The 60,948-nt window shown below is 35.9% G+C and overlaps 2 protein-coding genes and 1 non-coding gene across 3 annotated transcripts; 1 reads left to right on the forward strand and 2 right to left on the reverse strand.

Annotated features, from left to right (window-relative positions):
• Positions 1-5,134: 5,134 nt before the first annotated feature.
• LOC116114725 lies at positions 5,135-5,241 on the reverse strand. The gene has a single exon (XR_004125592.1). It is a non-coding gene; the product is annotated as a small nucleolar RNA R71 (small nucleolar RNA).
• Positions 5,242-31,939: 26,698 nt separating this feature from the next.
• Positions 31,940-41,405, forward strand: LOC116114708 (L-type lectin-domain containing receptor kinase IV.4-like). Its single transcript, XM_031400842.1, has 2 exons — positions 31,940-32,426; positions 40,969-41,405. The coding sequence occupies exons 1-2, from the start codon at positions 31,940-31,942 to the stop codon at positions 41,403-41,405; spliced, it is 924 nt and encodes a 307-aa protein (XP_031256702.1).
• A 15,975-nt stretch (positions 41,406-57,380) lies between these two features.
• On the reverse strand, positions 57,381-57,961 carry LOC116114718 (18.2 kDa class I heat shock protein-like). The gene has a single exon (XM_031400847.1). It carries the CDS (start codon positions 57,959-57,961, stop codon positions 57,497-57,499), a length of 465 nt encoding a protein of 154 aa, XP_031256707.1. The 3' UTR covers positions 57,381-57,496.
• Positions 57,962-60,948: the final 2,987 nt, after the last annotated feature.

Here is a 60,948-nt window from a genome sequence, read left to right on the forward strand (position 1 = left end):
GTCACCATTTGATAAACTTTACAATTTTTGCATAAAATAATCCAAGAAGTTGAAATGTGGATTAAAATGGGAATCACCTACTTAGTGAACCAATTAAAGAAGACAGTCGATATAACTTATAACTTCTTGGAGTGTTGAATATTTCCTGATAATAATTTTTCAACAACTTTTGAGACATGTGCAATTTCTAGGCAATTCGCTGTGGAATTTGAGTGTTGTTGATTTTGTTGGTTTTGTTTTTCAGTTTGGTTGTGTGTTTTGTGTTTTTGTTTTTGTTTGTTGTCTGTGTTTTCATTAGTTGTGTACTATATGCTCGAGGACGAGCATCTCTTTAGTTTAGGGGTAGTTGATAATCTGTAAATTATACAGTTTTTATTAGATCTTTTTGTCGAATTTCAGGTACTTTCTAGTGCATTTTGACCTGAATTGTTGTTTAATTTTTTACTTTTCGTGTTTCAGGTTAAAATGGACATTTTGAGCAAATAAGGACAAAATGGGATAGTTTTTACTCAGAAATTAGCGGATTTCAGAAAAGAGGAGAGTTTCGGAGCAGGATAAAGCACGATGAAGCTTGTTCCCAAGGAAAAGCACCGAGAATCGAAGAATCGAATGAAGAAGCAAGCAGAGTGGCAGTTCTGTAATTTCAGAACTTTTCAAGAAACTTCGCCCCGACGAAGGAATTGTCTTCGCCGCAGCGAAGTAAGCCAGGGACGAATAGGTCTGCTTCATTCTTCGCCGTGGCGAAGTAGGCTAGGGACAAATGTGTCTGCTCCATTCTTCGCCACGGCGAAGAAGTGACGATCATTTTATTCAGTTTCGTGTTGTGCGTGTTTTGGCTGGGTTATTTGGACTAGGTATAAAAGAAAAACTTGGCCTTTTGTCCAAGGGTGGATATCTTTTTAGGGTTAGCTAATTTTTGAGTTTTCTAGGTAACTTTGAGCGAATTTGGTTGTGTGAAAGGGAGAAGATCAGAATCAGACTAAAGGATTTATCTTTTGGGGGGATTTCTATTCTTTATTCTCATTTTCATTATGTTGAACATGTTTATTTCCGAATTTCGTCTTTGTATGAGTAATTTAGTTATGAACTAATCTATTTTGGATTAGGGTTTTGATGGTAGTTTGGATTTTAAATGGGTTAAGTTTTTGATTGCGTTATTTTCATATGAATGTGCTTTGGTTGTGTGTTACTCTGAATTTTTATGCTGTATGTGATGAACATGGTGAGATTGAGAAATGAATCATGTTAGGCTTCTTGGGTAATCACCATTATAGTATTGGATGCTAGAGATAGATTCAAGAATTAATGAAATCAATTTAGGATTCTTTTGCTTAATGAGTTTGGAATTATTAATCTTCAAATTGTTGGGTGTGGAAGGTTAATAAGGATAAATAGGAAAACATAGCCCGAGAGGGTATATTTAACATATTAGTGAGTTCGATTTACAACCATTGCGCATGAATATGAATGTAGTGAAATTTGTAGGTTTAACCCTTAAAAATCCAAATAAAGTCAAGACCCTACCTGTTTTTCTTGAATTGATTTTCCGTGTTTCATATTGCTCTTCATTAAGATTTAATCCTAGTTTAAATTTCATTTTGTCGTTTTTAATTAGAATTTGCTCCCACCAATCTAAAGAATTCGATTGCTTCAACTAGATAATATTAGGAAACTTAGTGCTTTGCTAACAATCCTCTTGGGAATGATATCCTACTAATCATTTTATTACTTTTTGCAACTAGTGCACTTGCTATTTTTGCATGTTGTAGTAAACACGCATCACAAATGAAGACTGTTTTTTTTTTTTTTTTTTTTTTTTTTTTTTTTTTTTTTGATACATCTTTATGTTGTGCAGCAAACATGCCTCCACAGGTTCCGAAGACATCAAGGAGACCTAGGGTGTTCAAATTCCCTAGAGTTAACTCGACCGAACTAGCTGGAGCAACCTCTAATGATATCTCTATAGGAGGGATTCACATTAGGGAGCGACGTGAAGAAGCTCCCCAGACCATGGTTACTCACGCATCGAAAAAGAAGACCGTGGGCCAGAAATCTAGGAAAAGGAAGCAACTACATACCAAAGAGGACTCTGAATCCGAACTAGAAGGCTTTGGGGTGTTGCCAGACACCCTTCAACCCTACCAAGTCTCTACCCTAAGGACTTCCTCGAGGGATGTTCCCAGGACATCGGCTACACCCAGGAGTTCGTAAAGAGCAAAGGGAGGGACAACAACTGCTTAAGGGAAAACATGCAGACAATAAGGTCGATGAAGTGCTTGCTTCATTGAGGCTAGACTCACCTGTTTAGGATCTACTAGGGAAACTACTAGATCACTTGCATCTAGTGGTTTACACCCTTTTGGAGTGCCAACTGGCCACAGCCTTCAAAGGGTTTGTGAATTCTCAACCTAACAACCTGGTGTCCACTGCATTTCACATGCACAGTTAGGTAAAGTGATTGATCCTCTTCAAGGTTTCCTCCATACAAGTCAGCCTTTTGTTTTTTAAGATCCAAAAAAAAAAAAAAAAAAAAAAAAAAAAAAAAAAAAAAAAAATTTTATTCCTTCTTCATGCAGTCCTTACTCGTCTTGAATGTGGCTCAATAGAAGATGGACATCTATTCTACCGATCAACTCCATGAGTTGAAGGAAGAGAATGTTAAGCTAAAACAAGAACTAGCGACTTTAGATGCAAAGTTAAAAGCTTCCCACACTCGGTCGAATATATATATGACTAAGAGGAATTCTGCTATACGAACAACAGAGATCCAGAAGGTTGAGCTCGACAAAAAGGATGACGAGAATAAGGAACTTCACCGAATAGTGGCAAGGCTCACCAAATAGCTGATTCAAAGAGAGAAGGAGTTGCAAGTGAACACTGATCGTGAAAAAGCAGTAGAGAGGACCCGAGTTGAGTTATGGGAGAATTCAAAAAGGTAGTAGAAGGCACTCTAGGCAGATCTCAAGCTTGCCCAAGGGCAAGTCATTTTGCTGACCAGCAAATGGGGTGACAGAATCTCGAGCTTGAGAGGAAGGTCATTCAGTGGGTGATACAAGTGATCTATAGCTTGCAGTCGTGGATATCTCTAACCTTACTAACGAGTATCAAGAGATTCTCATCCCTATGCTAGAGGCTAAAGAGCAAAGGGAACAAAAGCTAGCCCCGAAAGATGATAACTTGAGAATTATACTGTTTTTATTAGGCTTTTTGGCCAGATTTGAGATACTTCTTAGTTCATTTTGCTTGAATTGCTACTTAATACTTTACATTTTGTGTTTTAGGCCAAAATGGATATTTTGAGCAAATAATGAGCGAATTGGAGTTTCTGACCTAGAAGTGAGTGGATTTCAGAATTTGGAGGAGTTCTGAAGCAGATTGAAGCACTATGAAGGTTGTTCCCGTGAGAAAGCATCGGAGATCGAAGAGTCAAGCAAAGAAGCAAGCGAAGGGCAATTCTATAATTTTAGAATTCTTCATGAAGGTTCGCCGTGGTGAAGGAAGTGAAACACTAGATTCTAACTTACCTCATTGTTGCGACGAAGTCTACGGATTTTTGTTAACTTCAAAACGCATAGTTTTATTTTAGGAAAGTTGTTGGTTTTTAGGTGAACTATAAAAGGAAAACTTTACCATTTTGAGAAGGGTGGACGAAGTTCGCCTGGTTTTCATTTTTCTTTAGAATAGATTTGATATTTTTGTTAAGAAAGTGAGAAGATTGGAGATTAAACCTCATGGATTCTTTAACAAGGGAAGATATCTTTTCTTTTCTCTTTAATTCAATATGTTGAATGCTACATTTACTGTTTTTCTTGCTATGTATTTTGATTTAGTTATGAACTAACCCATTTTGGGTTAGGGTTTTGATTAAGTTCGGATTTCTATGGGTTAATGAATTGATTATTGCTATTTCTATATTCTATTGCATAGATTGTGTGGTTATTCTGTTTTTAATGGAATTTATTTGATGAATATGATGAGATTGAGAAATGAATCATATTGAGCTTCTTAGGTAATCACCACTGTAGTATTGAATGCTAGAGATAGATTTGAGGATCAATGAAATCAATCTAGGATTCCATTAGCTTAATGAACTTGGATCTATTATTCTTCAATTTATTGGGTGCGGAAGTTTAATAGGGAAAAGGAGGAATTCATAGCCTGGGAAGGTATGTTTGACAACTTAGAGAATTCGATTTACAATCTGTGCATGTGAGTGTGGAATTAACATAGTCTGTAGAATTCACCCATAGAGTCTGAATGAAGTCAAAACCCTAATCGTTTGTTAAATTGATATTATTCTTGCATTTAAATTCTTGCTTTCATTAATTAGTTTTTAATACTTAGTAAGTTTTGTTTTAGTTTTATATTTAATCTCTCCCATTAATCCAAACACATTCAGTTCCTCTAACTTGAAAACAGTTAGGAAATTTAGTGCTTAACAATCAATCCTTGTGGGAATTATACTCACTCATCACTTTATTACTTTGTGCGACTAGTGCACTTGCTATTTATGCATGTTGTAGTTACAACGCATCAAGTTTTTGGTGCCATTGCCGAGGATTGAGTTGTGTATTAACATTAAATTTTTCTTGTGTTAACTTGTGGAGCTTTATTTTTGCTTAGTTGTGTGTTAGTTTAATTTTTGTTATTCTTTTTGGTTGGCTTGTGATCTCACTTTTTGTCTCTTTTTGTGTAGTTTATGCGAAGAGCAAGACGCCAGCTAGTGGTTGATCCATAAATTGAAAGAATCACTAAAAGACCAAACAGAGAGAAAAGAGAACGAGAGGCTACAGTTGAACCAGAAGTCATAGTTATAGAGATGGCAGAAAATAAAACACTAAGGGAATTCTCAGTTTCCATAGTTGAAGGCAGTGGTTAAAGCATTACTAGACCAGCTGTATAAGCCAACAACTTTGAGATAAAGTCGGTAATCATCCAGATAATTCAGTAGTCGGTACAGTTCAGGGGAGATTTGAAGGAAGATCCAAATCTACAAATCTCCAATTTTTTGGAGATTTGTGATACTTTCAAAGCTAAGGGATGGTTAATGGCATTACCATCAGGGACAATCACAACATGGAATGATTTAGCACAAAAGTTCCTGACCAAATTCTTTACTCCAGCAAAGTTAGCAAAGCTGAGAAATGATATCACATCGTTTCTACAAAAAGAGTCGGAATCATTGCATGAGGCTTGGGAGAGATACAAAGAATTACTAAGGAGGTGTCCACATCATGTGTTGCCAGTTTGGATGAAAGTTCAAACATTTTATAACGGATTGATGGTGAATGTGCAAGCTATGGCGGATGTAGCATCGGGAGGAGCACTGCAAAATAAGACTCCAGAAGAAGCTCATGAGTTGCTTGAAGTTCTGGCATGCAACAATTATTAAAGACCTAATGCGAGGGTGCAACTGAAGAAATCTATGGGCCTTTAAGAAGTTGATGCATATACAGCCATTTCAGCCCAACTGACAGCACTTCAGAAACAATTAGGAAGTATGCAGGTAAATTCCATTCAAGCACCTCAACTAACTTGTGAATTTAGTACAGGTAATCACATAAGCAACGAATGTCAAGTGGGGAACACGTTTGCTTCAGTATCATCATCATCGGAGCAGGTTAACTACTTGGCAAGAAATCAAAGGCAACCAAACAATCTGTACTTTAGCACATATAATCCTAGTTAGAGGAATCATCCGAACCTGTCTTGGGGCAATCAGAATCAACAGAATCAGCAGAACAATCAATGGAACCAAAGAGCATTGCCAAACAACCAAACAACCAAACAAGGGTGAACAATTAATCAAGAGAGCAAAGAGTGACAAAATTGGAAGACATGTTTGGAAAGTTTATGGAAGAAACCACATGTTTTATGAATGAGACGAGAACGAATTTCAAAAATCAAGGGGTGTCCATTTGGAACTTGGAGGTACAGGTGGGTCAATTGGCTGAAAAGCTAAATGAGAGACCACAGAGGTCCCTACCAAGCAACACAATATCAACCCACGAGGGCAAGTGAACACAATAACTTTGAGAAGTGGGACAGTGTTGGAAGAGGTGGAAAAATAAAGGGAAGAAGAAAGTCCATCAAAGGGAAAGGAAAAGGAAGACTCTAATGAGGAAGTTGATGAAGAGAAACCATCTAGTTCTAAGGAAGAAGAACAAAAACGGGAAGTAAGGCAAAGATAAAAGAAAGAGAAATTGCCATTTCCTGAAATACCACCAGAGTTGGCATATCACACTCCTCGCATGCCTTTTCCTCAAAGGCTCATAAAAGAGAAATAGGATAAGCAGTTCATTAAATTTCTTGATGTATTTAAAAAACTACATATTAACATTCCTTTTGCAGATGCATTGTAACAGATGCCGAGCTACGCAAAATTTCTCAAGGAAATTTTATCAAACAAAAGGAGATTAGAATATGAAGAAACAGTGATGCTCATGGAGGAGTGCAGCGCCATTCTCCAGAAGAAGCTACCCCTAAAACTCAAAGATCCAGAGAGTTTTACTATTTCATGCATTATAGGAGACATTATCTTTGATCGAGTTTTATATTTAGGTGCTAGCATTAATTTAATGCCTTTTTTTGTTTTCAAGAAATTATTAATTGGTGAAGTGAAGCCGACAATCATATGCTTGCAGCTTGTAGATAGATACATAAAGCATCCTAAGGGCATTGTTGAAGATGTGCTGGTCAAGGTGGACACATTTATTTTTTCGATAGATTTCTTCGTGTTGGATATGGAAATGATAAGGAGATTCCTCTCATCCTGGGACTACCATTTCTGGCAACCGAAAGAGCTTTAATTGATGTTCAATGGGAGAAGTTGATCATGAGGATGCAAGATGAGGAAGTGACATTCAATGTCCTTGAGTCTCTGAAAGCTCCACCGAAGCGAGAGTCATGTTTCAAAATTGACTCTTGGGTCAGTCAACCATTGAAACTTCCCAACTTAACGATCCTAATTCGTTAATTAAAGGATGGATGGTCAAGTCAAGGCGATTCAAGGAGGAGGACCGAAACCTGGAGATTTTTACACCATTCCGAGATGGGCCACAACCGAGCATGTATCTTCACAAGGGATAGATTCCTTCGCTCAAAAAAGGTTAGGAAAAATCAAGAAAATAGAAAGCTATTGATAAAAATGCTCAAGCCATGAAAGGAATGACCAAGGAATGGAAATGGGTGGCTAAGCTCTCAATAAAGGCCCCATGTGAAAAAAAATCATGAACAATTGAAACTTTGGTGCAAGGACAATGCTCGGGAGTTGATGTTTTTGGATAGTCCGAATCGACATGAAGACTTTAGACATTTGAGCTTTCGACTATAAACAAGCACTCCTTGGGAGGCAACCCAAGTGTTTCCATTTCTTGTTGTTTATTTATTGTTTTAAAGTTGTTTAGTTTTCTTATGATTTTTAGATGAAGTTTAATTTGTGTGTTTTTAGGTGTTTTAGGCGAATTATCGAATCAAGGCGAAAAATGGAATTTTTCCTGCATTTTGCAAGAATTGGAAGTCAAAAAGTTCTAGACTTCACCCAGGCGATGTAGGCTCTGGAAATTTTCGTCACAACAAAGAAAGTTGGGCGAAATTGGCTAAAGAAAGTTCGCCATGGTGAAGGCTGTTCTTTGTCACGGCGCTGCGGGCTCTATAATTTTTCGTCGAGGCAAAGAATTTGTCTTCATCGCAGCGTCGACTAGGTTGAAAAAAATTTATTTGTAGAATTAAGAACTTCACCACGGCAAAGTCTGCTTTTTATAAATACCCATACGACTCCGCGGCGAAGTCTGCTTTTTATAAATACCCATGCGACTTTTTATTTTTAACACAAAAGCTCAAAACACATTTAAGAGCAAAATTTTTCCTACTTCAATCCAGAGTTTTCTTCAGCAAATTCCCATCACTTTTCCTCATTTCTTAACTCTCCCAAACACCAAAACAACTCATTTTAACAACAATTTTTGCGAAAAATTTAAGAAAATTTTGGAAACCCTTGGTTTTCAAAATTTGGGGATCTTGCCATCTGAGCTACAATCGATGAAATCGGTGGTAAATATTTCTTAGAATTGGTAAGATTTCGAGTTCTCCAGACTTTTTATTGATCAATTTCGATTTTTTGAGTTGAATTTGAGATTTTGATTATTGCGTGAGTTGTGGAACTTTTTGTGGTGTTTGTGCATTGATTGTGACTTAAGAAATGTAGATCTTGATTTTTGTGGCGTTGAGGAGTTTGGCTTTTGAATTTTGGAGTGTTTGGTTGATTTTGGAAGAAGAGTAATTTTGGGGGTCTAGGTGCGATTTTTGGAAGTGATGTGGTTTTGCAAGATTGATTATGGTTGTTCGTGTTAGAGTAGATGCCCTAGAGCCAATCAATTATTGTAGAATTGACTCTTTGTAATAATGTTCATTAATAAATAATAAAAGACATTTTATTTGATATCGCGTAAATCATTATTATTGCAATATGTATTGATATATGTCCTTAGAATGGTAGAACCGTGACGAGGGTATCAAGTGTTTCAAATCTTGATAGTGAGAACCCTATGAGCACATATGGTGGCCATTCTAGAAACGTCCGTAGCCCCAGTATTATTCTAAAGTAAGGGCACATATAATACGGTAAGGCTATCATAGTGTTAAATGACCCTATTGAAAGCAGTGACTGATCTCACTTGTCAAGGTTGTTTGGTGACAACCTGGTACAACACATGGGTGTTTACTGTAGGCGATTATACCGCAGCAAGTTTACTGGACTGACCTACCAGAGGATTCCATATGGATGGTAACCGCAGTGTCTATGGAACAAATCCTCTAACGAATGGTGGTGCATGTGATCCTTAAACTTGAGATCACCGGAGCACCTTGTGCACCGATTGGTGCAGTTTGACACTAGCCTAATGCAGTTCTTTTCAGAGCTGTCAATATGGTGGTGATTGGCTGCATCAAGGAGTGTATCAAGACTATGGTGGATTGACAGAGGATTCATCACTCCCGAGTACGGGAGAAGTTATCTCACGGCGCAATTCAGTATATGACAATGACACTAAAACTGTGGTCACAGTGGGATTGAGTTGTTGCTCTATCCAGATTATAATATGGGTCATTGGTCCAGAAACTGAATATATAATATCGAGAGTAACCAAAGGTTGACACTATTTCTATGCCTTCGTCTCGTCGAGATAACGTATGATCAGGATCGTATTGTACAGTAACCATATCGTTGATAGGTAGCTACTTTGCTGAATCCGAATATATCGAGTGGCCATGATGCCTTGCTAGGGGCCAATCTTGGTCTGTGTATAAGTGAGATGATTAATTGGTGTTAATCGCCATATTATACACTATCGGTATGATAAGGAGCCTATGGGTCACACACATAGAAGATAATTTAAGACTCAGGAAGAAAGAATGGCGTTTTCGTCTTTTTGGGCAAAAGGGTATTTTGATAATTTCACAGTGCAATTAAATTTGCTGAGGTCGTAGCCTTTATTTAAGTTGTTAGAAAAAATTAAATAAGTGAAATTCCGTTTAAATATATGTTCGCATATATTTAAATAAATTATCATTATTGTTAAATGTTAATATATATATTAAATACATATTAATTGATTTTTAATTGAAATAATTAAAATATCTAAATGGGAGTGTTTGGCAAATTTGGGGGTGTTTGGGTTGGAGCCCAAGCCCATTCCATATGGGAATAGGGCAACCTAAAATGAGACTATAAAAGAAAAAGGGTTTTAGTTGAATGGTTAGTGTGTGTGTTATTTTATTATTTCATTCTTCAATTGAAAAGGAAAACCCTTAAACCCCAAATACTCTCCCACGCCACTTTATTGTTTGATTGAAAATCAAACACTTTCCTTTTGTTCTTCTTGATTTCTTAAGGCCAAGGAGGATCTAGCAAATCCCTCCTTGGTTCTTGTTGATTGTCTTCGTATGGACCTCTACAGTTCGATCCTACACTTGGATCGGTAGCAAACACGTTCAGAGACAATATTGGTGGAGCCTCCAAACGTGGGTATGGTTTCTCAAACCTTGAACTAATTTTCTGCAGATTTGTTTATTTTAAATAAACTGTGATTTTTGTACCCGGATCTTGGTTCTAAGGAATGATCCATAGAGTTTATGTTTTTGTTTTCCGTTGTGTAACTGGGTCGTTTACTAACAGTTCGTAGGGTGCTTAGAGTTGAATTATTGAGTTGATTTGTAAGTTGGAAAGATGCCGCTCACAGCACAATCCAAGGGTAAAGGAAAAGGAAAAAAAATGAACAACCGATTTGTGAATGACAAGGCTTGGAAAAGATATGAAGGGGCGATCCAAAGGAAAGATAAAGGATTTATTACTGAGTGTGGATTGACTGCGAGCCAGCTAAGGAGTGGAGTCGAGGGAGACGTTGGGAGTTGTTTAAGGGTGAACCTGCACATGCAATCATAGAGTCGATAGTCAGAGAGTTTTCTGCCAACCTCCCAGAGTGTGATCCTGGTGTTGTGTTTGTGAGGGGTACTGATGTGGCATTCGATGTGAAGGTCATCAATGAGTTTTATAACTTGCCTCACATTGACCGTGATGATTATGAGGAATTTAGGAAGACACAGTTTGAAGATGATATTATTCTTCCGATCATTACAAAACGAGATACCACTTGGGAGATTTCGAAGAAAGGTAGGAAGAGTAACAAGGGAACTAATTTGACACCGATGGCTCGGTTGTGGCAGTACTTTATTTGTCTGAGGATGATGCCGGAGACGCACCATAGTACTGTGACATTTGAGAAGACATTATTGCTCTATTTTATTGCCACAAGAAAGAGAATGGATATGGAGAACATTATCCTGACTAACATTCAACATGCAGCCAAACCAGGCAAGGGAGTTTCCCTTTCCCACATCTCATTAGCAGGAGTCGAGGCAATTGATGATGAGCCACTTATCCATGCTGCCCTAGTTCTCGACTCAGACTATTATCACAAGCATCTTGAACGTCCAGCCGGTGAAGTACCCAGATCCAGAACCAAAAGAAGAAGAACCACAGTAGCAGCAACCCCATCCAGTTCAATAGCCACAATGAAAGAGTTGCTGCAAAAAATGATGGGTAAGATGAAACGAATGAAGCGACGTCAAGGTTGGCCAGCTGAGCAAACTAGGATGATTTATAATTTGCAACAAAGTTGCGTTAACAAGTTTAACATTGATACTTCAGAACACTAGTGGGAAGACTAGGATTCAGATGAATGGATGGGCTCTGACTCAGAAGAGGACGATATCGAAGGAGAAGAGGAGGCCAAAGAATGAACTTGAACACCTGTTTTTGTATTTTATTTTTCTTTGTTTTAGTTGTTTTTGTATTTCATTTCTAACATTAAACTAAATTGCTTTTTGTTTTGGATGGTTTAAAGTTTGTTTTAAATTTCCTAGTAGTTGTAAAGGCGAGATTAGGATTGTAATATTTTCATATTAGTCAATGAACTTTTCTAACACAGTGGATACCACAGTATTTCAATTGTTTTTACAGATTATGGTGATGAGAGAGCCAAGGATTGGGTGTGCATGCTATTGAGCGAAACTTCAACTTCACAGATTAATCAGGGAACTATCTCATACCTTTGTAGATTTTTTTTTTCTATTCCTAATTCGTGCATAATGTGAGATTGGGGACAATGTCATCTTTAGTTTGGGGGCAGGGAAAAATTTGAACAATTTTTTATTTTTGTTTAGTTGTTGTCATGTTTTGTTGTGTATGCCAATAATGAATTACATAAGTCTACGATGAGAATAGGATTGTTGGGCTTTTATTACTGAAAAATGTTAAGCATTGCTTCAAGTTTATGTTGATTGATTGAATTTTGCTTGAGGTTTGTTGAGTGGTTCAACCACCATTTTCATTATTTCGGCATGCTTAGATTCATTTTATGTGGTTAGGTAAAGTCTTGATAATGTTGGTAGACTCTAGAACCTAGTTTAGAAATGCTTGAGGCGAAATTCTAGGAATAGACATTATTGAGGAAGTGATTTAGGCGATTTTTCGGAATGTTTGAGCCTTTACAGCCAACCATGAATTTGATCCGTAGTTACTATTTGAACCTTATGAAATCATCGTTGTCCCTTTTTGTGTTCTTCTGCAACCAATAATGCCCGAAGCTTTCACCCTAAACATGTTCTCAACCTTTAAGAGAATTCTAAACCTAATGTGAACACAAATAGCTTGGAGAGTTGTGTGAATGAACTAAAAAATTAGTTTGGGGGTTGTGAGAAGGGCAAGAAGAATAAAAGAGGTAATTAACCTCAATAAAATGATTATTATGTTTAAAAAAAAAAAAAAACAGAATTTGAGAATTGCACTGTAGTTGAAAAAAATGAGAAGTGCATGTGCTTGAGGGTTATAAATTGGTTGACTTTGTAGTGGTGGTTGAGGAAGAAAGTGGAAGTTGATTTGAGTTTTAATGTTTGCTTAAAGAAAACTGAGTTCTCTTGCTTTGTTAATCCTATTCGTTTCTTTGAAGCCACTAACCGAGCCTAACATTACAAGCCTATAAAGACCTTTTGATCTTTAGTGATGTCTAATCCTCATTAGTGGAGAGTAGTTCGATACTTAGGTTTATAGAGTCTGCCGCCATTTGATACACTTTGCATTTCTGCATAAAATAATCCAGGAAGTCGGAATGTGGATTGAAGTTGGGATCACCTACTCGGGGGACTAATAGAGAAGATAGTCGATGCAACTTATAACTTCTTGGAGTGTTGAACATTTTTCTAGTAATAATTTTTCAACGATTTATGGGTCTTGTTTAAATTCTAGGCAATTCATTGTGTTGAGTTGAGTCTAATGTTTTTATTTTATTTTATTTTCAGTTTTGCCGTTTTGTGTTGTTTTGGGCATTTGTTGTTTTTCTTTCTTTGTGTTTTGTACCTGATGCTCGAGGACGAGCATGTCTTTAGTTTGGGGGTATTTGATAATCCGAGAATTATACTGCTTTTATTAAGTCTTTTTGGCCTGATTTCAGATACTTCTTAGTTCATTTTGCCTGAATTGCTACTTAATTCTTTACATTTTCTGTTTCAAGCCAAAATGGACATTTTGAGCAAATAATGAGCGAATTGGAGTTTCTAGACCCAGAAGTGAGCGGATTTCAGAATTTGGAGGAGTTCTGAAACAGATCGAAGCACTATGAAGCTTGTTCCCATGAGAAAGCATCGGAGATCGAAGATTCAAGGAAAGAAGCAAGCAGAGGGTGTTAGAGTCATGAAAGTGACTTTATTTTGATGATAAAAATACCCTATGTGTGATTAAATTGAAGTATATTGAGACAACTAAAGAATTTATGAATTTATTCACAAAAATCGCTTCCTAATATTTTTCTTATAAATTTAACATGTTTGGAATGATTTTGGAAAGTATATGAGTTGATATTAGGTTGTGGTTTATGGACTAAGGGTGATTTTGTCTTATTTATGCTGTTTAAGAGGTAAAATGTCATGTTTTAAGGGGCTGATTTTGTCACTATTCAATTATGTAGGGACCTATGTGATATTTTACAAATTATTCTATAAAACAAACGAAATTTCGCATGAATAAGGGGGCTGTTCATCCATCATTTTCCGGTGACTCTTCACCTTCTCCGATCAAGCTCCGGCGACCCTTCATCTCCTTTTCCAGTGACGTTTCGGCTTCCCCTTACTCCGGTCACCATCATCCCTTCATCACCACCGTGAGCTTCATCTTCCCACCGCGATGTTTCATCTTCCCGACCAGATTTGGCTATTTTTTGGCGACGTTTCAGCTCCCTAAGGGTCGATCTCCCTTCCCCACGGCCGGATTTACACTTCCCTAGCTTCAGCCGCCGTGAAAACAACCAGAATCCGCGATTTTGCCGCCGCACCTCTTCATCTTCCAGGCCAGATCCTGCTCATTTTCGACAACTTCGTACCTCCCCAGGACCTGATCTGAACTCGCCATCACCAGAGCTTTCCATCGGTACCTTCGGATCCCATTTCCGCCACCGTTTTCTAGAAGACCTGCCGAAAAATTAACATTTTCTGAAGAAGTGCGGCTGTTCGTATTCCGGGCTATCCATTGGTCATTTTCGCCCCTTCTTCACATCATATCGCTATCGGTTACCTCCTCTCCGCCATGGTCAGCTTAGTTTCCACTGTTTCAGCCTCCGTCATCACTACTATGAGCAGCTAAGTTCCCGGTTGTCTGTTACGGCATAGGCGAGATCGGGATTGACTCCACGACTCTCCTCATCAGCTCTCGACTAGTTGGATGAGCCCGATTATAGGACATTTGGTAGTATTGTGCTTCGGATTATATTTGTTTTTGTTTCATGTTTGATTTCGATACTTTAATATGATTTGAGCATAACTTGTGATGAATATTGTTGTCCATTATGATTTAATGTTTTCATAGAACTTGCTAAATGATAAACGTTGGTTTGGAATAATTAAATGATGAATATTGCTTTTAATTACTTCGCATCGATTGTAATTGAGTTGTGTTCAGATTTAATTTAATTTCTACTATTGTTGCGTTTATTGTGAAGTTGGTTGATTGGATATTATGTGTTGATAAATTGTATTTGTTAATCGCGTATGAACTAGTGGTTTTGCCTTGTAGCGTTTATCGACGTTCAATGATAGTCTTTAACCAATCGAACTTGAGTGATCGGGTGAGACAGGATAGATTATACCTAGAGTGTCGGGAAGTCATTTCATTGATTTACCTTGCCTTGTAGGTTTAGGGGATCAGAGGTTGGAGGAGAATTGTGCGAGTTGGTCTCGTGTCGAACCAAAACCGTAACGGCAACATTTTTATTATAAAGTCTTTATTAGTTTTAATTTCACTATTTCATTATTTGCATTTAGTCTATTTAGTTTCTTCAATCAATTGCCAATTTCATTTCCACTACTTAAAATACATTAGTATGTTAGTCTTGCTCCCTGTGGATTCGATCCTGCTTACCACTAACTATGGTATTTAGGTTTAATTTTGTGACCGTGACGATCGGTCTAACAGAGGGCAATTCTATAATTTTAGAATTCTTCATGAAGGTTCGCCGTTGCGAAGTTCTATTCTTCACCACGGCAAAGGAAGTGAAACAAGAGATTCTAACTTACCTCGTCACCACGGCGAAAGTCTTTCTTCGCCACAGCAAAGTCTACAGATTTTTGTTTTCTTTAAAACACACAGTTTTATTTTAGAAAATTTGTAGATTCTTAGGCGAACTATAAAAGGAAAACTTTACCATTTTGAGAAGGGTGGTCAGAGTTCGCCCAGTTTTCATTTTTGCTTAGAATAGATTTGACATTTTTGTTAAGAAAGTGAGAAGATTGGGGATTAAACCTCGTGGATTCTTCAACTAGGGGAGATATCTTTTCTTTTCTCTTTAATTCAATATGTTGAATGCTACATTTACTGTTTTTCTTGCTATGTATTTTGATTTAGTTATGAACTAACCTATTTTGGGCTTGGGTTTCTCTTCAATGAATGTGATGAGATATAGAAATGAATCATGTTGAGCTTCTTAGGTAATCACCATTGTAGTATTAAATGCTAGAGATAGATTTGAGAATCAATGAAATCAATCTAGGATTCTAGTGGCTTAATGTACTTGGATCTATTATTCTTCAATTTGTTGGGTACAGAAGTTTAATAGGGAAAAGTAGGAATTCATAGCCTGAGAAGGTATGTTTGACAACTTAGAGAATTCGATTTACAATCTGTACATGTGAGTGTGGAATTAACATAGTCCGTAGAATTCATCCATAGAGTCTGAATGAAGTCAAAACCCTAACCGTTTGTTAAATTGATATTATTTTGCGTTTAAATTCTTGCTTTCATTAATTAGTTTTTAATACTTAGTAAGTTTTTTTTTAGTGTTAGATTTAATTTCTCCCATTAATCCAAACACATTCAGTTCCTCCAACTTGAAAACAGTTAGGAAATTTAGTGCTTAACAATCAATCCTTGTGGGAACGATACTCACTTATCACTTTATTACTTTGTGCGACTAGTGCACTTGCTATTTATGCATGTTGTAGTTACAACGCATCAAAAGACGATCAACAGGAAGCAGATCTTCCTGAAGATCGAGCAATCGACCCAGAGGTTGGCGAGCAGCCAAGCGAACAGCGAGTCATAGCTAGGGATCCCAGAAACGAAAACTATTGATCACTCTCTGCTCTACTTTAAATAGGGTCTTTTTTTTTATTTTTTATTTTACGCAGCTCCTTATTATCTTTTGCACACATCGAGGATATACATATATATATAAACACAAGGATTTTGATTAATTATGATAGCACTTTTATAATTCAAGTACTTCATAATACAAATATAGCATATTTGATTATTTACACTTGCAAAATGTTATAAACGATAAGACTATTAAAAACTTGAGATCACAACAAGTAATTCTTTGGAAAGGAGTAAAACAATCTTATTTACACTGTTTACAACAATTAGAATTTTACAAGTGAAAGAAAAACAATCAAGCTATAAGCGAGTTCAGAATTACTGATAATAAGGTCAAAGATGTTCAACATTCTAAGCTCACGGCACTTCAGAACCATTGAGCCTTTTAAGGTGATACATTCCAGGTCATATCACCTTAGCGATATGATATGGACCTTCCCAATTAGGTCCCAATACCCCCACACTTGTTCTCTTATGCCGAGAAGAACTTCTTTTAGCATCAGGTCTCCAACCTAGAAGTCTCTTCTCCTGACTTTAGAGTCGAATAATCTTTTTGCCGGTTGCGGGTGGGAAGCTATCCGTAACCAGGCCTTATCATGGTGTTCTTCAACTAAGTCCAAACTTGCACGTAAAAGTGCTTCATTTTTTGTTTCATTAAAGAAATCCCTCAGAAGTGAACCAGCTCTTATTTCCACTGGAACCATTGCTTTGCAGCCATATGCTAGTGAGAATGGTGTTTTTCAAGCAGAAGTTCTCGAAGTCATTCTATAAGCCCATAGAACTTTTGGAAGGTCATTGGCCCAATTGCCCTTGGCTGTGCCAAGCTTGGCCTTCAAAGTGTGCTTAATAGTCTTATTGACAGCTTCAACATGACAATTAGCTTATGGTCTTGCTACTGAGGCAAATTTCTCATGAATCCCTAGTTCTTCGCAAAACTATTTGAATTCCTCATTTTCGAACTATTTCTCGTTATCAAAGATGAATGTATGAGGAATCCCGTAGTAGCACACTATATCTTGAAGACGAAGTCTTTAAGCTTCTTTGTAGTGATCACAGTTAAAGATTTTACTTCAACCCACTTAGTGAAATAATCCACTGCGACCACTGCATACTTGACACTCCTCTGCTAGTTGGCATGGGTTCGATGAGATCAATTCCCTACATAAAGAATGGCTAAGGACTGGTCATCGTTGTTAGCTGGTGGGATAGAGCTAGCGGGATATTCGCGAATCTTTGGCACTTGTCACACTTCTTCACAAAGCTAAAGGCATCTTCGTGAAGTAGGGATCAATAATATCCCTGGCGAATAATTTTATTAGCAAGAGATCATGGAGCAGTGTGATTACCATAGATCCCTTCATCGGTTACATATCGGAGAAGGCAAATGCTAAACTCTCGCTTACACAGCTAATCCTTGAATCTAGTTTGTATGAGTCTTGCCTTAGTCTTACTGTCAGGCAGAGTCCTATTTCAGAGATACTAAATAATCTAAGTCATCCAGGAAATGGATTCCGTTACGGCTACGAGCTGATTAGCTGAACTGATGTTGGAAGTTTTGATGTACCTAATTGGAACACTGTCCAGAGCATCAGACTCCAGTGATGAGGGTATCTTTGCCAAAGCATCTGCGATGGAATTACTCTTCCTCGGGATTTGTTTGATTGTATAGTGCTTGAAGGGCTCGAGTGCGGCCGTGGCTTTCTTCAAGTAACTGATCAAATTCTCCTTTTTGAGTTGATATTCTCCCAACATCTGATTGACAACCAGTTGGGAGTCACTATTAATGTCGATCATATCTGATCCCATTTCTCTCGCTAGTCACAGGCCAGCAAATGGCGCCTCATACTTAGCCTCATTACTCGTAGCTTTGAATCCAAACCTGAGGGCTCTATAAATACGAGTCCCCTTAGGGTTGATGAACAGAAGACCAGCTCCGACTCTTCTCATGTTCGAAGATCTATCAACATAAAGGCTCTATGTTGACAAGTTTCGACAGTTTCTTGGATAACTTCACTTGCTGGCTGTTTGGATTCCTGATCTGGCTGATGAGAAAACTCCGAAATAAAGTTAGTGATAGCCTGCCCCTTGATTATTGCTTTCAATCTATAATGCAGATCAAACTGACTTAGTTCCATAGCCCACTTGAGCAACTTACCCGAAGCCTCTGACTTCTGAAGGACTTGCCTAAGTGGATAGTTAGTCAAAACATGGATGGTGTAGGCATGAAAGTAAAGTCCCAGCTTCCTGGAAGCTATCAGCAAGGCATAAGCTAATCTTTCCATCTCTGGATATCTTGTCTCAACGTTCAGTAGTCGTTAGCTCGTATAGTATACTAGCCATTAAATTCTATCTTTTTCCCAAATAAGAGCTGTACTAACTGCATATTGAGGGACGGATATGTAGAGAAATAAGATTTCCTTGGGAAGGGGCTTGGACAAGAGATGTGGTTTTCCAAGGTGCTCTTTTATACTTTGGAAGGCTCGCTTACACTCTGAAGTCCATTCAAATCTCTTGTTGGCCTTAAGTACATTAAAGAACGACAAACAATGATCTGTTGCTCTTGATATGAAGTGTTGATGATACAAGCTTGAAAATACACATTTACTTAGTGGTTTATGGGGATTATTTGTGAGAAATTAGGCTTAATTTGGTAAAGTTACTTGATATTTTCATAATTATCTTTTATGGGATCACGGGTGTGTTTGAGTGTTTTACAGGTTACTAGTGCTCAATGTTATACTCAAATGAAGAGCCATATCAACAATGGAATGAGTGACAAGTAGAAACAAACGGATCGAGAATCGGAGTTGAATCGAAGAAGTTATGGAGCTTTGAAGTAAAAAGGAGATTCTAGATTATGCTCTAGTTTGAGCATGCCTCAGTGTTTCAATAATATGTCAATTTTTTATCTCGGATCAAGACAATTCTTTGATTGTTGGAAAGCTAATTGAAAGGGCTACATTTCATATGTTTACCATTTCTCCAAATTCCATCGTTATCATGCTCACAAATCACTATCTGTGGAGTGCTGAGGAATGAGGCGAGATTTGAATTGAAGAAGAAAAGTTATCCCTGTGCCGTAGCACTATGCAGTAGCACACTTTGTCCAAAATCAACTACATCATAACATAGTGCCGAGGCACAGTCACGACAGTTAGGAATTTTTCTTCTATTTTTTATTAGGAAAATAGGGTTAAAAGTCCTAAACTAAATAGAATTAAGGAAAATAAAACCCTAATGCTTGTTGGATATAAATAAAGTCTTTTAGCATTATTTTGGGGATTTTTAGAAGGAAGAATTAGAGGAGGCTAACGCAAAAGAAGATCAAAGTGAAAAAATTTCTAAAGCTTTTGATTGGCAATATAGGGAAGTTCTTCTTGTTTCTTTCTTATAAACTCATGTTGATTATTTTAATAAAGATGATTGTTTCTTTCATGTTTATTATGAGCTAAATTTATTCTCTAGGGCTAAGATGTAACCCAATCTCTTGATTATGTGTTGATTTATTTATGTTGATTTTTATTAAGATTTCTTCATAAGTTTTATTATTATGCTTAATGCTTTTGATTCTTAAGGGCCCAAGAATTGAATGAACTAATGGACTAGGTTGAGATCGAGAGATGATACTTAGTTGGTCTACGGTAGTAAAACCATAGGTTGAGCGAAGGCTAGAGATAGATTAGCACGACTTGTGCAGTTTTGGTAACTCCATAGAGCGTAATGATCTCCAATTGCTTAAATCTGATTAGAGATAATTCGGGTTAGTAATTAGGGGTTAATTTGATAATTGCTCAAGAAAAAGTTATTGGAAATTTAGGGATTTTGACGTGTAGAAGAGCTTAATAACATTAGCATAAGTGATCGATACAAATGAATAAGAGTTGGTGTGAAATCTATACCCTAGATCTAGTCATCTTGTTTTAACCCAAAGATTTATTTTAATTGTTCTATTTTCAGTTCTCTTTTTAATTTCAATTATTAATTTTATTTTATTTAGGTTTTCCTTGATACAATTTGGATTGATCAAATAGTAATAGGATAATTTAATTGGTAATTGATAATAGTAATTCCCTTGGGTTTGATATCTATATTTATATACTTTATTACTTGCACGATTTCATACACTTGCAAAACTCCACAATAACTGAAAGCCGCTATTCGCCCATTCAAGCTCTAAACTTGTTTTCTGTTAACGAGACTTTTCATATCTAAGAGAGCTTGGATCTTTTCGGGGTTGACTTCAATCCCTCGATAGTTAACCATGTACCTTAGGAATTTCCCTAAGGATACTCCAAATGAACACTTCAAATGATTGAGTTTCATTTTATATCTTCGGAGTATGTTGAACATCTCTGCAAGATTGGCTATGTGATTTGAAGTGACGTGTGACTTGACCAGCAAGTCATTGACATAGACTTCCATTAATTTCCTGATCTGCTCAAAAAACATGCAGTTAACTAGACACTAATATATTGCCCCAGTATTGTTTAGACTAAAGTGCATGACTTATAATAGTAAAGTCCTCGATCTATAATGAACGAGGTATGCTTTTCGTCGAGCGTGTACATTGAGATCTGATTATACCCCGAGTAGGTATCCATGAAGCTCAACAACTTGTGCCTAGAAGTGACATCAATGAGCTGATCAATTATGGGCAAAGGGAAACAGTCATTCGGATAGGCTTTGTTGAGATCGGTGAAATCAATGCAAGTCTGCCATTTGTCATTGGGTTTCTTCACCAAAACAAGATTGGTGACCTAACTCGGGTAATGAGATTCGTGAATGAACGCAATTGAAAGGAGCTTATCCACCTGAACCTTAAGAGCAGCATAACGCTCTAGGTCCATGACTCTTCTTTTCTAGCGAACTAGCCTAACTTCACTGTCAATGTTGAGTGCATGACATATTACATTCAGGTTGATTCTGATCATATCAGCATGAGTCCATGCAAAAACATCTATGTTCTGTCTAAGGAAGCTTGTTAGACCTGTAGCGAGCTAAAGGGTGAGATTACTCCCGATTCTCAATACGCGAGTCAGCTCACTCTGATCAATCGATACTTTAGGCAAAGTCTCAGTAGGCCTACTATGGGAATACTCCTCCTAAATATAAGGATATATGATATCTTCCATCAGACCTGGTTGTGGTTTGATCCTACTAATTACCATAGCCTGCTTGGGAATGCCCACTGGCTTCCTTTTCCTTTTGCATCTCATCTACACTGTTTTCACATAGTAGTTGCAAGATTCACGCTGAGACCCCATGACTTCCCCACACCTTATCAAAGTGGCAAATTTCATCTTTAGATGATAAATGGAGGTGTCAGCCTTGAAGTTCTAAAGTAGAGGTCGTACAAATATGTTATTGAAAACGGACGGACAGTCTACTACCAGAAACTCTGTCATCTTAGTCACTTCATGGGTCTCACGCAAAGTGACAAGAAGTGCAATCGTTCATTTAGGAATCAGATGGTCCCTTGTAAAACCATAAAAAGGGATTGTGGTAGGCTTCAGATCTACCTCATCCAATTGCATTTTCTCAAGAGCTCACTAAAATAGGATGTTCACAGTGCTTTCGTTGTCCACTAACATCATGTGGACTTCATACCGACCTATTTTAGCCGCGATAATGAGTGCATCCTCATGAGGGTGATACAATCGTACCATGTCTTTTTCTAAGAAGGTAATCTCCTCTTCTCTGTGTACCTTAGTAGGTCATGACATCATGCTCATCACACTTACGAGGTCATGACGAGTTTCTTGAACATATTTTTCTTGAGCACCTCGAGAATTTCCTGTGAGGTATGGTCCTCTAAAGATGATCCCGACTAAGTAGAAACTCTTGCTACCACAACGTTTCTTTCCCTGGTCCTCTTAATCCTTCTCCTGAAGGGGAGTTGGACCATCAACATACTCCTTGAAGTTCCTTTTTTGATGAAATCTTCAATTGCCTGCTTAAGAGCTCGATATTCATCAGTATGGTGCCCATTATCCCGATGATAAAGGCAATACTTTTGTTGCTCCTCACTAAAGGGGGATTATTCATAGGCTTTAGCTCCCTAAGTAGATTAGCTTCTTCTGATTTATCTAGAATAGCTGATGCTGATGCATTCAATGGAGTATACTAATTCTTATCATGATCGCGACAAGGAATCTGGGCATAAGATTTCTTGGTCTGGAACCATTGTTTCTTTCCCTTCCGCTGATTGTCATTAGATCACTTGCGATCAGACCTTCTACTATTTCCCCCCGGTTTTCCTCCCTCCAATTAGGAGCAGTGGTCGAAGGACCAGGGTCGTGGAGATTTAGAGCAGCCACAAAATTCTCAATCTTGAGGTATTTTTCAGTGAGATTGTAGAAGCAGGTAAGGGAAATATTGTCCTCAAACTGCAACTTCTTCCACAAATCAGTTTACGAGTGACATCCTGCAATGATAAGAGTTCAATATGAATCTTTCAGTGTATTAGCCACCTTATACAACTTCCTATGGAACCGGTCAATGTAAGACTTGAGGGACTCATTCCTCTCCTATCGTATGTTGCTTAGATAACTCAACGGCATCAAGAACTTCCTATTGACCTAGAAGTGTTTCAGAAACAATGAGCTCATCTGATGTCACGAGTTAATAGATCCTAGTGGAAGTGATCTAAACCAGTGCTTGGTGTGGACAAACAAAGTCATTGCCAAGCAGCGACATTTAGCCAAGTTAGAAACTTAGTGAAGCTCCATGAGGTTGTTAAACTCATAGAGATGATCCTACGGATCATAATTCCCATTAAATGCTCATATATTGGGCATTCGAAACCTTGATGGGAAGAGGGCAATTAACACTAGTGAAGAAAAGGGAGATGTTTCAACGACCTACCCTTGCTTATTATGCTGAGCTCTAAGTTGATCTAGAGCTCATTATAACTCTTCAATTTGAGGAATCGAAGCTACCTGGGTATCATTTTTTTCAACATGGGTTCGACCCTCATGATTGTGATTGAGGAAAGATCGCATATCAGACTCTTCCTCACCTCTATCCAAACCTCCGGCATACCTTGACACATGCTAGCTGGAGCCATGTGAAGGCACTAAATGACCAGGGGAGTTATCCTGACCTTCACGGTGGTCAGAATCGACCCATGTATGGTGGGCATTTCCCTCGTGATGATGGTCGAAGCCATCATTTTGACGATATTGGGAATCTCCTTACCTTGCACTCTCGTGGAGGTGCCCATGAGATATGGTGTGAGACGTTTCATAATGCGACACACCACCAAGTCGCAAAGCTACAGGTATTCTACCTGTTTCATGACCGGTATTTGCTGGTCCCTTCGAGCCCTTTGGCCCATCATTCGCCACATGCTTTCCCTTGTCTTTATGCACTGTAGTGCGCGTGGCCTAGGCTTTCGTCTATTTTTGCACTTTAGTGTGACCTACAGGCATTTTTGGTGGTGGCTCCACCTTGTCAAAATTTAGAGGTACGATCAGATCCAAACGATCTATCCTTCGACTAACTATTTGGAGAGTATGGTTGAACCTTTCCAAGTAATCCACCACGGTTGGATCAAGTTGTGAGGTCGAGGGGATATCTGCCACAGCACCCTGCGGAATCAGAGATACTTCAAGGGAAGTAATACTCTATGCCTGGGGGATCTCCTCATTGTTGGTGTTAGTTCACTCAGTTTCAAAACTGTAAGCCATTTGTCAGTGAGTAGAACTGATTGATCAGAGATTCTTTGATGAAAAGCGAATATTAAATCAAGCCCTCCTTCAGCACTAAATTGTTGATGTGTGATTTTGACGCCAACGACTCGCACATGCAAAGTGCCAAGCTAACCTTAGATATTACATGTGATGTGAAATCTAATGCAAAGACCGAAAAGTAAATGAGAAGTAATTTTTATAGTGGTATGAGAGATTACAAGAAGTCGCGTATAGTGAACAACGAACAGAGATACAATGATTATATTCAAAGCAAATATTAAGTCAGTCTCTTTCTAATAGGTTGTCTTTGCTCTGAAAATATAGATTACAATTAGAAAAATCAGCCTCTCAAAAGTGAGAGGGAATCCTCTATTTATAGTAAAGGAATTTAAGGTAATGATTACAGATATGCAAGTAGGTAGGTGTCATGCAAGTCTTTCCTTGTCTCCTATTGGCTGATAACGTAAGAGATATTCTCAAATTATTTGGGGTTTAGACAGGTGTGCGGCCCTTGTTCACTTGTAGACAAAATCTGAATATGCAAAGTTGATGACAACTACGTTCATTCTGTTTTGGGGTGATGTGGTAGCTTCTTGTTAGCACAAAGCCTTCCTGGACTCTGATTGGTGCTGACTGATTGCAGCTTACATCAGCTCTGATTTTTTAGGCATAACATTGTATAGTGTATCAACCTATATAAACGCATACTTGTCTATATTGTAAAGGCGTCTTGAAATACAGGACCCTAAGGGCTATTTCTATGCAAAAGATGACGCTAAACTAGTGTTGGGGGAGCCCAAAGACCTATTACGATGCCAACATGGCGTTGTTGTAGGCGTAGATAAAAAAAAAAAAAAAATTAACTTCAAATTAAAATTTAAATAATGAAGAGATGTTGACCGCGTTGTGTAGATAATTAAATAATGATGTCAATTGATTGCATCAAAAAAGGCTTTTTATTCTAACTAAAATTATGCGTCGGAGTAGACCACGTCTCGAAATAACAATTTTCTTGTAGTATACTTGAATAGCTATTAACTTTTGCAGTCTATATGTTACCCTAACCTTCTTTTCTAAGCATATATTATATATTAGACTGGCAAAACAGATAGGCCAGGTGGGCATGGATCGGGTCATCGCGAGTACGGCTAAATTGTTACGGGTCCAAAAAGTCTTAGTTATATATAGGTTATGAAATTTGGACCTATACCCTATCCTCTGCGGGTACGAGCGAACCTGCGGGTACCCTTTTCTTTAAGTTAATTTTAATTTTTAAACTTTTCCAATCAATAAAAAATTGAATGATCTAAAAAGTAAAACATTATATTTTATAATAGACATGGGCAAAACAATTTAATCATCAATCAACCAAAAATTAAATGTTCCAAAAAGTAAAACATCATATTTCGTGATAGACATGACCAAAATAATTTAGTCATCAATCAACCAAAAATTAAATGATTCAAAAAGAAACACTTCTACAAGAGGTTAGAGGCACAATTACATTACCAAATAACACTTCAAACAAAGTTCATTACATTACCAAATAACACTTCAAGCAAATTTAAAGTTAATTAAATAATTTTTTTTTTAAATTGCAGATACCTGCAGGTATACTCGGTCCACTCACAAAAAAGGGGTTAAACTGGGTAAGAATAATTTATAAACAGATCCTAAATTAGTAACTCGTACCCATTTGTTATACAGGTACCCATGGGTTTTGCCGGGTCTATTATAGATAAACCAAAACCTTAAGCACTGTTAGTACCATTAACTCAATTATCTTCCGCTACATACATAAAAAAAAAAAAAAAAAAAAAAGGTATTCTGTGACCTCCCCCAAGGTTTCATATTTTATTGTGACAGCCCACAAGTATTAGATGTCTTCAATGTCTTCCCATCACATTTCATAAAATTGTCAGTCACCTCCCTTTTGACTGTTAAGTGAAGAAAGTGCTTGTTTAGAAAGTTAAAATTTCCATATTACGCCCCACCCCCGAGATATAAACACAAAACTTGAATTGCGATTGGTGTAACTGGAACCTAAAAGTGGGTTGTGTTGATGCTTGATTTTGACACCAACGACTCGCACATACAAAGTGCTAAGTTGTTCTTAGAAATTACATGTAAATGATTCATAAAAAGTGTTTATAATGTTGAGATGTTATATGCTTGCAAAAACATAAATATAAGATTGCAAGATAGATTTTTATAGTAGTTCGGACATCCACTGTGATTTTATTATTCTCTGACTATTTTTCTGATATTGCCTGCAAGGTTTACAAAAATGAAGAAATGCTTTGTTTACAAAGAAAAAATAATAAAACTCAAATGTTTGTCTAGCTCTCATATGCCGAGCCCACCCCTTTTTCACAAAGAGAGGTACCCATTTATACCTTTGAGGTCAATGTAATGAGTGTTTTTGCAAGTTGTCTTGACACGTGGAACCACTCCTTATTCCTTATCTTAAAATGTAATAGCATTGATATAAAATATCTTTTTATGACGGTTTGGGTTTTTGACAGCTAATACCACCTTATTTTTAAGTGCTTGTTGAACTCTAATCGCTGGTGCTGACATTAGTATTGGCACAACAGGTTGAAAAAGCATAAGTAGATAACCATTTGACTAATAACTCCATTATTATAAAAGATTAGATTTTATCAATTAACCAAAAATGAAATTTGGATCAAAATTGGCATAATTTGGACCTGCAGTAGTCCGACATTCTAATGGATTCCTACCCCTATCAAGATGTAAGAACCTTGATAAGGGTTAAAGACATGACAAAATAATGGTAGACTGCGACAAAATAATGGACAGGGGGGTCAGTGATAGTTGTGACTTTGTTAAAGTCTTGCGTGTTGGACGCTCCTTACGAGTCTTGTTTATAGTCTATTTCTAAAAACATGACAAACTCATAACTACCTTTCAAATGGTTTGTGCTAAATTCTTCAAAGGAAAATCTAACATATGATCTCAAAGATTTTGTCCATTTTTTGTTTTTTAATTGAAAGCTTTCTTTAAAAATATTTTACAATAGTTTTATGAGACCTGCCATTTAGTTATGATATACCTTAAATATGTTTATCAAAAGAGTTAATAACATTTTTCCCTTTTAAGTTATGATTGAATAACAAAGCTTCTCCTAAGGTTCTTAAAATAACAAAATTCTCGTGTCGCTAAATTTTAGGTGTTAAAATTAATGGTAGGAGGGCAATTTGATAAATACTCATTAACTTCTAATAAGTGTAAGTTTTAACGGTTTACTGATGGTAGGGGTTTTTTATTTAAAAAAAAATCATACAGATTTTTGTTATTACATCAAACCTTAGATAGAGGGCTCCATGTCTTTAACTCTTATCAAGATTCTTACGTCTTGATAGGGGTAGGAAATCCGTTAGAATTCATTAGTCTGAACAGGGATAGGAAAATGATTGGGGATTGCTCAAATTGTATTTGATGGCTATGAGATTTGTTAAAGTCTTTCGTGTTGAACGCGGCTTACGAATCTTGTGTATAGTCTATTTCTAAACATATGACAAACTCATAACTATCTTCAATTTGTGTGGTAAGTTCTTGGAAGAATGATCTAACATATGATCTCAAACATTTTGTGCAATCACAAATCAACCCATTGGAAGGGTTGTTGAGGCCATTTTCAATCATCAATTCCACCCGTAACATCACTCTTCACGGCTTCACAACTTCAGTAGCTTCAGTCTTCAGTCGGAACCTTTGCGATCTGGCTGGCTGGCAAGATCTGGTTGCCAAACAGCGGCAACTAGAGGGTGTGATTGGGGAGGAGGAAAGAAAATAAAGGAAGAGAAAGAGATGAAGGAAAGAGGAGAAAGAGACGAAGGAGGAAGAGAACAGAAAAAGAGAGAACGGATTTGAAATAGAGAAGTAGAAGAAAGAAGATATGTGTTTACGAATAAATTTAAGGTTGCGTTTGGTTGGGGTAAGTCATCTTAATCTAACTAACGTGTGATTGTCATCTGTTGTATTTAAATTTACGAGTAATCTTATTTTTATTATAATTTTCTTTTTTATTAATAAAATTTTAAGATAATAATATCTTTATAACACATTTAATTTAAATAAACCTATCATTATAATTTTACCTTTAATTAATTAAGTTTTTTGGCATTAACACCTTTGTATTTATAATAAATTACAGCCTATCCAATACCATCACACCACCCACCCATCGTCGGCCATCAGCGCCGTAACGATGCAAGGCCAACCAGATTTGGGCAGGCTTACGTTGTTATTGTTTTTTTTGGCCATATCTTTGACACGATCTGGCCGTTTTCGGCTAGATTTTTTATGATCTCAACACATGGGTTATGAATTCCAGGCTAATGAACATCAATATCACCAGTGAAATGGTCACCGGCTTGGTTAGACACACGTTTTACGAACACTTCTGCGTTGGCGAATCCATTGCAGAGGCCGAACGCTGCGTCGAGAAAGTTAACAAGGCTGGCTTGAGCGGGATGTTGGTTTATGCAGTGGAGCATACGGATGATGAAAATGAGTGTGATCAGAATTTGCAAGGGTTTCTTCGGACTGTTGAATTGGCAAAGACGCTTGCTCCGTCGTCTGTAGTATTATTATTAAATTATCATTATTGTTATTTTTTGTTATAATCTTAAGGTTTATCTTATTAACCCATTTACAGTACTAGACGGTAAATGCTGGCAAGATTTTTACTAATTAATAGGTGAAATGGTCAAAAAATGTTATTAAATTCTGGTGGTGTTTGTTGTTTCTGTTTCTATCATAAACATTAATAGTTTTTTATTTTTTATTTAAAAATAAATAGATTTTTGGAAACTTCTTAGGGTCCGTTTGATTTATTATTCTGATACTTTTTATAATAATATTTAAAAAAAAATTAAATTGGACGGGTATTACGAGTAGGATTTTGAAATTAACAAAAATACCCCCTATGTTTCTTTATTTACTAAACACCCCTATAATGAAATATTAAAAGTTAACAAAAACACCCTCAATCCATCCATTAAATACGGATAGCCGGCCACTATCGTCGGAGGGTGGCCAGAGTCACTATATCGGTGCATGATCGGCTCGTAGTTTACATATGTGGGCTAACTTGTTTTCTATAAATGAGTTTTTTTTTTTTTTTTTTTTTTTTTTAAGATTTAATTTGTGTCAATATCACTGCGATATATAAAGATTTTGCTGTTAAATTTTGAAAGAAACACAGTTTTCTAGCACATGGCCTCCTAGTCCCAAGGTTGAATTTAATCAATGTATATATGCCGACCGACTTGTACATACCCAAGGTTTGCCACAATGATGATTGGTACCTAAAAGGTTTGGAAACGACAAACGGCTACCTTCTATCATATGCTGTTAGTGATTTCCATTTCCTAATAGTGAAAAGACTAGAATGCCTTTGACATTTGATATTTTAGTTTTTTATAAATTTAAAAATTTCTTAAAAACCCCATAGGTTTGCTAATTTAACTAAACACCCCACACCCCAATATCTAAAAATTTTATAAAATGACAAAAACACCCTCACCACCCACAGTGCCAGATTCCGGCCACCACCGTCGGAATCTAGCTGGAAAACTGCATTACGACACAGACCCGTCAGATCTGTGTTGTAACGCGTCGATCTGGCCTTTTCCAGCGCTACGGATCTGGCCGGAAAAGGCTAGATATACGGCCAGATCTGGCCGTCGAGGCCACAAAACTCCATCTTAAAAGATCTGGCCGTCGTTGTCTATCAACGATGGCCAAGATTTTGCCGTCAGACTGTGTTTTACGGCCTCGTCGACCAGAGCTGGCCGTAGATCTGGCATTTTCTGGCCAGATCGGCACGTTGGGTCTGTGTCGTAACGCAATTTTTTGGCCAGATTTCGACGGTGGTGGTTGGAATTTGGCATTGCGGGTGGTGGGGGTATTTTTATCATTTTACAAAATTTTTATATATTGCGGTGTTTAGTTAAATTAGCAAACCTAGGGGGTTTTTTAGAAATTTTTAAATTTATAAAAAACTAAAATTTCAAACTGTCAAGGGCATTCTAGTCTTTTCACTATTAGGAAACGGAAATCACTAATAACACATGACGGAAGGTACCTGTTTGTTGTTTCTAAACATTTTGGGTACCAACTTATCGTTATGGCAAATCTTGGGTATGTGTAAGTCGTTCGGCCATGTATATATACTAAACTAAATACGGGGATGTTTTAGTCAATGACCTTATGTTTAACAAAGATTGGTACATGTTCTAGCCATTTGGAGTTCATACAGATTTTAGAGAGTTTTATGAGCTAACCATTATGAGTTTATACAGTCGAATTTTCATCGCTTGTTTCATTTATTCTAGATTCTTATTATTAAATTAACATCGTTGACGATTGTTGTGTTCTTATATAGTATAGAGTGTTATTATCAAATTGCCCTTCAAAAAAAAAAAAAAAAAAAAAAATCACCTTTTAACCCCTAATTGGTAGAACTAGAAAAATAACCATCTTATTTTAAAATTTATTACAACAACACCCTCTTCTTCAACCTTCCTCCTCTCCCTGGTGGCGGCAGTAATATCTCGGCAGCTAGATGTGGTCGTCGAGATCGTCTTTTTTTTTTTTTCCTCTCTCTCTTTCTCCTTTCCAGATGTAGGCAACAACCAAATCTAGCCTCCGTCGTCGCCTCTTTGTTTTTCTTTCTCCTTATCTCTTCTCTGCCTCTTTCTCTTTCTCCTTCTCCTATCCTCTTCTCCGGGACAAATCTAGGTTGGGGTGAAGGGATTGTTGTGGCGACGGATCTAGGTTTTTCTATCGTAAGGGTGTAGTTGACATATTTCAAACTTGTAGGGATTATTGGATAATTTCATAGGGATGCGTATTATAGAAATTTGAGATGTAGAGGGTTATTTTAAAATTTTTATTTTTATTTAAGAATTAATACAATACAAATGACTATTTACGTTTTGACCGTTACAATCTAAGATAAATGAAAGCAGGGACGAAAACTTGTCTTTTTCTAATCTTAGGGTGGGAACATGTCGTTTGCTCTATGATTTTTAAAGACTTAACGCGTTTTACCAATCAAGAGAGCGCACACAATTTTTTTATGAATGACGCGTAGCAAATATTCTTTCAAGGGAAAACGACTACCTAAGAAGAACGCGCAAATTGGTCTATTTACTAAATTAGACCTTAATGATAAAAAGCGCTGTCGTTTCCCAAATTTGGATTTTTTATGCGTTTTTGTTAGGCAATCGTTTTGATTGACTTTAGTACTGCTAATCACTCTTTTCACACCACGTAGTCTTTTTTAAGCTAAACATCTGGCACCAAATTAATGTATTGACCACTTAATTAATTAATTTCCACTAATTATTGAAGGAATTTTTTGAGTGTACATCCACGGATAAGAACAAGAACAATGTTACATGCCCATCCATGTGGAGTGAGTTGTCTTCGTTAGCGGATCCATGTGCATCAATATATATAATTGTTTCCCTTAGTTTACATATGTTGTCTAACTTGCTTTCTATGGATGAGTTTTTTTTTTTTTTTTTTTTTTTTTTTTTTTTTTAAGATGAAGCTCCAGATTAACTTATTTAGAGAAAGTTTAGTGTCATCAAACTAAAGTTCACCCCAGGAGCTCGTAAATGAAGTTATCTTCTTACAGTACAAAGGTTTTGATCTTGACTCCAACAGATTAACCAAATAACAAAATTCTCTTTGAAATTTTAGAAATAACATAAATCTCTTTATCTAATGTGATGTTAGAATCTATAATATGATGGGTTAATAAATATTTACCTAATTGCTTCTCGATTATTTATTTTAACTAATAAAAACTTGACAACTGGGAGATTTCTCTTATTATTATATCTGTTAAAAGATTATTGTTATTTAATTATAATTAAAAGGAGACTTATGAGATTAGCCTTTCCGTATTAGGAATTCGTACGAAGTTAAAAGCATCATCTCTCACGTTGTACTCCACAGCTAATTCATTACCCAATAGTGCACCCTTTTTTCTTCCTTCCACTCAAAGAACATGCAAGACCCAGGACCCTTTTTTACACAGCTTGATATTTTGGAGAACGAAACGGACCTTGATTCCAATAAAACAGGTTTTCCGAGGAATATTCGAAAAACAATAACGAAGCTGGCATTGGTACTTTTTGATGCTGAGATACAGACATCACAGAATAGTCTGGCAGAGTCTTCACAGATGTTGGATGATGCTGCTCGTCTGTTGAGAATATTGGCAAGTGACAAATCCAAGGTACGCAAATTCGCACCTTCTTATCAGATCAAGAACCTTATAAAAAAGTTAGAAGCAAAGGCAGCTACTATTATACGTGACTATAATCAGATTGCGCCTGTCATTAGGTGTGATTATCCGAGTGACTGGGTAGCAAGTGACACCTTCGTGGATACTTCCGAAGTTTTCGGGAGAGACGCTGATAAGGAAAATGTTATAAAGTCTTTGCTGAAACGAACCGATAATTTATCTGTAACTGCTATAGTTGGGACGGGAGGTATAGGAAAAACCACCCTAGCCAAACTGGTTTATAATGACAAAAGGATAGCTGATCGCTTTGATCTCAAAATGTGGATATGTGTACCTCCGGACCTTGATGCACGTATCTTGATGCAACGAGCTTATGGTTTTGTAACCGAACAAAATTGACACAACCTGTTCCGAATTTCCTCATCCCGTAGGATTCGGGCGCTCCCACAAGACTCGGATACCCGAGACGTGCCATGTAGAAAAACTGCGAAACCTGTTTAAAGACATATTTTTCCTGAATAACATCATATTATTTCCATTTCCAACATCTCAAAAAAGACATGCATCATCTTTCGTTTTACAAAAGAAAAGAGTTAGGGAAACTTTTGGTATCAGGTTTTCCACTTATACTACACATTCCAAAATATGAAACAAAAGGAAATACATGAAAAAAAAAAACATACACCATCTATCATTTTACAAAAGAAAAGATTTAGGGAAACTTGTGGTATCAGGTTTTCCACTTATACAACACATTCTAAAACATAAGCAAAAGGAAATACATGATGGGAGACATGAGTTTTTGAAACGGAAGTCCAGAAATACAATACGACATAAATATAAAACCCATATAAAAAGATGTTGACGCGTGGCACAACCTTGAGCGGAGACTCACTGCTCGGCACGATCTTCGGGAGGTCCTGGTGAGGGGGGGAAAACATTTAAAAAAGGAGTGAGCTGAAATACTCAGTGAGTGGGGGAAAGGGGAGCTTTATAAAAGTTCTTAAAAAAGAAATAATAATAACATACAACAATTCTTAAGCAAATTCTGATGATAATATAATTCTATGAATATGCAATGGAAACAACCATCCCATTCACGTATGCAATATGTGATTTATTTCTAACCATCCTGCACCCAGTAAACTGTACTCTGACTTACTTCCTTTAACTGTATCGGATTTTGAATAAAACTTCAACATTTGGTATTAGAAACTCTCACCACAACTAGTACGCTGGGGAAAATTTGTCATACCTGGTGGTCGTCCTGCTTGCAGGCAGAGAGAGGAATGTACCTGTCATACTCGGCAAGATCTATCATCGCGCAGGCAGAGCCTCTGAAACTGTCATACCTGACAGACCACTCAACGCCTAGGTAGAGCACTGATAACTGTCATACGCATGCATAAAGCCATAAACTAGATCTGATAATATGTAACTCTAGGGGATGGGTACTTCGTAGGGTGGTTTTAGCACCACAACAATCTCATGCATAATCTCAAGTAACGTGTAAATCAAGAGCATATTATGTATGCGCTTATAAATCATACATATATGATATAATATTCAAAAATCACATATAGGGGTGAAACTACAATTTTCTAAACATGTTTCAAAAACTGACGGTTTAACCCAGATTAAAAATTACTTCAACATCACATGATCTTAGCATATGTCCGATACAAATCATAAGCAAATATCACTTTTAAAAGTCAAAACTCATATAACAAATTATAATTATAATTAAATCCAAGAGCAAAAATAATAATAATAATGATGATAATAATAATAATAATATAAGAATATTTCATATAAGGATAAATCATGCCAACATATGAGATTTCATGGAAAATAGGGGGTAAAATGTAGGTTTTTAAAGCATACTTTCAAAACTGACGAAAAGCACCCTATTTGCCCTTTTTACCGAGAAAATTATTTACCAACATCACAAATCTCAGTCCTTTCTTTAACATGCTGTCCAGTCAAGAATGCAGTTTAATACCCAGCAATAATTTCATCAAAAACACAAGTCAGCCATCATCCTAATATGTATCCAGCCGAGTGCAAGTGGTTACAATTAACAAGCAAATGCATCCCACTTAAAAACTCAATCAAGCACTTCAAAGATTCGTCCAAAAACAAGTAAAAGAAAACCATTTAAGCAGTCTTCACAAAATAACAAGGCTCTCAACAAGACATTAATATACAAGCATGAGTCTTGTGTTTTTAGGAAAGATCTGGTGACATGCAACAGAAATCAGCTTTGTTAAATTCAGATCTGAGACACTTTCACTCAAAAACTTGCTCAGCCGGGACATGCTAAGGTAAAGTTTTAGCAAGCTTCATACTCAAATCAATTTCTAGCAAGCTATTTTCAACCAACACAATATTATGCATGCAGCCGAAGCAAATGTAACAACACAAACCAGTAAACTTTCATTTTTACAACAAGATTTCGGCCACCAACACAATCAACACGTTTCAACTCAATTAGCCAAAAGCAAACTAGAATAAATATCTCACAAACATCATACTTGTAAAGATTTTTACAAACAATGACCTGCAAGGGCATAAGTTTAAGTTTTTAAGGAAAACGGTTTAGATCCACTCACTATTCTAACTCAGCCGAAGCTCCCTACACTCTCCTCCACTCTTCTCTCTCACTTTACCATTTTCAGCCGAACCCATTCTCCTCTCTTCTCCTTTTTCTTCTTTTCTTCTTCTTTCTTTCTATCCTCTCTTCTCTCTTTTCTCTCTTTCTCCTTTCCTTTCTTTCTTCTCTTCTTTCTTTCCTCCTTCTTCTTTGTTTTTTTTTCTTCCTCTGCTCTCGTTTTCTTCTTCTTCATTTGGGCGAACTACCCAGTTTTTATTTTCTTAAAAACTAAAACAGTTTTCTGAAATGATAATCTGCCCCCCAAAATTCTCTTAATTACTCTAAACCCGCCACATAAGGTTATCCTTACAATAATGTCCAGATTTTTCCCTCTGGATACATGCAAACCCATCAGAATTTATTTCTTTGTTTTCAACCCTTAACACAAACTTTAAAAACTGACAGAAATACCCCTTTCTTACAACAATACCATAAAATCAAATAGAAAGGGAATTAAATAACTAAATAAAATTCATGCCATTACTAAATTAGAAATGGGGTTTTACAAATACTTTTTAAACTTTTTTCTTTTCTTTATTTCCTCTCTTTTACTCTCATATTATATTTTTCTTTTGGTTGGATACTCAAGAAATGCTACTCCTTTGGATTACAAGGTAAGATGATACTAATTTTATTTTTATTTTTTTACTTAAAATTATTTTTTTCCTTTTAACTTTCTTAATTGATGAAAGATCATGAGTTATGAGTTTTTATTGAGTTTAATAAATAAGTTTGAAATAACTCCTAGATTTTGATATGAGTTTTGATTTAATCTTGTCTATGTTGAGGTATGAGTTAATTAATTGTTGTTTTAAGTAGGGTTTAATAAATTGTGGTTAGTTATTGAGTTAATTTTAAACATGGTTTAAAGAATTGATGAAATCTTAAGTTATAGAGATTTTGGGATTTGGTTTAATTTTGATATATTGGTTAGTTGCTTGACATTTAGAGTTAGATTTAATGAATTTTCATGGGTTTATAAGTTGAATTTTATTGGGTTAGTAGAAATTGTTTGAAAAACCTAAGTTTGTGTTGTTTTTTAATTGTAATTGCAAATAAATTATATTTCTGATAATAAAAATTCTTTTATTTTTTTTAGTTATGGAGAAGTTTTTTATCAAAAGAAAGTTTTCTAATGAGAAACCATCAATTGAACAAAACATAAGGCTTCAGGATAGTGTTCACAATGAGCTTATGAAATCTAATTCAAGACAAACATATATTAAGTTTAACTTGAGTAGTCTTCCTCCAGATCCTAGATTAAGGATTAAATTTTAGAATATCATCCTAATGATAGAGACAAAGTGAGAAAGACATTCTTGCAAAAAGGACCTTGCCAACCACACAATCATAATTTTAAAAAGCGAGCAATTGAGAATTTGATGCATCGTTTTAATCCCATTTAATTTAGAGAATATGCAAATTAATTAGATTACAGTGTAGAAAAGGAGGGTGTTTTTGTTTGTGTTGTTATCTTTTTGAACATAAAATTAACATTGATATTACCTGTTGCGACTACAAGTGTTGAAAGAGCATTTTGTGCGATGAAGATTGTGAAAAATCGACTACGAAATCGAATAGGAGATCAATTATTAAATTATTGTCTTATTATATCTACTGAGAGAGAGAGATGTTTGATGGAATTATCAATGAAACAATTATACAACGTTTTCAGAATATGAAAAATCATTGAGAACAATTGTAGAATTGATAATTTGGTCTATATAACTTTTATAAGTACATTTTTTATGCTTATTACTTCCGTATATATTTTATTGTAAATTTATTAACTTTGATGTTTTGAATCCACTAACTCAAAATACTGACTACGTCAGTGAGATTAACCCTTTATTACTAACCAAGATATCCAAAATTAATCTGTCAAAATTCTGGACCAAATTTTGACAAATTAATTTTGGATGAAAAGCGAAAATCTATTATCACTTATGTCAAGGAATTTTGACAAATTAATTTTGGATGAAAAGCGAAAATCTATTATCACTTATGTCAAGGGAGAAAAAAAGGAAATCAATAATATACAGATTGAGCTCACAAGAGAAGTAGGATTTTTCCATATCATATGCATTCCTTTTCTTATATGGCTCATAAATGTGTGTGCAACATGGTTATTTTTTAAACTTTAGGCATCTGTTTCTAGAACAAGCTAGAACATGTAATACAAAGTTACAATTAGAGGTTACCTATAAATTCTGATTATAAATATTCATGCTTATTACAAAAAAAATAGCAACATCATTACTCATCCTCTAAAATTATTCTTTAACTAAATACAAATGAACTTGAAGAGAATGAATTATTCTTTTCAAAAATAAATATATAAAAAATATAATAGTGATAGTAAGATTTTTGGCCATTCATGAGAGCTTCAAATCGCATGTTAGATCACCAATCTCTTGTTCCCATGTCATCTCAGGTCGAGCTCGTTATGCACTCAGGTCGGCTCATTATGCTCTCAGATAGAGCTCGTTATGCTCTCATATCACATTCCTAGCTCTCCACACTTGATCGCGCCAAAATGTTCAAGCTCTTCAGTTCGAGACTGCAACCTATAGTGCAACAGCCATCCAGATCAAAGACCTTAGTTTCTAAAGTGCGACTACGCACTCCAAAAACTGGAGGGCTTCTGTTATGCCTAAAAAGTCACGCTTATGTTAGCTCAATAAATGTCTTTTTTGTGCTACTGCCAAGCCCATACCTTCCAAGATATTCATACCAACCCTTCCTCATTTCAAGAGATGAATAACGAAGAAGCTTTCATGTGTCAGGCAACTTGCAAAACACCATTACATTGACCTCAAAGGTGTATAAATTGACACCTTCTCTCCTGAAAGGGAGGTTGGCATATGAGAGCTAGGCATAATTTGAGCTCAATCTTTCTCTCTGTAAACACTGTATTTCTTCATCTTTGTATGCCTTAGGGCAAAATCCAGAAATAGTCAGAGATCAATAAAATAACAATGGATGTAGGATATGCTTTAAGCATCCGAACCACTTAAAAACCCTCTCTATCAGTCTATTATTTATGTTTTTACAACTATATAATCTTACCTCCATATTCGAATCTCATGGGTCCATCACGTTAATTTCTAGGGCTCTCTTAGCACTTGCACGTGCGAGTCGTTGACGTCCAAAATCAAGCGTCAACAAGTTTTATCCTTGAATTGAATTGTTGGAAATTAGAAGCCAATAAAATCAATTTTCAGGCTTCTATTTCATAAGATAAAGAAGGAGAGATGAATTTGTGTAAAAGGAGAACAATTTATTCATTGACCTCAATAAGACATACATCTAACATTCCTTTTTTTAGGTTTTAAAAGCATAACTAAAAAAACTTACAACAATAATTACAAGAAGTTATAGAGTATAAACTTAAATAACTTATTTGATTTTATCTAAATTGAATTCTAAACCATGCCTCGACACAGTGCTAGGCATCAAGCATTTTGGAATTTTAGTTCCAGCTTCTTCCTTGTGTGCCGCGGCATGCTTCCTTCTACTTGTGTGCTCGGCATAGTGCCACGGCACAATTCCTTCTACCAAAACGTTTATTATTTAATAGAAATGATCGTTTTTTACTAGAGTTCTGCAAGCGTATGGATTCATGCAAGTAATCCGCTTGAGTAACATATATCGAACCCTGGAGAATATACTAGTTACCAACTACCAAATAAACTATTCTATTACTAGTTGATTAATAACCTTTAAAGAATGAATCAAGCTAAAATTAACAAATTAAAGAAACTAAAAACTAAAAGGAAGCGAATTTAAATAACAAATTCAATGCAAAGCATATGACTAACTTGAGCACAAATTTCATACCAATTTACTCCTATGTATTGCAATTAATGCTAACAATAGTGAGTTTTTTCTATAAGCCAAACTCCCTAAAATTCTAATAACTTTCTCTCGAACAATTCAGATTAACCAGGCACGTAACCACATAGTAGCTGTGGGTTTAATTGAATCCCACTGAATTTTTTAAAAATTTAAAAAAAGTATTAATAGTTTATAGATTTTACAATTTTAACCCTATTTAACTTCATGTTGACCCCACAAAATAAATTATTAATTAATACTACACGAACCCTTCCCGAATTTCCTCATCCCTAGATTCGGGTGCTCTCAAAAGACTCGAGACCCGAGACGTGCCATGTAGAAAAAATTGTGAAACATGTTAAGGACTTACTTTTTCTGAATAACATCATAGTATTCCATTTCTAACATCTCAAAAAAAAAAAAAAAAAAAAAAAAAAAAAAAAAAAAAAAACATACACCATCTATCATTTTCAAAAGAAAAGATTTAGGAAACTTGTGGTATCAGTTTTTCCACTTATACAACACATTCTAAACATAAGCAAAAGGAAATACATGATGGGAGACATGAGTTTTGGAAACGGAAGTCCAAATACAATACACATAAATTAAAACCCATATAAAAAGTTGACGCGTGGCACAACCTTGAGCGGAGACTCACTGCTCCACCGATCTTCGGGAGGTCCTGGTGAGGGGAAAACACATTTAAAAAAGAGTGAGCTGAAATACTCAGTGAGTGGGGGAAAGGGAGCTTTATAAAGTTCTTAAAAAAGAAATAATATACATACAACAATTCTAAGCAAATTCTGATGATAAATAATTCATATGATAGCAATGGAAACACCCATCCCATTCACGTATGCAATATGTGATTTATTTCTAACCATCCTGCACCCAGTAAACTGTACTCTGACTTCCTTCTTTAACTGTATCGGATTTTGAATAAAACTTCAACATTTGGTATTAGAAACTCTCACACACAACTATCCGCTGGGGAAATTTGTCATACCTGGTGGTCGTCTGCTTGCAGGCAAGAAGGAATGTACCTGTCATACTCGGCAAGATCTATCATCGCGCAGGCAGAGCCTCGAAACTGTCATACCTGACAGACCACTCAACGCCTAGTAGAGAACTGATAACTGTCATACCATGCATAGCCATAAACTAGATCTGATATATGTAACTCTAGGGATGGGTACTTCGTAGGGTGGTTTTAGCACCACACACATCTCATGCATAATCTCAAGTAACGTGTAAATCAAGAGCTATTATGTATGCGCTTATAAATCATACAATATATGATATAAATTCAAAATCACATATAGGGGTAAACTACAATTTTCTAAACATGTTTCAAAAACTGACGGTTTAACCCAGATTAAAAATTACTTCAACTCACATGATCTTAGCATATGCCGATACAAATCAAAGCAAATATCACTTTAAAAGTCAAAACTCATATAACAAATTATAATTATAATTAAATCCAAGAGCAAAATATAATAATATGATGAATATAATAATAATATAGAATATTCATTAGGTAAATCATGCCAACATATGAGTTTCATGGAAAATAGGGTAAATGTAGGTTTTTAAAGCATACTTTCAAAACTGACGAAAAGCACCCTATTTGCCCTTTTTAACCGGAAAATTATTTACCAACATCACAAATCTCAGTCCTTCTTTAACATGCTGTCCAGTCAAGAATGCAGTTTATACCCAGCAATATTCACAAAACACACAAGTCAGCCATCATCCTAATGTATCCAGCCGAGTGCAAGTGGTTACAATTAACAGCAAATGCATCCCACTTAAAAACTCAATCAAGCACTTCAAAGATTCGTCCAAAAACAAGTAAAGAAAACCATTTAAGCAGTTCACAAAATAACAAGGCTCTCAACAAGACATTAATATACAAGCTTGAGTCTTGTGTTTTTAGGAAAGATCTGTGACATGCCCAGAAATCAGCTTTGTTAAATTCAGATCTGAGACACTTTCACTCAAAACTTGCTCAGCCGGGACATGCTAAGTGTAAGTTTTAGCAAGCTTCATACTCAAATCATTTCTAGAAGCTATTTTCAACCAACACAATATTTGCATAGCAGCCGAGCAAGTAACAACACAAACCAGTAACTTTCATTTTACAACAAGATTTCGGCCACCAACACAATCAACACGTTTTCAACTCAATTAGCCAAAAGCAAACTAGAATAAATCTCACACATCATACTTGTAAAGATTTTTAAACTATATGACCACGATAGCAATCCGCAAACCACTAACCTTGTGGGAACTGTAGGTTATTTGGCTCCAGAGCTCATTAGAACTGGAAAGGCAACTACCAGCACGGATGTATTTGTTTTTGGGGTTTTCATGCTTGAGGTGGCTTGTGGAAGGAGGCCTATAGAGCAACAAGGTTATGGAGTGGTATATTTGGTTGAATGCGTAATCAATTGCTGGAAAAGAGGAGCTATCATCAATGCCAGTGATCCAAGATTAGAAGGTATTTATGCAGAGGAGCAAATGGAGTTGGTACTGAAACTAGGGCTGTTTTGTTCACACTCTAACCCCGCAGCAAGGCCTAACATGAGACAGTTGATGCAGTATCTGGACGGCGATGCTACATTGCCAGATATATCACCTAATAGCAGTTCAATGGATGTGTTCATAAATAGTAATGAAGCTTCTAATAGTGGAATGTCATTTCCCACATTGTTTGAAAGTAGTTCTGTGTAGACCATGTCTACTTGTGATTCAGTCCTCATAGAAGGTCGTTGAATCAAATATCTTACTTGCAATAAAGCCTTTCTTTGGACTAATCATGGTACATGTAAAAAGAAATATTGTTTCTAAAACTTTTTGCGAGTTTCTAAGACCGATAGTTCTTGTACATTTTTACTTGTTATTGTATTATGTGAGACAATGTGGTTTGACTTTCCAAATATTGATTTGTAAATAAGACTATTAAAAAACATATAGGAGATCCAAATTCTCATTTTCAAGTGCACCTGAAGAAGGGGATTGAACTCTTAAAGCATATGAATTGACTTTTAACATATTTTGTGCCGCCAGGTTTTATTTGGTACCTCTTCCGCCAATACCATGCAATACTCTACCTAAATTTCAAGCTAAAATTTTTTAATACGCAGCTATCAATTACACGCAAGATTCAAAATTGTTGATGTCCAGATATGAGGTCAGCTAATCTAATTCCGTCATCATGTTATCAGAAGGGAGTATATAGAGACTTGAAGTAAGACATTTAAATAATTAACATACCTAACTCCTTAAATAAAATAATATTATAATAACATCACAAAAAAGAAGCAAGATATTAGCATATAATAAAGAATGGTGTTTTTTCAACCAAGTAGTTGAGAAACACTGTGATCTACAAATTAGTCTGAGTTCGCTTCTGCAGATTCGATGTATCATGTGACAGATATTAAACTAGATAGTTATGCAAAATGATAAACTAAATTTACATTGGTTCTTACTATTTGTTAGTAGAAGATCACTTTCATTACATTGACCTCAAAGATGTATAAATTGGCACTTCTCTTTCCGAAAAGGAAGGCTGGGCATATAAGAGCTATACATAGATTTGAGCTCAATTCTTTCTTTCTGTAAACACTGTATTTCTTCATTTTTGTATGTCTTATGGGCAAAATCACAGAAATAGTCAGAGATCAATAAAATAACAGTGGATGTAGGATTTGCTTTAAGCATCTGAACCACTATAAAAACCTCTCTTGTCAGTCTATTATTTATGTTTTCTGCAACATATATACTCTCAGCTCCATATTCGAATCTCATGGATTCATCACATGCAATTTCTAAGGCTCTCTTACCACTTTGCACGTGTGAGTCGTTGGCGTCCAATATCAAGTGTCAACAGTTTGGTGGCCTGTGTAGGTCTCAAATCTACGTTAGAATTCTCTAATCGTGTGGCCAGATGCAGATCACACACGTCAAATTTCTCCAATCGCGTGGCCAGATCGTCGATCGCACGCGTTAGAATTCTCCAATCGCGTGGCCAGATCGCACGCGTCAGAATTCTCTAATCACGTGGGCAGATCGCCGATTGCACGCATCAGAATTCTCCAATCGCGTGGCCAGATCGTTGATCACACGCATCAAAATTCTCCAATCGCGTGGCCAATTTGCAAATCGCATGCATCAGAATTCTCCAATCGCGTGGTCAGATCGCACGCATTAGAATTCTCCAATCGTGTGGCTAGATCGCAGATTGCACACGTAAGAATTCTCCAATCGCGTGGCCAGATCATCGATCGCACGTGTTAGAATTCTCTCCAATAGCGTGGCTAGATCGCCAATCGCACGCGTTAGAATTCTCCAATCGCATGGCCATATCACAGATCGCATACGTCAGAATTCTCCAATCGCGTGGCCAGATTGTCGATCGCAAGCGTTAGAATTCTCAAATCACGTGGCCAGATCACAGATCGCACGCGTTAGAATTCTCCAATCGCGTGGCCAAATCGCAAATCGCCCGTTAGAATTCTCTAATCGCATGGTCAGACCACACGCGTGAGAATTCTCCAATCGCATGGCCAGATCACCGATCGCACGCGTCAGAATTCTCCAATCGTGTGGCTAGATCGTTGATCGCACGCATCAGAATTCTCCAATTGTGTGGCCAGATCGCCGATCGCATACGTCAGAGTTATCTAATCACGTGGTCAGATCGCAGATCGCACGCTCAAGTCGTCTTGATCTTTAGCTTCAAATCGCATGTTTAGATCACCAATCTCTTGTTCCCATGTCGATCTCAGGTCGAGCTCGTTATGCACTCAGGTCGAGCTCATTATGCTCTCAGATAGAGCTCGTTATGCTCTCATATCACAGTCCTAGCTCTCAGCACTTGATCGCGCCAAGAATAGTTCAAGCTCTTCAGTTCGAGACTGCAACCTATAGTGCAACAGCCATCCAGATCAAAGACCTTAGTTTCTAAAGTGCGACTACGCACTCCAAAAACTGGAGGGCTTCTGTTATGCCTAAAAAGTCACGCTTATGTTAGCTCAATAAATGTCTTTTTTGTGCTAGCTGCCAAGCCCATACCTTCTCAAAGATATTCATACCAACCCTTTCTCATTTCAAGAGATGAATGAACGAAAGCTTTCCATGTGTCAAGGCAACTTGCAAAACACTCATTACATTGACCTCAAAGGTGTATAAATTGACACTTCTCTTCCTGAAAAGGGAGGTTGGGCATATGAGAGCTAGGCATAGATTTGAGCTCAATTCTTTCTCTCTGTAAACACTGTATTTCTTCATCTTTGTATGCCTTATGGGCAAAATCACAGAAATAGTCAGAGATCAATAAAATAACAATGGATGTAGGATATGCTTTAAGCATCCGAACCACTATAAAAACCTCTCTTATCAGTCTATTATTTATGTTTTTTACAACATATATAATCTTAACTCCATATTCGAATCTCATGGGTCCATCACGTGTAATTTCTAGGGCTCTCTTAGCACTTTGCACGTGCGAGTCGTTGACGTCCAAAATCAAGCGTCAACAAGTTTATATCCTTGAATTGAAATTGTTGGAAATTAGAAGCCAATAAAATCAATTTTCAGGCTTCTAATTTCATAAGATAAAGAAGGAGAGATGAATTTGTGTAAAAGGAGAACAATTATATTCATTGAACTCAATTAAAGCATACATCTAACATTCCTTTTTTTAGGTTTTAAAAGCATAACTAAAAAAACTTACAACAATAATTACAAGAAGTTATAGAGTAATAAAAACTTAAAATAACTTAATTTGATTTTATCTAAAATTGAAATTCTAAACCATGCCTCGACACAGTGCCTAGGCATCAAGCATTTTGGAATTTTAGTTCCAGCTTCTTCCTTGTGTGCCGCGGCATGCTTCCCTTCTACTTGTGTGCTGCGGCATAGTGCCACGGCACAATTCCCTTCTACCAAAACGTGTTAATTATTTAATAGAAATGATCGTTTTTACTAGAGTTCTGCAAGCGTATGGATTCATGCAAGTAATACAGCTTGAGTAAACATATATCGAACCCTGGAGAATTACTAGTTACCAACTACCAAAATAAACTATTCTATTACTAGTTGATTAATAAAAACTTTAAAGAATGAATCAAGCTAAAATTAACAAATTAAAAGAAAACTAAAAACTAAAAGGAAGCAGAATTTAAATAACAAATTCAATGCAAAGCAATATGACTAAACTTGAGGCACAAATTTCATACCAATTTACTCCTATGTATTGACAATTAATGCTAACAATAGTAGGTTTTTTCTATAAGCCAAACTCCCTAAAATTCTAATAACTTTCTCTCGAACAATTATCAGATTAACCAGGCACGTAACCACATAGTAGCTTGTGGGTTTAATTGAATCCACTGAATTTTTTAAAAATTTAAAAAAAGTATTAATAGTTTATAGATTTTACAATTTTAACCCTATTTAACTTCATGTTGACCCCACAAAATAAATTATTAATTAATACTAACACGACCCGTCCCGAATTTCCTCATCCCGTAGGATTCGGGTGCTCTCACAAGACTCGGATACCCGAGACGTGCCATGTAGAAAAAAATGTGAAACATGTTAAAGGACTTACTTTTTCTGAATAACATCATAGTATTTCCATTTCTAACATCTCAAAAAAAAAAAAAAAAAAAAAAAAAAAAAAAAAAAAAAAAAAACATACACCATCTATCATTTTCAAAGAAAAGATTTAGGGAAACTTGTGGTATCAGGTTTCCCTTATACACACATTCTAAAAACATAAGCAAGAATACATGTGTGAGACATGAGTTTTTGAAACGGAAGTCCAGAAATACAATACGACATAAATATAAAACCCATATAAAAGATGTTGACGCGTGGCACAACCTTGAGCGGAGACTACTGCTCGGCACGATCTTCGGGAGGTCCTGGTGAGGGGGGGAAAACATTTAAAAAGGAGTGAGCTGAAATACTCAGTGAGTGGGAAAGGGGAGCTTTAAAAGTTCTTAAAAAGAAATAATAATAACATCCAACAATTCTTAAGCAAATTCTGATGATAATATAATTCTATGAATATGCAATGGAAACAACCATCCCATTCACGTATGCAATATGTGATTTATTTCTAACCATCCTGCACCCAGTAAACGTACTCTGACTTTCCTTTAACTGTATCGGATTTTGAATAAAACTTCAACATTTGGTATTAGAAACTCCACCCACACTAGTACGCTGGGGAAAATTTGTCATACCTGGTGGTCGTCCTGCTTGCAGGCAGAGAGAGGAATGTACCTGTCATACCGGCAAATCTATCATCGCGCAGCAGCCTCTGAAACTGTCACCCTGACAGACTCAACGCCTAGGTAGAGCACTGATAACTGTCATACGCATGCATAAAGCCATAAACTAGATCTGATAATATGTAACTCTAGGGGATGGGTACTTCGTAGGTGGTTTTAGCACCACAACAATTCATGCATAATCTCAAGTAACGTGTAAATCAAGAGCATATTATGTTGCGCTTATAAATCATACATAATATATATATTCAAAAATCACATATAGGGGTGAAACTACAATTTTCTAAACATGTTTCAAAAACTGACGGTTTAACCCAGATTAAAAATTACTTCACATCACATGATCTTAGCATATGTCCGATACAAATCATAAGCAAATATCACTTTTAAAGTCAAAACTCATATAACAAATTATAATTTAATTAAATCCAAGAGCACAAAATAATAATAATGATGATAATATAATAATATATAAGATATTTCAATAAGGATAAATCATGCCAACATTGAGATTTCATGGAAATAGGGGGTAAAATGTAGGTTTTAAAGCATACTTTCAAAACTGACGAAAAGCACCCTATTGCCCTTTTTACCGAGAAAATTATTTACCAACACTCAAAATCTCAGTCCTTTCTTTAACATGCTGTCCAGTCAAGAATGCAGTTTAATACCCAGCAATAATTTCATCAAAAACACAAGTCAGCCATCATCCTAATATGTCCAGCCCGAGTGCAAGTGGTTACAATTACAAGCAAATGCATCCCACTAAAAACTCAATCAAGCACTTCAAAGATTCGTCCAAAAACAAGTAAAAGAAAACCATTTAAGCAGTACAAAATAACAAGCTCTCAACGACATAATATACAAGCATGAGTCTTGTGTTTTAGGAAAGATCTGGTGACATGCAACAGAAATCAGCTTTGTTAAATTCAATCTGGACACTTTCCATCAAAAACTTGCTCAGCGGCTATGCTAAGGTAAAGTTTAGCAAGCTTCATACTCAAATCAATTTCTAGCAGCTATTTTCAACCAACACAAATTATGCATGCAGCCGAAGCAAATGTAACAACACAAACCAGTAAACTTTCATTTTACAACAAGATTTCGGCCACCAACACAATCAACACGTTTCAACTCAATTAGCCAAAAGCAACTAGAATAAATATCTCACAAACATCATACTTGTAAAGATTTTTACAAACCAATGACCTGCAGGGCATAAGTTTAAGTTTTTAAGGAAAACGGTTTAGATCCACCACTATTCTAACTCAGCCGAAGCTCCCTACACTCTCCTCCACTCTTCTCTCTCACTTTACCATTTTCAGCCGAACCATTCTCCTCTCTTCTCCTTTTCTTTCTTTTCTTCTTCTTTCTTTCTATCCCTCTTCTCTCTTTTCTCTCTTTCTCTCTTTCCTTTCTTTCTTCTCTTCTTTCTTCCTCCTTCTCTTTGTTTTTTTTTCTTCTCTGCTCTCGTTTTCTTCTCTTCATTTGGCGAACTACCCATTTTTTATTTTCTTAAAAACTAAACAGTTTTCTGAAATGATAATCTGCCCCCCAAAATTCTTAATTACTCTAAACCCGCCACATAAGGTTATCCTTACAATAATTCCAGATTTTTCCCTCGGATACATGCAAACCCATCAGAATTTATTCTTTTGTTTCAACCCTTAACACAAACTTTAAAAACTGACAGAAATACCCCTTTCTTACAACAATACCATAAAATCAAATAAAAGGAATAAAATAACTAATAATTCATGCATTACTAAATTAGAAATGGGGTTTTACAAATCTTTTTAAACTTTTTTCTTTTCTTTATTCCTCTCTTTACTCTCATATTATATTTTTCTTTTGGTTGGATACTCAAGAAATGCTACTCCTTGGATTACAAGGTAAGATATACTAATTTTATTTATTTTTTTACTTAAAATATTTTTTTTCCTTTTAACTTTCTTAATTGATGAAAGATCATGAGTTATGATTTTTATTGAGTTTAAAAATAAGTTTGAAATAACTCCTAGATTTTGATATGAGTTTTGATTTATCTTGTCTTGTTGAGGTATGAGTTAATTATTGTTGTTTTAAGTAGGGTTTAATATTGTGGTTAGTTATTGAGTTAATTTTAAACATGGTTTAAAGAATTGATGAAATCTAAGTTATAGAGATTTTGGGATTTGGTTTAATTTTGATATATTGGTTAGTTCTTGACATTAGAGTTAGATTTAATGAATTTTCATGGGTTTATAAGTTGAATTTTATTGGGTTAGTAGTAAATTGTTTGAAAAACCTAAGTTTGTGTTGTTTTTTATTGTAATTGCAAAATAATTATATTCTGATAATAAAATTCTTTTATTTTTTTTAGTTATGGAGAAGTTTTTTATCAAAAGAAAGTTTTCTAATGAGAAAAACCATCAATTGAACAAACATAAGGCTTCAGGATAGTGTTCACAATGAGCTTATAATCTAATTCAAGACAAACTATATTAAGTTTAACTTGAGTTAGTCTTCCTCCAGATCCTAGATAAGGTTAAATTTTAGAATATCATCCTAATGATAGAGACAAAGTGAGAAAACATTCTTGCAAAAAGGACCTTCCAACCACACAATCATAATTTTAAAAAGCGAGCAATTGAGAATTTATGCATCGTTTCGTTTTTAATCCCATTAATTGTAGAGATATGCAAAAATTATTAGATTACAGTGTAGAAAAGGAGGGTGTTTTGTTTGTGTTGTTATCTTTTTGAACATAAAATTACATTGATATTACCTGTTGCGACTACAATTGTTGAAAGAGCATTTTGTGCGATGAAGATTGTGAAAAATCGACTACGAAATCGAATAGGATCATTATTAAATTATTGTCTTATTAATCTACTAGAGAGAGAGATGTTTGATGGAATTATCAATGAACAATTATACAACGTTTCAGAATATGAAAAATCATTGAGAAAAATTGTAGAATTGATAATTGGTCTATATAACTTTTATAAGTACATTTTTATGCTTATTACTTCCGTATATATTTTATTGTAAATTTTTTACTTGATGTTTTGAATCCACTAACTCAAAATACTGACACGTCAGTGAGATTAACCCTTTATTACTAACCAAGATATCAAAATTAATCTGTCAAAATTCTGGACCAAATTTTACAAATTAATTTGGATGAAAGCGAAATCTATTATCACTTATGTCAAGAATTTTGACAAATTAATTTTGGATGAAAAGCGAAATCTTATCACTTATGTCAAGGAGAAAAAAAGGAAATCAATAATATCGATTGAGCTCACAGAGAAGTAGGATTTTTCCATATCATATGCATTCCTTTTCTTATATGGCTCATAAATGTGTGTGCACCTGGTTATTTTTTAACTTTAGGCATCTGTTTCTAGAACAAGCTAGAACATGTAATACAAAGTTACAATTAGAGGTTCCCTATAAATTCTGATTATAAATATTCATGCTTTTACAAAAAAAATAGCAACATCATTACTCATCCTCTAAAATTATTCTTTACAAATACAAATGAACTTGAAGAAATGAATTATTCTTTTCAAAAATAAAATATAAAAAATTAATAGTGATAGTAAGATTTTGGCCATTCATGAGGCTAAGATCCTGAAGACACTAGTTTGATGGAATTTTGGCATTAAACTGACGTTATAAGCTCTACTAATTCATTCAAGGAATATTAAAGATCCACCTTTCTTGTATACTAACTTCAGTTTTTCTTTCAATTCTGCTGCCTTCTGCCTCATCTCCTCCCCTTCTTTTTCCACCATCAGTCCTTTATCGCTCTCTCTATCTTCCCTCTTTCCATCATTCTCCAACTCAACCCATTTCTCCATACATGGCTGATGTACCTTGTGTTCACCTTTGATCCCAAACATGGCCTACAATCATTGAAACCCCTTCACTTATACTTTCAATGGTTGAATTCCAACCCACAATGCTCCAAAATCCTCCCACAGCAGTATGTGCCATACTTCTTGTTGTGTGCCCCATTCACTATGTAGCCTCTTTCTCCAGAGTCACTTTAAATTCATCAGGCACCAATCAGTAGTTTCGCTCCTTATAGGATCTGGCCTAATCACCCACAGGAAGGTTGCTTGGCTGTTGGTTAGGCCCAAGCCATTTCTGTTATCTCTTTGGCATCCACGGATGCTATGCTTCCAAAACTTACATAATAACTGAGTTGTGACCTTGCTTGTTAAGCCATGAGATGCAACTGCTGTCCTCTTTCCAGTAAGCTACTAGAGGACGCCGAAGCAATTTTGTGCATAGGACCTATTGACAAGTTTGGAACTCGGAATTGTTGTTGATATTGTGCTAATGATGATTGTTCAAGGCAGTCCATACTATTCCAAACGATTGCTGAAGATGATCCTATATTGCTCAGTATAGCTATTAGTTGCAGAGTGGGATCTAAATCATCGAAAGTGTTTGATGGTAGATCCTTGAATCGGAGGAGATGAAGCCCAGGCACTAACTCTGTTGAGTTGGAATCTGCATTTAAAAAGTGGTAGTTTCAAGCTTCAGAAATCATCACCAGCGGAGGTATGCTACAAATTGATCTACAAAATTAAGACTTGAAATACTATCACCCTTTCACGTAAAGGAAACATGATAAAATTAGTTCATTGTGTTAAACTGTGAGCATTACAATTGTCACTAGCACATATTCAGTGAAAACAATATGGAGTTCTTATACCTTGTGGGGGAATGTAACCTTCCTCTTGGAGTCGAGGATATGCAAAGTACGTCAGCATAGTGGTAACACTACCAGTTTGTAAGATGATGCTTGGTAGCTTCAGGTGACTAGACACTGCTTCTGCAAAGTACATGAGTGCATCATAAATTATGCAGGGGAGTTCGTCTTGCTGCTCCTGTTTTCCTATCATCTGACTTAGAAATTCCTGGAATGGGGCTCTACAGTTCAAGTTAAGACTTGACATGAAAGCTAAAAAATCACGAGGGATGTCAGGTTTGGATGGTATGCCATCTGGCAGAGATTGGAAGATAAAATCAGGATGATTGGAAGTTTGAGGAGAATTGAATTGGGCATGAGCAACTGTGATGGAGAAACCTTTGGAGTGAAGGATGGTGCCTAGCTGAAGCATGGGATTTATGTGTCCTTGGAATGGAGATGGAACTAGCACCAGTTTTCTGTATCTCCACCCTTGTTTTTCCATCTCTCTCTTCTACTTAATTTTTTTTTTTTTTTTTTTTTTTTTTTTTTCCAGGGAGATTTATCTCTGCAGCTAGTTGAAATTTGGCCTCAAACAAGTAATGGTAATCAATAAAATTTGTAGGATAGCTACATATGTAGAAACTAAAATAAAAAGAAGGATAAAATAAAGAGAGAAGGCCAAGAGAAAGTTAATAAAAGCTTTTATTGAAATGGGAAATACAATAAAAAATCTTGGTGAGAAGCATGCGTGCTTCATCTCAATCACATCAGCTATTTAACGACCTATTCCACTAAGCCACTTCTCACAAATCTCTCCAACCACTCACATCATATTTATCACTACTACCACTACTAAAATCTTATCTAGATAAAAACAAAACAAAGCAACCCAAGCCACTTTCTACCATGAACAAGCCTCACCTGATAGCTATTTGACTTGGTAAACAAAATGAATAAAATAAATAAATGAACCACAATCACATCGTGTCATATGTTTAAGTTGCACTAATTTTTGACACTCCCCCTTAGTGCAAGCTTACGATCAACAATACCTAGAGCATCTCAGAAATCTTCACACTTAGGCCTTGCCAAAGCCTTAGTAAATATATCAGCCACTTAATTGCTGGTGTGAATGCCTTACGGCTCAATCTCTTGATTCAATACTTTTTCATGAACCTAATGATGCTAGACCTCAATATGCTTTGTTCGCGTATGGAAAACTGGATTTGATGCAAGTTTGATAGCACTTTCATTGTCACCATTGATCTACACAACATAGTTAACTTTGCATAGCATGTCTCCGATCAACCCCTTCAACCAAATGCATTCTTGTGCAGCCATGGTTGTTGCCACATATTCAGCTTCAGTGCTAGACAAAGCAACAACAAATTGCTTCTTGCTACACCAGGAAATCACAGTTGAACCAGTGTTAAAACAATAACCTGAAGTTGAGCGACGATCATGTGTATCTCCAGCCCAATTTGCATCAATGAATCCACTCAACAAAAAATTATTACATCTCTTATATAAAAGGCCATGATTGAGAGATCCTTTTATATAACGTAAAATTCTTTTTGTCGCATCTAAATGAGGAGTTCTTGGATCTTGCATAAACTGTGAAACAACACCAACAGAATATTAAATTTCTGGCCTTGTGATGGTTAAATATATTAAGCTTCCAACAAGTTGTCAGAACTTTTTAGCATCCTTCAACAGCTTCCCTTCATCTTTCTTCAACTTGAGATATGACTCCATAGGAGTAGCCATTTCTTTTGACTCCCCCATGCCAAAACACTCCAAGAGACCTTTTGCATATCCTTTTTGAGAAACAAAATAACCTTGATCTGATTTTTCTACTTTTAGACCAAGGAAACATCCAATCTCTCCCAGATTTTTCATCTCAAAACACACAGATAAATTATTCCTTAAATGAGAAATTTCTGATTCATTATATCATGTTATTATCATATCATCAACATTTAATAATACCAACAGATGCATATTTGATTCTAATTTTATGAACAAACTAGAATCTGAATTAGAAACTTTAAAGCCACAAAAGATGAGATATTGAGCAACTTTACCATACCAAGCACGCGCCGCTTGTTTTAGACCGTAGAGTGCTTTCTTTAACCGGCATACATGATGTGGAAATTACTTAGAGACAAAACCTTGGGATTGCTCCATAAATGCTTCACGATCCAACTCTCCATAAAGAAATGCATTATTTACATCAAGTTGCCACAACTTCCAATCTTTAAAAGCAGCAAGCGAAAAAATTGATCTCATCATCACCATCTTTGCTATTGGACTAAAACTCTCCTCGTAGTCTAATCCATAGCTTTGAGAAAAACCACGGGCAACTAAACAAGCTTTCAACCTATCAATCGTCCCATCTGATTTTTTCTTCAACCAATAAACCCATCTGAAAGTGACTGGCTTAGAATTTTCTGGTTTGGGTACTAACTCCCATGTCTCATTTTTGTGTAATGCTTCAATTTCTTCTTGCATTACTCTTTCCCATTTTAGACAGTCTTTGGCTTCCTCATAGCTTGCTGGTTCTTCTGCACTTAAAGCTCCTATAAAGAAACATGAGGTCACTGTGCAATGATTAAGTTGTACCTCATAATCTTTGAGATAATCTGGCTGCCTTGTCTCCCTTGTTGATCTTCTCACTGCTTTGTTTCTCACCATCTTCTGGTCTTTGAATATTCTACCTTGGAGATTCATTTTTTGTTTCATCATTGCTAGGTGCTTGCAGATTAATTTTAGGAGATAGAGGCTCAAAGTTGTCTTGATCATCATCAAGAGCAATATTTTTTACCACGGGCTTTTGAGCAAAACATAGAGATGATACTTCATCAAACACCACATCTCTGGAAGTAACAAATTTATTTGTTCTTGGATCCACACACCTCCAACCCTTACTATAAGAGTCATAGCCAAAAAATACACATTTCTTTGCTTTCGAGTCAATTTTGGATCGATTAGATATAGGAACATGAACATAACAAATAGAACCAAATACCCGAAAATAATTCACATTTGGTTTTTCACCATATAAAATCTCAAAAGGAGATTTTTGTGTACCTGGCCACGAAGGTAACCTATTTATCACATGACATGCACACTGAATAGCTTTTGCCCAAAGCTCCTGAAGAAGATTCTTCTCATGCAACCATGAAAGACAAACTGAAGCAAGATATATGACCAAGTTTCCTTTCTACAACTCCATTCTGCTGAGGGGTATCTAGACATGTCATTTGATGAAGAATACCGTTGTCATCACAAAATTTAAAGAATATCACTCCGCATACATTTTATTTTCTTCCTGAAATTCTTTTCAACAACATCCTTGAATTCCATAAACTTGGATAATGCTTCACTCTTCTCTTTCAAAAATTTCACCCAAGTGAACCGTGAGTGATCATCCACCAATACCATAACATAACAATGTTTGCTACAGCTTGGTGCTCTCGTTGGTCCCATCAAGTTTGTATGAACCAATTCAGATAAGGTGGATTTGCGATTTGATGAACTTTTGAAAGGAAGACGATGTGATTTGCCATATTGGCAACCTTGACAAATCACATTCTCACGTACATACTTCAAAGTCAGTATGTCATCTATCAACTTTTTAGAAGAAATCTGTTGCAACATTTAGTAGCCTACATGACCCAACCAAGCATGCCAAATTGTGGCACTATTGATTTGGCTTGTTTTCTTTACATAGGCTTCACTTGCTGACATAATGAACAGAGAACCTTTCTTCTCATCAGTAAGAATAACATCAGCAGATATATCTTTCACATTATCAAGCACCTTCACATCATTTGGACCAAACAAAACATATTTTCTAGAATCAGCAATTTGAGAAACTGAAACTAAATTTTTCTTCAAACCTGGAACATGATAAACATCATTCAACTTAACACTACTAGTTCTTGTATCATCAGCAACATCGATTGTCACAACACCTTCTTTTGCTACCAGATAGGTTGAGTTATTTGTAGTAACAATAACCCGCTATCCATGGTGTTGACGCATTTCTGAGAACAATGTGTCATTTCTGGTTACATGGTGTGAACAACCTAAATCAATTATCCACTCCTCTTTGTCTTTATTGACATAATTAACAAGAGTTTGGACTGACATTTCTTCAACTTATCTCCTTCACTTGCACATACAACCCACTTTTCTTCATCCAACTCAGGCACTGCAACATCTTCCCTCATTATGCCAGCATAATCATCAGTTACTTTTGCACCAGCCTGAGCAAACAGTTCCACTACAGCAGGCAACATACCATAGTATCTCTTCAAATCATTAACCAATTGTTTGCCACTTGTTAGATCCTGAACATGCCATACATATACTGGAGGAACCAAATCATCAACTGTTGCCTCCTGCCATGCATGTTGCCCATCCCTCATCTGGTGCTTGTAAGCTTGGCAATTCCTCACTCTGTGACCCTTAGGCCCCACTTGGACCTCTGAACAGTATCCACAGGTTTGGACAGCATACTTCTGCATGAGTTTGGATGGTCCTGACCGCATTCTCTCCCATGCCTCCATACCTCTAACAGCAACATCTGGATGGATGTCAGAAAAACAGTATGCCTTCATTGAACTACATTCGTTAAGCCAGATGACAAAACATTGAAACAACGAGGACATAACTCTATCCAATTTCACTCGGCTAGAGAATCAGATTGGGAAAAAAATGAAGAGGTAGATTTTATCAAAGTCATTAATAAAAGATAATAGCAACAAGAAGGGGTCTAGAGTAATCTAAGACACTGAGTATATTTTGGCACTGCAGGGAAGAGTCAAAAGTCAAATTCTGGCCCAAATTTTGGATGAAATGCGAAAATCTATATCACTTATGTCAAGGGCCAAAAAAAAAAAAAAGATTCCATATTATACATACAATTACCAGGCAAATAACTTTTGAAAAGCATTAAACTAATTTCATATGCTTAAGAAATCATTTTGTTACAAAGTCTAATCAATAACACCACAACCATTCACAAATTATTCGAGCACTACATTGTGTAAAAAAGAATCAACAATCTTCAAGAGTATCCACTTATGATTCAACATTTTACACAAACTGGGCATCTTACGACAAGTGGTACCACAGAGAATCACTATCAAGNTCTGGCTGCATAAACTTCATGAGCAATTGGTATCAATTCCTTGACCAATAATCCATTTTCTGGAGGCCGTAGAATCTTCTCTTTCACCATCTGCCGCTGTTTCTTTTCCCTTCTAGCTAAACGCTTAAGTTCATTAATACTTGTGACCAATGGTTTCCGCTCATTTTTCTTTAGCTTCCTTGGGAACTCTGTGCGGATCGATCCAGTAGAGTACATACCACATGGATGCTTTAACTTATTTATACCAATAATGTTTGCATTAGAATTTTGCATAATCAAATCATGCAAATTCACAAGGCTTTGAATTCGTCTAGGCAGCATTGTTCTCATAAGAACTTGTTCTGGTATTCAAGATCAGACATTCTAATGTCAGAACAAGAAAGCAACCAGGAATTAAAGAAGTACTAATTTACAGGAAAAAAAATGTAAACCCAAGACAAGTGTGCCATATCCATATTATACATACAATTACCAGGCAAATAACTTTTGAAAAGCATTAAACTATACATTTTGTTACAAAGTCTAATCAATAACACCACAACAGTTCACAAATTATTCAAGCACTAGATTGTGTAATAAAGAATCAACAATCTTCAACAGTTTCCACTTATGATTCAACATTTTACACAAACTGGGCATCTTACGACAAGTGGTACCACAGAGAGAGAATCACTATCAAGGGAAAAAAAAAAAAAAAAAAAAACACTTCAAACGCAATCCCATCGGTTAGTTATGCATTTTGTCAAACAGTTTACATGCAAAAGTGAAAATACAAACCTATAACATAAACTCTTAATAACCCATGTGGCCCATAGGCTTGTTTCGTGGGTTCAACAAAACGACGGGGCGGGGCCGGATTTCCCATTCCCCGTCCCCGTTAGATGTATCCATTCCCTCCCCGAATTGTTATATTCTATTAGTTAACATTGAATAAGACCCAGATCAAACAACAGCTAAGGTTCAACACAAAATGCCGTTTCCCGTTGCGTCCTCCCACTTTTCGTCACTTTCTCAGCTACCAAACGGGAACTAAACATTTTAAAAACTAATCTTTCTACTTCCAGTATTCTCATCGCCCAAATTACAAAACCCATAAGCTTAAAAAATCTTCACTTTTTTGCATTTTTTCTAAGCAACCAAACATTAAAAAAAAAAAAAAAAAAAGAAAAAAAAAGCAAAATACATTAAAAACCAAACCAACCTTAAAGCTAGAGAGAAGACCCGATTCATAGAGGGAAATATAGTTGAAAGGAATTGGAGATACCATAAAGTGTTGGATTTTAGCTTGGGCAAATTTTAGGGTTTGAAGATGAAAAGCGGGGCTGAGATAGCGACGGCAAATTCTGGAACTTTGGGTAACATTAGAAAAATTAGTATAGACTATTATCTACAATCAAGTAAGATCCCTATAATTCATAAGGTCATCAAGGTTTATAAATAACATTATTAAATATTAATACAACCTTCAAATTACTGAAAACCTTAGATATTATAATACGATAATTGTTTAACATACTATTTTTACAATACATAGCACGTTATTGAGTTCTTGACATATCATTACGACGAGTTACATTATTAATTCTTAGCAAAACTCCCTTGCATTCACATTAATTTTATATAGACAATCCATATCCATAGCATTGTTCTAAACAGAACATTCAGTGTTTTAACCAGAGATTTGAATAGCCTTGACGTCAGGTTTCTTAACCTCAACTTTAGGAACAGTAACGGTCAAAACTCCATTCTCCATAGAAGCCTTGATTTGATCCATCTTCACATTCTCTGGTAGCTTAAACCTCCTGGAGAATTTCCCACTACTCCGTTCCACACGATGCCATGTGTCGTTCTTGTCTTCCTTCTCTATATTCCTCTCTCCGCTAATCTGAAGCATCCTCTCATCTTCGATCTCCACCTTCACTTCTTCTTTCTTGAGCCCAGGAAGATCGGCCTTGAACACGTGAGCCTCCGGGGTTTCCCTCCAGTCTATCCGGGTGTTGACAATAGCAGAGGTTTCTTGAGGGAAACGAGTGGAGAGTGAAGAAAAGTCCTTAAATGGATCCCAAACATCCAGAGAGAAGGGATCGAAGATGCTGCTGCGCTGGTTGCCCAAGAAGCTCGGAATCAGTGCCATATGGTATCTGGCAGTGCGAGAGTACTAGTTTTGATTGCTGAGTTTGAAGCTTCAACTTTGAAGAATAGTCTTTGATGGTCTAAAACGGAAGTGCGTTGGGGTTTTTATTAAGAATAATGGAAAATTCTGGTATTTACGCGCGCAATCTCTTCTGTTTAGTTAATGAAGCCCCTGGGGCCTTCTGGTAAATTCGCGAAGTTCTTAATTTCCTGGCTTGCTAGAAAGTTCTGGACTTTCTTATGATATGGGCTCTCAAGTTAAGCTTTCATTAGAGGCCCAAACCTCAAATGGGTAAAAGCCTTTTATTATATATTTTCCCTTTATCTATTATTTTTCACAACTTTTAAAAAACTCATAGTTTATTCTTCAAATTGCTTAAAAAAAAAAAAAAAAAGGTAAATTTTTAATTTAGCGGATTATATTTATCATGGTAGAGTTTTTTTATAATTATTGGAATTTTTTTTAGGAATACATAATTCTTTACTTAACCGTTTGTTGACAGAAGAAGTATAGAAAATATAGAAAACTTATATGGTAATTAAGAAGATAAAATCTTGGGTTTAGGACACTTACGAGGAAAAAAAACAAAATTAAATGCATAGATATTTACTATCTAATATTATAATTGCCATATGTCAATGGATCTTTATAAATTTAGAAAATAAAATAAGGAAATGATTTAAGTCTATTAATCTAGATGAACTAAAAATTAGAAAAATGGGGTGTAAAGAAAAAACATATTTATGTCTAAACGGGTAATTTTGATATTAAATGGGTTTAAAAGGAGATTTTAAAATAGAGTAAACGACTTTTTCCCACCCAAGGTTTTGTCTAATGACACGTTGAGTTTCAAAATGCCACTTTTTCCACCCATCAATTTTCAGAACAACACTTTTCCAACCCACCTTTATGTTTTGTTAGAAAAATTTGTTATGTCACATGGTATAAATAGTGTAAAGACAAAATTACCCTTCTTTCTCATTCGCCACCTTTGATTCCAACGACTGGAAAAACAATTACACACAACCACAAACACTTCTAAACCAACTTCACTAGTTGATTTCCAACAAAACAACTCCAAACAATTACACCCAAATCATCAATCAAGCAAAAAACGCTAGGAAAGGAAGTAGTGATTAGCGACGTTCGGCGGGCAAACAGGATCGGCTTTGTTGGGGGTTTTGGAGAGGAAGTGTCGTGGGTGTGTAATCATGGAATTAGAATCAATTATCAAGGTGTACATAATATTATTATAACATATAAATATAATTTCCTAATATATATGTGAATGTTAATATATATGTTATATATATTCTTGCAAATAAAATGTTTGGGTTTAAAAATATATAGAGTAAAAGTAAAACCATAATCATACAATCCCCGAATTCTCTGCGGGCCAGGCTCAGGGATTCCCTTACATCTTTGTCTCGAGGACGAGCCGGGTTTGAGGAATCCTCTTGGGCCCTTGGGCTGGGCTCGAAGACATGGGTGCCTACCCTCGACCGACCCGTGCCCATCCCTAACTTTAGTCACTATGTTTATCATTGTGTTTATTACTTGATGACCAAAATGAAATACTAAATTAACCTTATGTAGTTTAGGCAGTTAATATATATGGACCCAAGTGTCACTTTATGACTCTTTTGGGTCGAACTTTACTTATCCCAAACCATTTGGACTAAAATGTACTTAACTCATTAAATATCGCTAAGTGTTAATGTCAATTGCTAAGTGTTAATGTCAAATCTAAGTACTTGAGTTGTCATTTTTAGTTTTCGTCTTAAGGGTTGAGAACGTATGGGTAAACAATATTGACCATTATCTACTATTAAAATAAAAATTTAAGGTGATTAAGTGTTAATGAGGAAGCCATCTCACTAACATCATATGTAAAGTCCGTAGTAAATTTTCAACCAATATTAAAATAGATATTGATGTTTTTAAAAAGGTGATTCTTTCAACTTATTTTGATAGTGTACATTATTTACAGAAATCAGTGTACACAAATATCTCTTTAGAAAATCTATTATTGAAAGAAAAGGAAATCAATCCATTCGTAGGTAGCCCAAATGATTATGACGAATTGATGATAGTGTAAAATATAGATAGACACACGGTCTTAGGTTCAATTCTCTATTTGAGCATATATCCGACTTAAGTGGAAAGCTATAAAGATTAGTCGATTTGCGCAAAAATTGACTCAGATACTTTGGTTAAAAAAGAAAAGAAAAGAGAAAAAAAAAAAAAAGCAAATTATTATGTTTGTTGAAATAAGTGGTATAATGAATGATCCATATCTCCCATGCATATTTCTTATGAAAAATGCTACATTTATAATATAATATCACAACCTTCTTTAACAACCTTGACGTGTTAGCAGATTGACAGTGTCACGTCAGCTCCCACCACACCCAAGACACTACAAGAAACAAATGATCGTTCCTTCAGAAGGAACGATCGGAATAGCTATTCTTTCATCCTTATGAAGGAACAACCTTGTTCCTTACCTTGTTTCTCTCCTGTCAATTCTCTTCTTCAATTTCGTTCTTCTTCTTCTTCTTCTTGGAACAACGTTATTCCTTCTTTCTCTTCTTCTTCCTAGAACAACCAATTTTTTATGAAAAGAATGACTATTCTTTACATAAAGAATGATTGGTCATTCATAAGGAATGACCATTCTTTCCGTGAGAAACGATTGGTCATTCATAAGGAATAACCATTCTTTCTGTGAACAACAATCATTCTTTCATAAGGAATGTTCGTTCTATTTTTTTGATTCAGTCAAAATCATTTTCACAGTTATTAAATAGGCCATGCTCCTTTGCCTAACTTTGTTTGAATTAATTCTTTTGTTTCTCCCCTTTTATAATCACATTAGTAACGTTACTAATACACCGTTCAAATTTCTGAAACATTAGATCTTATAATATTCTAATTTTTTAGATATTAATTTGACAATAAATAACATATCATGATATCTTGACATT

This window comes from Pistacia vera, unplaced genomic scaffold (genome assembly GCF_008641045.1).
Source record: "Pistacia vera cultivar Batoury unplaced genomic scaffold, PisVer_v2 Contig720, whole genome shotgun sequence".
Taxonomy (NCBI): domain Eukaryota; kingdom Viridiplantae; phylum Streptophyta; class Magnoliopsida; order Sapindales; family Anacardiaceae; genus Pistacia; species Pistacia vera.

Excerpts from the sequence above, each read along its gene's own strand:
- LOC116114718 (XM_031400847.1), bottom strand. The coding sequence starts at position 57,961 with ATGGCACTGATTCCGAGCTTCTTGGGCAACCAGCGCAGCAGCATCTTC.
- LOC116114708 (XM_031400842.1), top strand. The coding sequence starts at position 31,940 with ATGCAAGACCCAGGACCCTTTTTTACACAGCTTGATATTTTGGAGAAC. Across the intron at positions 32,427-40,968 it reads TGCTATAGTTGGGACGGGAG|GTTATTTGGCTCCAGAGCTC; the intron begins GTATAGGAAAAA and ends TGGGAACTGTAG.